This window comes from Apium graveolens, chromosome 8 (genome assembly GCF_009905375.1).
Source record: "Apium graveolens cultivar Ventura chromosome 8, ASM990537v1, whole genome shotgun sequence".
NCBI classification, from domain to species: Eukaryota; Viridiplantae; Streptophyta; class Magnoliopsida; order Apiales; family Apiaceae; genus Apium; species Apium graveolens.
Genome location: NC_133654.1, coordinates 132,157,268 through 132,229,356, shown reverse-complemented (window position 1 = coordinate 132,229,356; position 72,089 = coordinate 132,157,268). Strand labels below are relative to the sequence as shown.

The 72,089-nt window shown below is 33.6% G+C and overlaps 1 protein-coding gene and 2 non-coding genes across 3 annotated transcripts; 2 read left to right on the top strand and 1 right to left on the bottom strand.

Annotated features, from left to right (window-relative positions):
* The first annotated feature begins 24,931 nt into the window (after nucleotides 1–24,931).
* LOC141678828 (uncharacterized) lies at nucleotides 24,932–57,406 on the top strand. The gene is made up of 13 exons (XM_074485234.1): nucleotides 24,932–25,343; nucleotides 25,468–25,639; nucleotides 25,707–25,924; nucleotides 28,179–28,239; nucleotides 30,759–30,831; nucleotides 33,599–33,676; nucleotides 35,710–35,867; nucleotides 44,893–45,061; nucleotides 47,864–48,326; nucleotides 48,444–48,827; nucleotides 50,408–50,611; nucleotides 53,238–53,371; nucleotides 57,006–57,406. Exons 1-13 carry the CDS (start codon nucleotides 24,936–24,938, stop codon nucleotides 57,175–57,177), a joined length of 2,694 nt encoding a protein of 897 aa, XP_074341335.1. The 5' UTR covers nucleotides 24,932–24,935; the 3' UTR covers nucleotides 57,178–57,406.
* Nucleotides 57,407–60,756: 3,350 nt separating this feature from the next.
* Nucleotides 60,757–60,863, top strand: LOC141681985 (small nucleolar RNA R71). Its single transcript, XR_012559389.1, has one exon. It is a non-coding gene; the product is annotated as a small nucleolar RNA R71 (small nucleolar RNA).
* A 3,009-nt stretch (nucleotides 60,864–63,872) lies between these two features.
* LOC141682151 (small nucleolar RNA R71) lies at nucleotides 63,873–63,979 on the bottom strand. Its single transcript, XR_012559552.1, has one exon. It is a non-coding gene; the product is annotated as a small nucleolar RNA R71 (small nucleolar RNA).
* Nucleotides 63,980–72,089: the final 8,110 nt, after the last annotated feature.

The window sequence follows — 72,089 nt, the reverse complement described above, 5'->3', positions numbered from 1 at the left end:
GAACTAATTTATTATTTTTATAAATTTAGGACTCTGATAATTCATCACGATCCACCGTCGACTCGCCGAGGCTCATCGTTGACGGTGGCAAAATTTATTGGTGCCCGATAATATCGGGTTTCCGAATAAATTTCACCGATTACTATTAATAATTTCCCGCACGAAAAATATATTTTTATCACGAATATCACTCAAAATATTCTTGTAAACAATTAAAAATTTTAAATCAGAATTAATGAATCAAGGCCACAGACCACAATCCAACACAAAACACACACACGCGCATACGCGCACAAACACCCAACACCCACCACCATCTCGCTGAAAACCGAAGAGGGCGCCGACTGGAAGGCAACAACACAGCAGCCTCACTGAACCACACATATACACGCATAAACATAGGCATATATATATATATATATATATATTTCAGGAAAAACCTGAACTCAGTAAAAGCAAGCAACCGAAATAAATGGTTGTAACTTACCGAAAAATGCAAGGTGAAGCAATAGAGAAATAAAGGGGGAACAGGGAGAGGAAGGAAAGAAAAGAGAGAACAGATGGAGAGATATAGAGGAATGAGATTGAGAGAGAGATAGGGAGAAATTGAGAAGAAAGATTGATGTTGCTGTCTCCAAATGAAAAAAGTGATGAAGAAATAAAATAAAAAAAAACAAATTGTACTTCTGCCATGCGTCCAAAATAAGGGACACGTAACCATATTCGTAACTGAAAGCCCCATGTCTAACACCGATTTATGAATTTAACGATACACATCGCGTGAAAGAATTAATCGAAATAATATCAAAATAATTTTAAAAATTTTATAAATATTCTGAAACTAATAAAACATAAAGTTCATAATTTTTAAAATATTTTTGAATCACGCAATATACTTGCAATTAAAGATTTAGCGAAGAAACACGCGGGTGAATTTAATCTAAAAAATTATCAAAATAATTTTAAAATACTTGATATATTAAAAACTTAATAAAATACGAGTTTCGTAATTTTTAAAGAATTCTGGAGAAATCATTTAAAGATAAATAATTGATGAAATATTGATTTCTAAATTTTATAAATTCTCAAAAATATTTATTGAAATTATAAAACCATAAAAATAATTTTAGAGACAATTCAAATATTTATGAAAATAAATCTTCAATAAAATTACTTTTAAAAGTGAAAACAAAACAATACGGCTCAATAATTGATTATACAAATAATCCTCGAACACCAATAACCACACATAACTAATAATAAAGCAATACACAGCTGACAGAACTAATATACATATTTAATTTATTTAATTATTCAACAATTACACTTTTAATTATTTAAAAATACGAGTCGTTATATCTTTCCCCCCTTAAAAAGATTATGTCATCAGAATCTGACCTAACTAAACAGATGAGGATATTTATCAAGCGTGTCTGACTCTAGCTCCCAAGTAGACTCTTCTACTCGAGGATTTCTCCAAAGTACCTTTACTATGGGGATTGATTTATTCCTAAGGACTCGCACTTTATGATCTAAAATCGGGATTGACAATTCTACATAGGACAAATATGGTTGAAGCTCGATTGGTTCATATTTTATTACTTGATTCGTATCAGGAATATATTGCTTCAACATGGATACGTGGAACACATTGTGAATATGCTGCAAACTACAGTGATAACGCTATCTCATAAGCAACTTTTCCTATTTTCTTCAAAACTTCAAATGGTTATATGTACCTTGGGCTGAGCTTACCTTTCTGACCAAATTGAACCAATTCTTTCCAAGGTGACACTTTCAATAATATCCTTTTTCGATTAGGTATGGCTCCGACTATTCCTGGAGCCCGTCAATTGGTTAACCATAGACATATTTTAGTCAATGGTCGTATAGTAGATATACCAAGTTATCGCTGCAAACCCCAAGATATTATTACGGAGAGGGATGAACAAAACTCTAGAGCTCTGATTCAAAATTCTTTTGATTCATCCTCTCAGGACGAAATGCCAAAACATTTGACTCTTCAACCATTCCAATATAAAGGATTATTCAATCAAATAATAGATAGTAAATGGGTCGGCAATGACCCTACTTCGAAGTTCATATCCCTTCGATGTGAATCAGCGTTCTTTCTCTATCTATCTTGGGTTGCTTCTAACCTTTTTTGTATCAATATCACTGCATCCTTGGTTTGTTGAGCTAACTCAGGTCCTAGCACTTTCTTTTCTCCCACTTCATCCCAATATAATGGTGATCTACATTTGCGTCCATACAAGGCTTCATAAGGTGGTATTCCAATGCTGGCGTGATAGCTATTATTGTACGAGAATTCAATTAAAGGTAAGTGGTCATCCCAGTTTCCCTTGAAATCCAAAGCGCGAACTCCTAACATATCTTCTATGGTCTGGATTGTTCTCTCACTCTTACTGCCCATCTAGGGATGATAGGCGGTACTCATACTTAGTTTGGTTCCTAGACATTCTTGAAACTTGGTCCAAAATATTGAATTGAATCTCGGGTCTCGATCTGATATAATGGAAACAGGGACTCCATGTTTGGTCACTATCTCATCTAAATACAACTTAACTAATTTCTCTAAAGAATACTTTTATTTATTGGGAGGAAATGTGTTGACTTTGTCAATCTGTCGATAATTACCCAAATAGCATCGTGAATGGATTTAGTCCATGGAAATCCCACCATGAAATCCATTGCAATCTCTTCCCATTTCCATTGGGGAATCTCTAAAGGTTGTAATAATACACTCGGTCTTTGATGTTCTGCTTTTACAGTCTGGCACACGTGACATTTACTAACCCAGTTTACAATTTCTTTCTTCATTCCTGGCCACCAGAAGTTCTTCTTCAAATCTTGATACATTTTAGTGCTCTCAGGGTGGATAGAAAACGAGAGTTGTGTGCTTCGCGTAAAACTTCATTTTTCAGTTCCGTCACATTGGGACAAATTCTGGAAGAAAATCTAAATATACCTTGGTCATCCTTTTGGGTAAAAAGTTCTTCTCCTATCAGATTATTTAATTCTTGCTCCATAACTTTATCTTGACACCTTTTAATCTTATCCATCAATGCTGGTTGAAACGTAGTCTCATATAGTTGATCCTTATCTTTTTTGGTACTCGAACTTCAATGTCCATCTTCTCCAAGTCTCGTGCTAACTCTTCTACAATCTAAACCATATTCGGCCTCTCTTTTCTGCTCAAGGCATCAGCCACTACATTGTCCTTACCTGGGTGATAGTTAATGGAATAATCATAGTCTTTGATTAATTCCAACCATCTTCTATGTCTTATATTTAGGTCTTTATGGGTGAATATATATTTCAAGCTCTTATGATCTGTATAAATATGACACTTTTCTCCACACAGATAATATCTCCACAGTTTTAATGCAAAAACTATATCTACCAACTTGAGATCATGAACTGGATACCTCTGCTCATAAGGTTTTAGTTGTCTGGATGCATATGCAATAACTTTATCATGTTGCATCAATATACAGCCTAAACCTTCCAAAGAAGCGTCGCTATATATCACAAAGTTTTCCGTCTCATCTGGAAATATTAATACTGGAGCCGTTACTAATCTCTCTTTTTCATCCTGAAAGCTTTCTTCACACTTCTCTGTCCAAATAAATTTCTCATTCTTCCTGGTTAGCTTGGTTAATGTGGTTGCGATTTTAGAAATATCCTTAACGAATCTTCAATAATATCCTGACAAACCCAGGAAACTTCTCACTTCTGTTGGAGTCTTCGGTTGTTCCCACTTGGATACAGATTCAATCTTTACAGGGTCTACCTTGATACCTTCCTTGCCTACTACATGTCCAAAAAATTGTACTTCTTCCAACCAAAACTCACACTTTGAGAACTTCGCGTACAGTTGTTTTTCTCTCAACCTTTGGAGGGCAATCCTTAGGTGTGTTGCGTGATCTTCTTGAGTATTTGAATAGATGAGGATATCATCAATAAATACAATAACAAACTTATCCAAGTACTACTTATACACCCGGTTTAATAAATCCATGAAAGCGGCTGGTGCGTTGGTCAATATAAATGACATCACTAAGAACTCATAATGACCATACCTTGTTCGGAATGCAGTTTTAGGTATATCTTCAGGTCGATCTTTGAAAAACAACATGCTCCTTTAAGCTAGTCAAATAAATCATCGATTATGGGTAAGGGATACTTCTTCTTGATTGTCAATTTGTTCAGTTCCCTATAGTCAATACATAGCCTCATACTCCTAGCTTTCTTCTTCACAAATAACACCGGAGCACCCTACAGAGAAATACTTAGTCGGATGACTCATTTGCCTAGCAGTTCTTGAAGTTGCTTGGCCAATTCCTTCATTTCTGTTGAAGCCATTCGATATTGGGCTTTGGAAATTGGCTCTTCCCCTGGTATCAAATCAATGGAGAACTCTATTTCTCGATCAGGTGGTAATCCTGGCGATTCTTCCAGAAAGACGTCGGGATATTCCCTTACTATTGGAATCTCATCCAGAGTAGGTGCCTCTTTCTTGGTATCCACCACATGTGCCAAATACGCCTCACATCCTTGTCTTAACAATTTTTTTGCCTGCAATACTGAGAGAAACTTCTTTTCCTTCTTCTGTTCTTGATAACTTGTCCTTGCATTATCCTTTGTATACATGACAATTCTCTTCTTCTTGCAGTCAATACTTGCCTTATAAAGAGCCAACCAATCCATACCTAGAATGATATCAAATTCTCCTAACTCAAAAGATATTAGGTGGGCTGGTAAAGAGTGACCTAGAAATCTCAATTGAACACTTAGGGCAAAATTGGATTAAAAGTACCTTATCTTGATTGGCCACTTCTATGGTCAAGGGTTCACCTAAGTCTTCCAACATTAATTGTATTTTATTCACACAGTTCAGGGATATGAAAGATTTAGATGCTCCCGAATCAAATAGAACGTTAATAGGCATGTAATTAAGAGAAAATGTACCTGCAACTACATCGGAATCCTGAGCCGTGGATTTCTTGGTCATTTTGAAAGTTCTGGCTCTAGTTGTACTTGTTGCAGGCCCTTGAGATGCACTTCCTCCTACACTACCTTGGGTAGCTGATTTTCTATTTTTAGCAATGTGTCCTACTTTACCGTAACTGAAATAAGTGACTCCTTGGGTAACTTGCACTCTGTGGAATAATGACCCTTTCTATCATATTTGAAACAATTAACGTTCTCCTTGCATGGGCCACTGTGCCTCTTCCCACATGTCTTACAATCTATCACCGGTTTACTTGACTTCATCGGAGTGGAATTGACTGATGTGGTACTGGGCCTAGCTTGTGGGAAATTCTGCCTTCTGAATCTCCTGTCTCTATTCCTTGCGAACCGTCACTGAAACTTCTAACTCGCTTCACCTTGTTCTGACTTATACGGCCAACTTTCAAACTTCCTCTTCTTTTCACCTCTTTCTTTAGTAGCCATCTTCTGGTCACTTTCTATCACTAAGGAAGCCTGAACTATCGAAGTATATGTCTTGAGTTGCAAGGCTACAACTCCACTCCTAATTTCTGGCTTCAATCCTTGTTGAAACCGCTTCGCTCCCTGGGCTTCTGAGCTTACATACTCTGGGACTATTCGAGCCAATTCCGTGGCTTCGTACTCCGTAACATTCCTATCTCCTTGCTTTAATTCTAAAAATTCCATCTCCATCTGATTCTGGAAATAGTCTGGAAAATATTTTTCCAAAAACAATTTCGTGAATCGGGTCCAGGAAATATGACCTTCTCTTTCCAAGGCTCGCGTAGACTCCTACCAATAATTCGAATCATTCTTCAGGAATTAACTAGCATAATTTGTCTTTAAATCATCACTCACCTTGGTGAGGGCAAAAGCCTTTTCCATCTCTTTTAACCAGATCCTGGCCACAACAGGATCTACTTCACCCTTGAACTCTGGGGAATTCACAGGATGGAAGGATTTAAAACTAACAGCTTGGGTTGACCTCCTTGACTGGTGTTATTGTTGGATTTGCAGTTGTTGATGTTAAATTTGTTGTTGTTGTTGTATGAGCTGATGATGTTATTGTTGTTGCTGAAACTGTTGCTGCTGCAGCTAGAATTGCTGTTGCTATTGGGCCAGCTGTGTAGACTGCTGACGCAATAGATCTATCAATTCACTCATGGTAGGATCCTATCAGATTCGTGGTTAAAAGAGTTGGATTGAGGATTCTTCTTAGGAGTGGCATTCTCCTGAAACATAGCAGTAATATATAAGAAAATCGAATGCTTCAAACATTTTATACATATATGTTAGGAGAATGTTGCCACAATGAAAATATCCTCATCCTCAAATAGTTGGATGCATCCAGAGTGAATGGCTAAATTCTAGCAATACCGGCAACAGATGCAACAATAATAGTAACAACAGTAATAACAACGTAAAAGTTTATAAAAAACTAAACAACATAAAATATAGAAGCTACTACATAACAACCATACAGAAAATCCAACTAGTACATCTACTATCCAAACTACTATCTCATCCGAATACACAACAAAATTGGCTGATATAACAGCCTCCAACTACTGCATGCTACAATAACATAATATACATATAAACATACTACATAGCTCCTGAAATAACCAGATCTGAGCTATGTGCACTACACCTACTGCAATCTATCTCTAGATACTGCCACTGCCACCAATCACACCCATCTCAGACACTAACCAGTTAACTAAATCCTGGTAATGGGTACCCCTAGTCTTCGAGTTGATAAAAAGATTAATGTATCTCGCTCTCTCAATAGCAGACTGGGTCAGGGACCTCACTCCAGTCTGAATGTTTGGTGAGGGAGCAGGAATACCCTGAAATGGTCCAATCGATACTCGATCAAAGTGTACTGCCAACTATGGGCTCTGCTCTCTAATCAGAGCTTTGTTCACTGCCTGATGAACATGATACAGAATAGGAGATGAAGTACCTGTGGAAACAGGGGGAGGGACTGGAGGTCGTCTAGGGAAGGAGAAGCTAGGTCCACAACCCGGAGGAAAATCTCTGACAGCTGAAACTGACCTCCGCACCCAATGAGGACGGGTACTCGGTCCAGATTTATCTCCAGGTACAAACTGAGGCACTAATGGGGAAGGTAGGGGAGTCTCTTCAGCTAGAACATCTAAAGTACTCTCAGAATCTGAACTATCAGGATCTGACTCAATCTCCCCGGAAGGAGAGCTGGATATGCATAAAGGGCGCTTCCAATAATATATATATATAAGGAAACACAATAAAAGTTAGGGCAGTTCTATCAAAAATCAATAGATGCCAGGGTAACGCCTTCAGAACCCTTGACTAGAATTTTAAACTCACTCCTCTCTGTGAGTTGTTGACTTAAAGCTTAATGACTTTATTCCTAACTTAAATCAGGGACTTAAATATGTAGCTCTGATACCAACTGTGACAGCCTCAACCCCGGGGTCAGAAGTTGACGTCACTAAATATATCAAACCATAATTATAAACTACTAGATTATTATTATACTATCACGACCCCAAGACCAAGATCTTTTCCAGGTTCAAGTATGATTTAAGCTACTTACTATTACAATAACCAATTATTTATAAGTCTGACATACTAATTTATTACAGCAACTCACAGCCCTAAAATAGGCCCCACAAAACTATCTCAACTGATCCTGCTACCGGTGACACTGGAATCCTGCCCTGAACATGAAGCACTGATCTTCTAGGTATCTCTGACATATATATATATATATATAACAGATTGCAAGGGTGAGCATATAATCACTGAGCAGTACAAACATAAGAATTACAGAGTAAAAACAGTTTAAACTAAACAGTTATAGGAACATAATTATAAAGCAGTAACTTGTAAATCATTTCGAATCTGTCAAAACAAAACAAATCAAACTGGATATTACTAACTAGCATGCTCTTTATAAAACAAACTTAGTTGTGTGTTGTGTAAACACCAAAATCCAGTTTTAGCATGCTATTCACATTTATAACTCAACTGTATAAATCACTTGTTCCGTTACGGGAATCACAAAATCAAATCAGATACATTTTGGACATGTGAAGACGGCTGATCAGGCTATCAACATTAGACGGCTCCATCTGCCATCCCACAAAACTGTTCAGAAAGCCAGAGACTAGCTAGGTCTCTGACGTGCTGGACTAATCGGTTAAGTAATGTGCGCAACCAAGTTAGCCGCTTATGCTACCACAATAAACCACTCTGGCCTCTATCTATCCAATATCTATTATTTTTATCCAATTTTCAAATCACTTGTACCTATCTCAGTTTAAAACAGTTCATTCAACAACACACATAAATATTGTTCACAAATCTTTTTCAGTTGGAGATAGGTACCACTACTAGAAAAATGTCAATAGACATCGGCTAAAAACCGATGTCTATGAACAAACAAATCCGATGTCTTCGTGGTTGATGTTAAAGACCCCCCCATTTAACATCGGTTTTAAACTCATGTTAAATAAGACATATAACATCAGTTCTTTGAGTGAAACCGATATTTGTAACTTGATATTAAATTTCTCATGCATATCTTATCTTCATATAACATCATAATATGATATTTTTATCAATTTAAATAAATGCGAGCTAAGCAAAATCTTTCCATTTACCTATTAAACTGATGTTACTTATAGCACTAACAACGGTTTTCCTTTAAAACCGATATAAATATAACATTTGACATCGGTTTTTTATTGGAAACCGATTTATATTGGTGACAAACTGATGTCTATAAAGCTTAATAACATCGGTTTTATGCTTTAAGACTTTTTTTGTTGTAGTATTTAACATCGGTTTTAATCAGTTTTACTGATGTCAATGTTCAACTAAAACTGTTGTTTTAAGCTCTGACATACATCATTTTCCACTGTAATGATGTCTTTACCTGTTTTATTAATGCAAATTTTAAAAATATAGATGCCAAAAATTTTCCAAACTACCAAAACTAATTACTGCATAATACCAGTTATCTATAAATCTAACAACCAATATTCAAACATCTGGTACAACAGATTCATCTAATACAAATATCAAGTACTACATATATCCATCCATCTATTCTACTAGTGTTTATACAAAGAATTTGACTTGGTACTGGCAATACTAACAACGAAACCAAACAGGAAAGCGTGCAAAACTTTTCAGGAGTTGTGAAGATCTTTAGTATTCAGGTGTTTGCGAGAAGGATCGACAATGTAAGGGAATGTAAGGATGGTCACAACTCTGAAAAGAAAACAAGTGCCACGTAACATCAGAGAGATTGAGAACATTATATCTGTATTCATATCAAAATCAGAAATAAAGAATTCATTTCTAGAAAGTGAAGATATAAATATATCATATAAACCAACAACCTTCCAACAATGGTGGAACTAAATTCTAGGAGGTCTAACCTTTCTAGTTGAGAAGATAAAATCCCGGAGAGCCCCTACAGGATCTGGCCTCGAATTCCACGTAACATATCATGACAACCTCTCTCTCAGTTTACAAAGATTGACGATTGACTCAGCTTTAAGTTCGTCAGTATTTATAGAATCACCACAAGTTTCAAGCATTGAAAGCAAACTTAAGTATTCAGGGACATTATCCTGCAAAACTCTGACCATTATCAATGACAGCTGATAATAATTAAAATAGCATGCTCATTTGTCAAAGTACAGGTCATATTGATAAGATCCCAAGACTGATAATACATACCACCATGTTACAATACTATGAAACCTGTTGAGGAAGGAATTTGGTCCAGGTTGTTGTAGGAAGAAATTGCCTCCTGCTGTGAATTGGAATTTGAATTTACAGAATTTTTTCTAGCTCTGGAAGTTTAAAAAATTTAAAGAAGCTTCGAGAAATAATTTTTATACCCTCTGAAAATGACAATTTCCAGAACACATGCCACTCATAATTTACCACGGTCATTATTTACATTGTTCAGAAATATCCAAGACAGAACATATTAGAAAAAGATTGTAAACTGAAAACAGTTGCCATGAGGCTATAGAAAATATCACAGTAGTTACCTGTAGGTCCTAGTTTTTGGTAACTTCTGTAAATGCAGATTTCAATATTCAGCCATCAAATGGAGTTTCTACCTTGTCATGGAGACTGGCCTACTGTTCATATTTCTGTAAGCAACAGAACTCATCTCAAGTGAGTATTTTCCTGGTGAGAATGTTATCTCAACAATTGCACCTGCATTCACTAGATTGAACTTCAGGACCTTTCAACAAAATGAGTTCTTATCCTGTATCAGCAAAATGATTTAGTTTCATAGGACATACATTTAATGAAACTGAAAGCGAGAACAAAGATGCTCAAATACAGTATGTAGAATTGACCTACATACCATTTTGCACTGGATTGAACTTCAGGACCTTTCTCCTCAGTGCTCTCTTTTGTGGTAAAATTTTGACTCACCTCAAGGGAGGAGTACGAGTCTGAGTCTGATGACTCCGTCTCATAAGTTTCAACAACATAATTTTGACTCTGTCTCGTTAGTTGCAATTTAAAACATAATGGTTAACATAAGAAGATAAACTATTTTAGCTTGTTCACAACGTTAGCAGTTTAGTATACACTGCCAAGCAGAAATTTATATAAAAAGATATGGCGAGAAACATCATATGAATTATATGAGAAATAACATAAAAGGGTACAACTTACTTAAAATGTTGGAGCTTAAAGAAACCCTTCATACCCCCCCCCCCCGAAAGTAAGAGTATTATACATTAAAAGACAAAAAAATTGTAAGTAGACAATATAAGGCTTGATATCCTAGGCTCTAGGCAGGAGCTCTGGACCACAGGCACCAGCTTCATGTGAATCAAGAAAAATACCAGATAACTTGGTACTTGCAATAGTCGTGTTATGTTTTTTTAGTAAATTAATCAAACTATATCATGACCTTATCATTTTCACAATACCGTAAACAATAGTACTTACCTTCTAATTTCAACTTCCTTCCTAGACTTCAATTCTTTTTTCCAATTCATCATCCTACACATAAAATAGTTAAATATAGAGACAGAAGTTTATCAATCTAAACAGGGCCTTGGATTCCTTAATTATATTACATACCTGTTATTCACGTATCAATCTTTGTGCAGTGAGAGGAGGTGATGGCAGAACAGGTGTGTGCGGAGGATAAAAACCATCAATTTCACCTAATAGAAGCCACAGTATGCGCGTTTTAAGAAACGGGACTATCTTCTATGACAGTTGAGAGCTTTTCCATCCGAGGAAGATAAAAACATACATGAGATTGACTCAAGTTCTCGCGGCCCATGTAATTGCTCAACACACCCATCTGACTGTAGTGATATACTTCAGAATGCTATTTTTAAAGTAACATTAAGCAAAAAACAAAGTCAATAAAATAGTACCAACTGTCATGGATGAAGCAACTACTTAATACATTATTAACCGTGTATCTGCCATGTTAGTAATTGGTTTAAAAAATTACGGTTTCAAATTAAAAAACAATCAAACTTACCCAATTAAAAACAATCACTCATCTAATTAAAAAATTAAAAAAATTAGGGTTTCAAATTGGAACCCATAATTATAAAATTAGGGTTTAAAGCTTACCCAATTCAAACTTTGATCTCTGATTTAGCTTTAACTTTTAATTTATCCTTAAACTCAGACTTAAGCTTTAAAATCCAACTTGAGCTCGAAACTCTGACTTGAACAACCTCCTCCGACCCCTTAAACTTCGACGAGAGTATACTGAGAAGAGAAAGTGCATAAAACATAGAGAGAGAGAGAGACTGAAAGCACATACATAAAGCATCCGAGAAGAGACAGAGAGATGGTGGTGGGTGTTCTTCAGCCAACTAGACTTAGACGAGAGAGTTTAGAGTCTTTGATTTTCTTAACTTAATGTTTTATATTTTATTATTTAAGAGTATATAAAATTAAATTTTAATTTATTTTAATCTTATGTTAGAAAAGAGGGGGGAGATATGTGACTTAAAATTTTGGCTAAGGAAAAAATAAGAGGAAAGTTTAAGAGGGAATGAATTATTTGACCAAGGGGGAAACGGGAGAGGCGCGCTGGATAAAATTTTTAAAACGGACTTATAACATCGGTTGGGCTAAAAAACTAATGTCTATATTATAAAAACACATCGGTTGATTAAAACCGATGTAAAAAACACTTTTTACATCGGTGCCAACATCAACCGATGTCTAAGAGGCGATGTATATTCTACTTTTTCTAGTAGTGTACCTTTTCGAAGTTACTTTTCCCCAAAACAGATTTTAAATCAATAATTATAACTACAGGGGATACGTAACTTAAAAGTTTATGTTCCTGTTTGAAAATAAAACATCAGTTCATTAATAAATACTGAACTATAAAGTATAGTCAGGGGTACTTGCCATGCAACGAGTTCTCAGAAATTTCTAGGGTAGCTTCGCTCGTCTGATTTTATTCCTCGCAAACCTCGACTGGGATCTATAGTAACAGAATACCCTAATTAGTTATTCTGACATGCTTGATATCCTTTGAACCTAACTAACCCAATCCGATAAACCTGTCTCGTATAATATTTATATGTATATGTATATTCACGTAATCGATACTTACGAGAGCGATAAAACATTTAATACAATATAGTACACTTCTCGTAAATAAAATAATTTTCAGAAAAATTGGACAGTGACTCTTCTATTTATTGGACTACCCGTCGAAACATAATCGACGTCAAAATCCCAACAATCAAAATTCTAAAATCAGAACCTCAATACGTCTTTTAAAATAATTAACTATTTTTCGTTTCGAAAATAATTTTACGAACTAATTTATTATTTTTATAAATTTAGGACTTAGAATAATTCATCATGGTTCACCGTTGACTAGCCGAGGCTCATCGTCGACAGCGGCAAAATTTATTGGTGTAAGATAATATTCGGGTTTCCGAATAAATTTCACCGATTACTATTAATAATTGCCTGCACGAAAAATATATTTTTATCACGAATATCACTCAAAATATTCCTGCAAACAATTAAAAATTTTAAATCAGAATTAATTAATCAAGGCAACATACCACAATCCAACACAGAACACACACTCATGCATACACGCACAAACACTATACACGCATAAACATACGCGCGCGCGCCCACACAAACACACACACATATATATATTTCAACAAAAATCCAAACTCAGTAAAAGCAAGCAACCAGAATAAATGGCCGGAACATACAGGAAAATGCAAGGTGAAGCAACAGAGAAACGGGGGGGGAGAAAAAGGAAAGAAAAGTGAGAACAGGGGGAGAAATATAGAGGAAAGAGATTGAGAGAGAGAGATAGGGAGAAATTGAGAAGAGAGATTGATGTTGCTGTCTCCAAATGAAAAGGGGATGAAGAAATAAAATAAAAAAATAAATTGTACTTCTGCCACGCGTCCAAAATAAGGGACACGTACCCTTGTTCGTAACCGAAAGCCCCATTTCTGACACCGATTTGTGAATTTAACGGTACATATCGCATGCAAGAATTCATCGAAATAATATCAAAATAATTTTAAAATTTTATAAGTATTCTGAAACTAATAAAACAAAAGTTTCGTAATTTTTAAAATATTTTGAATCGCGCAATATAGCCGCAATTAACGATTTAACGAACAAACGCGCGGGTGAATTTAATCCAAAAATTGTCGAAATAATTTTAAAATACTCGAAATATTAATATCTAAAAAAAATATGGGTTTCTTAATATTTGAAAATTCTGAAATTTAATACTGAATTTACATAGAAATGAAATCAGAAAATTATTTAAAGGTAAATAATTGATGAAATATTGATTTCTAAATTTTCTAAATTCCCAAAAATATTTATTGAAATTATAAAATCATAAAAATAATTTTAGAGACAATCCAAATATTTATGAAAATAAATCTTCAATAAAATCACTTTTAAAAGTGAAAACAAAATAATATGGCTCAATAATTGATTATACAAATAATACTCAAACACCAATAACCACACATAACTAATAATAAAGCAACACACAGCTGACAGAGCTAATACATATATTTCATTTATTTAATTATTCAATAATTACACTTTTAATATTACATAAATACGATTCATTCTACATCATCCTTGTTCAATCATGACATAAAGAGGTTTCTTGAATATGTAAATGGATTAAAACAATCTCAAGACTTGCTAAGAACATATGAAGCCATAATGAAAGTGCAAACAAAATTATCAGTTTGAAAGAGATGAAGACATAGAAAGAACACAATCTTATAAATTAGAAATTCCTAAGAAAGTGAAAGAGCACCTAAAATTCTAGAACTTCCTTGCTTGAATGACTTGAGAAAATGGTTGAGATGAGTCTCTTATTTATTATAATATCCTGATATTTTTATTATTAAATATCTATCTAAATTTTATTTTATAAATTTTTATTTAAATTACATTTATTTTATTTATAATTCTAAACTTCTAGAAATTGTTTTGGAGTCCTAGTCAGATTCTATAAACTATTGATAAGATCGGTAAAAAATATTGATAAGATCGGTTAGTGATAGAATAATCTTCAAGAACCTACTTCTCGATAGGGTTAAAGTTATTTTAACAGTCCTATAAATACATGTTGATGCATATCTAAGAGGGTGTACAACTGCGCCAAATAATAATAACTCGATAGAAAATCCGGTAAATATGTCATCCTCTGTTACTTGCTTTCTAATATGCAATGGTGCGCTTCTCTTTATTTTAATGTATATATTTGCCCTATGTTTACATGTAGATATAGAAGGATTGACTTGAGGCTTAGGTACTTTTATCTACGTACTAGTTTGTATCAAATGGTTTTGATATAATATATTAAATTAGTAAATGGATAGTTATATGTCAATATAGATTTAATATTCTACCCGTGTATACTTTTTGTTTTGTCCATATTCGATCCATACGCCCTATTTTATATTTGAATTCAAGCCAAACAACTGTAAGCTCTCGTCATACTACTTTTACTAGCAACTTTATTCACTTTTGCATATATATTTTGTGCACGTTTTTCACCTGTGCCTAAATAATTAGTTTATATTTGTTAATGCTTCGCATGATTCACAAAATTTAGATAGATATATTAAGAATTTTAATGGCCTTGTATGTATTGTGTTGACAAATAAATATATTTTCAGTTGAATGTCATTGGTACTATTTCATTCGATTATCAATCTTATTAATTGTAATTTGTAACTTACTCATTTTTTATTTTATTGTTTTATTAATTTTCAAGTTAATACTCACGTATAACATGACACTACTTTAAAAATTCTTTAAAAAATATGATTTTAATGAGTATTTGTAAAGCATGATAAGTATTATTATTTTTGTACTAAATACCAAAATATTCTACATGCATTGGCTTTGTTAAAAATGATTTACATGGCTTCCGTATTATTAAGATATATTAAATTTCTAATAATGGTTATAGTGATGTACTTGGCCTCCATTTTGTTCCCTGTGATTTCATAGTACGAAGCAGCTTCCCGGTGACTACCTTTACTATGTGTTAATTTATATCTTTGTTTCATTATTTTAAAATATGGATTCCAATCAAATCAGTACAAAACATTAGAATAGTGTGAGTATATGGTACTTATTATTTTGATAACAAACTCAAATGTTGTCCGTAATTTTGTATTTTATTCTACTATATATATTTTGTGGTACTACAATTAATATTATTATCTTTTTAGGACATGTTAATTTTGTACCTTTATGTGTACATGTTGAGCTTGATTTTTGATGTTCGTTCTCTGTTGCTCGGCTAGTGATAATGTGGTATTGCCGCTAATTATGTTATATTTGTCAGTTAATAATTAATTTTTACCTATAAATTATTTTAATATTTTGTTAATAAACCTATTAACTTTGATTTAGCTGCATAAAAGTGGCGGTACTGGTAAACAGGTGTGTCCCTGGAGGGTTTCATTACATTGCTATTAATATTTTATTTTATTTTTTTAACCTTTCTTTTCCCTGATTGTTAATTTGTTTGGTCAACCTACTGTTTTTTTGTCAAGAATGAAATACTTTCATTGATAAGATTTTGAAATACAAAAGAGTATATCTTCCGATCACAAAGTTCATCATCTAACCGAAAGGCACGCAAGTTGCCTCCGGACGTTTAGACAATAAAACCTTAATGTATGAAATAGATAACCCACAAAAAGGCCTCGTTAAAACCTCGCAAGAGTAAAACCCTATGGGAAAAAAACTCAGGGAGGAAAAAGAGTGTCTTTTGTAACTCAAATTTCATACAAAAACTAATAATAACTAGTATCTTTCGATAATTGCAAGAATGTCTCGTATCATCAATTTGAAACTATATCCCTTGTTTTGTACTTCAAGGTCCCTCTGAAAAAAGAAACGAAGTAGAATCTCTTCCAAATATCCTGAAAATAAGAACAAATCAAATAAGAAAAAATGTATTAAAACATTAAAAACAAATCTACACATAATACGACATTAAAATAAAATAAAATCTAACCAAACGATATATTTGGTTAGACACAAAGTTCCCATATTAGAACACAATCAGTCATTAAAGACTCATAAAACTAAAAAAATGGTCAAAAGCCATCATATATGACACTCCCGTATTGGCACAAATAAGTCACCTCACATGACACATCATTCTATAAATTGATTTTTAAAGTCCATTTATTTTGAAACTTAATGACCCTTGAAAAATTCTTAAAAGCATAATAACAGCACAATTTAGAAACTTTTCCCAAGTCAAAAATTGATATATAGTTAAAAACGTTAATTAATAAAATATAAAGATTCATTCGAAAAAGGTAACATATTAATAAAAATATCCTTTAATAAGAGCATTAAAGAGATAATAACTACTATCCTTTTAAAAGCTTAAAAATCACATGACATAAAACTATCCTAAAATATACTAGCCAAGAAATCTTTATCATTTAGAAATCAATTAAGGAAAACTTTTAATCTCAATAATTAACACATTAAAAACCACATAAATACATTACCAGAATTAAGTGAAATAATTTTAAAATATGAAACTTACACAAATAAAAGCTACATTAAGGAACTAATAAAAGCTACATTAAGGCTATAGTCACTAGATATAAGCCATAAAACAATTAAACTATAAAATCAATTATATACTACGAAAAGATTTCAGAGAAAAAGAACTTTTTACAGCAAATTAAAGATATATATTTTAACAAATAGTACTAATCCACTAATTAAATGAAGATTTCAAAAAATACCTTTTAAGAACAAAATCAGTGGAAAATTTCATAATCGAGATTGTAGCAAGAAAATTTTAAAAATCTTACTAAACTGACGTAATAATTGATAATAAATACAAATTACTCCAAAATATAGTTGATATCATAATAAAGACAATTTACTACTAAACACATCAAAAGTATCGGTTATAAAATATATGGTAAGCTTGAGGTACAAACCTGAAAAGGTAGCATTACCAAAACTGAACAGGGAGATTTTGCAGGTTAGCAACATATATCATGACTTACTTATTTTATATATCAGACCCAAGAAAAGATACGATCAAGTAAGACAATTTTTGCACTAAATAATTCAAGATTAATGCAAAGTTGAATCAAGCAGAAAACATGTAGTTCCAAGATTTATTTCTCTTAGCTAAACTACTAGTGATTGTGAAGATAGATGAGGGAAATTGAATTTTAACGTTGTTTCATAAAATGCACAAAAAAACATAATAATAATGCAAATATTTGCACTTATCTCTAGTAACAAATATTAAAGAAAAAAAATAAGTAGGACAACTCGATAATCTACTCATTGTATTCTTCAATGGTAAAATATCACACATCAAAAAGACAATATTATAGCACACAGAGTATCAAAATGTATTAAATTTTAGCAAGAACTCATAAAATGAATATACTCACAAATGACTTGCAAACACCTTAAAAATGGTCAAAAAAAGAAGACAAAACTCAAACAATGGTAGAGCTAAGATAGACATATTCAACTGCCAACGCAAATTTTTGAAAAAAAACATGCTATTTATTACTATTATAGCTAACAAATGCCAAAAATCATTCACAACTATTTTGTAATAATCATACAATGTAGATTACCAAATTTCTACGCAAAATTACAGTAAAGAATTTCATACCATTGACGCGGAGTCCATTCACGCAGTCCTTACCTTTTCTTTTGATTAAAGTCATGGAGATGCTTGAGCAACCACCAATTCCTGACCTCAATTGCTTTCTTTAAACTGAACAAGTGTTAAATACATTGGAAAAAAGGTATTGAAAGGGCATTGTAACCTGGGACATTGATTTTGAAGAGATGGGAGTGAGGAGTTTCCAGCCAGTCCATCAACGCGGGTGAACCGGGAAGAGCTCGCCGGTAAATAGGACCCCTCCAAAATAAATACGTAAATGTGTAATACTTTTACCATTCTCCTGCCTTCTCCTTTTTCTCATCATCATCACGCTTCCACCCGATGTTCCTCTTTGACATTTAATCAAACTCATAAATCCTGCTGGCTCATATAAAGATCCCTTTATAATATGTTCTTAATGAATTCATAGCATGACAACTTTTTATGATCTATCTATCAACCTATTGTTAGTTACACACATGGTTACATAAGTATAGTATTTTTGACTCAGTATCTAAATTCATATAAAATTAAAGTAGGTGCACGACACTAATATATGGTCGTTAAATTTCTTCCATTAGACATAAATTGGGGCTATAATCGGTCTACCTGGTTTCAGATAATTTAAAGTTAACTTCGTATTTGTATCAGGTACGAATTTCTTATTTTTCTCTTCTTTTTAAATAATAAAATATTTGATAAATTTATTGTTGATCCATTTTCTAAAATTGTGAGCTTATTTTCTCAATGTGTACCTATTTGTATGCATTCTCGTTTTCTTTTTGACTTCCCTATTCTTGAATTTATTGTTGTCTTGACTCGTTTATATTGTTTATTTCATATTTTTCTTGCGACATTGTTTTACTTTGTTTTATTTCGTACAACGATTCAAGCGACCTTTGTAACCTATTATTGGCCTCTTAGACCGATCTGTATGGGTTAATTACGGACAATGTTCATATGGAGTTCATAGTAAAGGTGAACTAGGCACCAACTCGTATTGGTGGGTGAGTATATGAACGCGTCTCTAGGGTATGAGAATTGATAATATCATGATCGCTATTGTATTGTTGGGATGTATTTTACATTTCTTATTTCTTATTCGGGATTACCGAGGAAGGAGTCATTGTCATATACTTTGTCATATACTTCGCTGGCGATTGGAGTTCAACGAGTATAGTTTTGTGTAACAGACCCATATTTACAACATTATTTGTTATTCACCCTTACTTTACGATTCATTGCTAGCCCAATTATTTTAAATTGTTATTCTACTGATTCGATAAAAAATGATAATTGTTTCAAAACTATATTGTTGACTTTTTTGACATTTTCAGTTTAAATCTCTGTGTTGATAAGATACAATCTATTCGTATTTATATTTCATAATTTATTTAGATTATATTCGTACATTTGGCTCACTCTTTATTGTTTCCTTTCCACAGGGAAATAGGGATAAAGCGGGAAGAGTGATGAGTGACACCCAGTAGTTAGTTGAGATTCAGATTAGTGGAATCAATAAATTTGAGATTTTCTTTTAATGGATTTTATATCCTATTTCTATTTTCATTATTATTGGAGGTTTAGACCATAAATATTTATTATACTTTTCGGTTTTGCTACATTATTACAGTTTAATATAATTTAGACTTGCTTATAGTGTGTAGCTTTATTGTTATAAAAGTAGGGTGATGCATTTATAGCCAAGAATTAGGGTTTTTGGTTCGATCCAATGAACCTTAATTTGGCACATGTCACTCATCCAACGGCTATCATAAAATAATAATAAACAAATAAAATATTCTCTCACCCTTATCCTCTCTAATTCAGAATGTGTTGAATAGAATTAAGAAGTATTAAATCTGAATTTCCATTACATATGAATTTGGAGTTCATTTCACCAAATGCATCTTCTAGAATCATTTTAGCTATCAATGAAATTACTATTCACTGACCCTGACAAAAAATTATCACATAATTATGAAAAAATTAGGGAAGCATCCTTGAACATATCTAAGAATAGGTTTTAAATAGTTTTTAAAAATAAGTTAATTTGATGATCGAACAAAATTTGTATCAATAATCACTTACTTGTGAAATGGGTGTACAAGAAAATAATGTTCATATATTCATGGAGCTTCTTAAATAATTTATAATATATTTCCAAAAATTTCATAACTTTTCAAGTAACAGAAGTAGGATAAAACTATTCAAAGTGAAATAATGAATAGTAACCTCTAAGACGAAAAAACGACTTTCAAAATAATTTTTTTGTAAAATTACAGAAATATTTCTAGACCTTACTAAACTTAGTTTAGACCATGTCAATAAGTTCTGCAAAGTTTGAAGTCAATCTTGATGATGAAAAGTCTTTTACGCGTTGTTTAAGTGTTAGTCAGTTCTAATTTAGCGTGACGGGCAAAAGACTTAGTTTTGGACAACACCTATAGACCAAACCCTATATTATGACTTAAGAAATTTATGGACTAGTATTTTAAAAAGATTTGATCTTTAAAAGATTTTAGAAAAATAGTAGAGTATTTAAAATAATTTTCTCCGAAAGAAATAAAGTCTTTTGGGGCACGGGGAGAAATTTATTTAAAATACGCCTTGTAAAAGTAAATATGTCATGAAAAAACATTTCAGATTTTTTAAAGATATTCAAAAAGGTTAGTTCATGAAATATCCGTTGATATAAGTCGTCTTTTCGAAATATAGTAAAACCGTAAAGTTTAAGACAACCGTCACCAAATATAAAAGTTTGCCTCATAAATGCCTCTACTAAAATATTGTAAAATACCATAAAATGATATCTCAAATATTTTAGTTAAGTCAAACACCACAAATCTATTTTCATATTTTAAAACATGTGTTTGAACTAAAATGACTCGGATTTGATAAATGTTGACTTATCACTTATATAGAACCTTGACACCTAATGGGAGGTACTAGGTGACCTATAATCAATTTCCTAATAGTTTAATAATATCAAAATCCTAAAAACAAGACAGTCTTTCAAGATAACTAAACAACAATCACCCACTTCAACTGTGAGAAAATAGTTACCAATTATAATTTCTTCACTTGATTGTGTGGTCATATCCCTCTGCTCTGGCATATTTTGAAGGATTAATCAACTAGGGATGGGAGATTATAAGAGATCATTTCAGAAAAAAAAGTCTTTCTTATACTAAAAAGGATAATTTTCACCTTTATTGTACGAAGTGGGAGGTTCTTCATCTGAGGGGGGGAGATTATTGGTTCCGAGTTGCAAAATATTTTCTATGTGCTCTAAGGGAAGATTTGAAGATTGAACACAAAATTTAGAAGACGTATCTATTTTGTTAACAACGATAAATTTATGAATTATATTTAAATTCTATTAAGTAATCTTAAATTAAGTAAAATACCATACAATTACTTTTAATTTAAAAAATATAATTTTTATCAATAATTAAGTAATATTAAATAAATTACATGGAAAAAAAATATTATAAGAAAATTATCAAATAAAATTAAGTAATATTATATTTTCTAAAATAACAAAGATGTTTGATTCATAAAATACATACATGTTAGATTTCAATAATAAATAAAACAACTATGTACTATGTTGAGCAATATTGAAACTCTATCTATAACTCAACAATGCTGGTTTGGATAACTCACATAGAACGAGGACTTGCAAATAATTCCATATTCCACTTGAATCAGTACAAAATGAAGATTAGATATATACACATGTGGTTCTGAGAATTGTAGTGAAGAAGTCGTCAACAGAAGTCCGGGTGAAGTTCATTAATATGTTCATGCATTAGAATAATAAGTTGAAGATATTCGAATCAATTTTTAGGGTTAGTGTGAAAATTTCAAGGGTTCAAGTGAAGTTGATTGAAGGTTATAGAAGACTTAATAATGCAATACACAAATTATAATACGAAAGTCTGAGAGTAGAACTAGTCGCATGTGAATTAGACCATTGCACTATGTGTCAGTGATCCATGAAAGAAAACTAAATATTATCTTTAGAAAGATTGTTAAGTGAGGATTTATATTAAAGCACAATGTCATATGAATAGTATGAAGACTCAAAGCTCTGAAGATTGAAAGATTAACATCTTAGAATACTATGAAGATGTTAAGGGTTCGAGGACAACAAGGCTTCAGTGGATCATAATTATAAGATTATTTTCTTATGATTCTTGTTGGATCCAAGACTTAATATGATAAGTAAACTCTTTCTTATATATTTTTATACTTCGGGCCCCATCAAAAACTCAAGGAATATAAGTTTAAATGCCCTGTCACTATGATTCTTATTTCTTATTGAATGTCACCTCATGGCTGAACCTGTGGCTCCAGTACTTTTTGTGCTAGATCTTGTTGGCTCAAAGACTTAAAATGTATACTAAACTATAGCTTGAAGATGTTGATATTTCGGTCTCTATCAAGATCTCAATAGATGCAAGTTTAAATGCCCAGTCGCCATGATTATTTGTTCATGTTTCTTCTCGGCTGGACCCTTGATTCCTGTCGAGTTTTAAGGCTTCAAGGGCTGGTTTTTTCTCGGGAAAAACTGCACATGTCGATATCAACCTGGTCCTGGTCGACATCTAGGAGTTGCACTAGGTCTTGGCCGATTTATGAGCTTAAACAAAGAAAAAATCTCTAAAGCTAGAGACCTAGTCGACATCTAGGAGTTCTGGTTGACATATAAGGTTCCAGCCTATCAAGGTCGACATCTGACACTTCTTCTCTCTCTTGGTCGACACCTGATCCTCATTGGGCAGACTTGGTTGATGTCTCACTCTGATTGGATGGTGTTTGTCATTTTGAGTTTATAGGAGGATCTTTGTCGACATGTGATGGTGATTGGTTGAAATTCTAAGTGACATCATCATTTCGGTAACATCTAAGCATTACATGGTTCACTTGAATTCAAACAAATGGACATGCTTATGCCACATGACCCTATCCCCTTGTCAAGCTATCTATAGCCTATATAACAATCAAATCAAGCAGCTAAGAATAACACTTTTTTTCAATAGCTTAACGAAACTTTGTAGAATTCAATTCTAGGAGAATAATTTGATTCAATTTGTTTGATTTTTGTGAAGGGAAGTGCTACCCATTTTTAGTCTCACCATAAAATCTTACATTCTTTTAAACACTCATTAAATCTAGCACTTCTAGCTTGAATTGTATATATTTGATAAGAGTTTTATCTTCTTAGAGTGATAGGAAGTATTGAATATTGTATTCTTTGTTGTAAGTCGAACCCTTCCGGTATTTATCCTTCTTAATAAAAGAACATCTACCCCGAATTTTATGTTTGTGATCGTTCACATTTATTCCGCTGCTTTAATCGATTAAAAATGAAAAACATACATTCACCCCCTCTCTATGTGCTCATTGGACCTAACATACTATGTGCTTAACTAGAACTATATCGTTGAATTTCATAACTACACATGGTTCAGATTCATTTTAACTAGAAAATATAGTAGCATTTATTAATTATACATTTTGATCAGTTTCAATTCTTTAAATATACTAATTTAATATTTGATATTAATATTTTAATTTGGATCCATGTTTTGAATGGGTTATAAGTTTTAATTCTTTGCAAAAACTAATTTGATATCTTTAATCTCGGTTATGTGCTTTGCACGAGTTATGAACTAGTATTTATTTATAAGTGAAACCATATTTTTTATTGGAATACAAAAATATCAAAATATCAAATTTTGGTACTCATTAGATGATTATATATTTATTTTTATAATTATATATTTTTAAATCTCAACTATTAAAATAAATGTAGACATTGTTTTTTATTAGTTATTATGAATCAATGATCGAATTACCATTTAAATTGATTTTTTTAATAATAATTAAATAATAATAAATGATTTTATTGATATATATATTCATCTTAAACTGAAAATTATATTGCATCCATCCCAACGTCTATCTAATTTTAAGTTAATAAAAAAATTTGAACACCAAAAAATTTTGGAGTTGTATTTAGATTTTATTAAATCATATTAAATGAAGTAAAGTGATATCTATTTATTTTTAATTTGAAAAATGCTTTTATGAATAGTTAAGTAATATTAAATAAAATATAAATGATTATCAAGTAAGATTAAATACTCTAAAATAATTCATATACTAATTAAACAAAAAAATCTTATTAGTAAATAGTTAACATTAGAATAAGTAAAAAAATAATGTTTGTTTTAATAAAATAGGTGAATAGCATTTAGTTCATAAGTGAGGTATTATGTGTCCGTTTGGGAAATTTTAAAATAAGTAACTTATGACTTAAAATTAATAAGTGGCATAAAATTGATAAGTAGATAATACTTATAAGTTAGTTAAGTGTTTGGTAAATTTACTTATAAGTCAGAATTTTTTTTAACTTAAATGAAACTAAAATAAATATTTTTAAATATAATTATCTTAATTCATGATTTTTAAATTAACTTAACATTTAAAAACATAAATTTGAAAACTAAAATTAATAAAAAATTAAAAAACCATAATAAGTTGAGAAAAAGTACGTCATTACTAACATTCAACTTATCAGCTTATAAGTTGTAAATTAAACTTATAAGTTGAGTCGACAAACAATCATCGATAAGTACTTACGGGCTTATAAGCCAATAAGCCACTTATTTAGTGGTTGCCAAACAGGCCCTATATTGAGTTGATAATGTTATCAACATCAGCCTCGCCTCATTTGTTTGTTGGGGGGTTTTCAATGTCGTCAAATCTTGTGACAATCTCACTACCTTACTCTTTTACTAGTAGTAGCAAAAGCAAATGCAAATTCTATCGGCCGTCTAGTTCCATGGTTTGGCCTTGCGCCGCGGTGTCACTACCAACGAAGAAGAAGAAGAAGAAGAAGAAGAATAAACAGGACGAAGTTACTGCTAGTGTGGCGGAGAAAGGACTTCGATTAGTTTTCATGGAGGAGCTTATGGGACGCGTTAGAAGGCGTGATGTTGGTGGTGTTTCTGATGTCTTGTATGACATGATTGCTGCTGGCATTTCCCCAGGTCCTAGGTCTTTTCATGCTTTGGTTGTTTCTCATGTCCTTATTCAGGATCAACGTGGTGCTGTAAGCCCCCCCCCTTTTACTATTTCTTCTTGAATTTCAGTTAATAAAACCACAACTCCAATTGTTTTTTATTTATATATATTTATATTTCTACCCCCCCCCCCCCTCATTATTCCAATTGTAGATGCATGCCCTTAGAAGGGAACTCAGTGAGGGCCTTTGCCCTCTTCACGAAACATTTATCGCGTTGATTCGATTGTTTGGCTCCATGGGACATGCCACCAGAGGCTTAGAAATTCTCGCTGCTATGGAAAACCTCAATTATGACGTTCGCCAGGCTTGGCTGCTTCTTACTGGTATCTTCTATTTTTTAGTTTAGATATTTACATACATTATTTTCCGATTTAATTAATTTATTGACAGAGGAGCTTGTTGGAAGCAATTATTTGGAAGATGCAAATCAAGTCTTCTTAAAAGGTGCTGCTGGCGGGCTGCGAGCTACTGACCAGCTTTATGATATGTTAATTGAGGAAGACTGTAAAGCAGGTGATCATTCCAATGCACTAACCATATCGTATGAAATGGAGGCCGCTGGAAGGATGGCAACTACTTTTCATTTCAATTGTCTCCTTAGTGTGCAGGTAAGGCAGTTGCCACTGGTTATAGCTCCCTGCTTTTTAAGTATAGTATCAGGTTTTATTATGCAAAAACTGATCCCTCTGATATGTTAATGTTAATACCAGGACCTGTGATTGATGTTTGGTCTACACTCTACTTAGTACATCAATTATTCCACCATTAAAATAGTAAAGCTATTTAACAGTTTTACACCCAATTTGTCACATTAAAGTTTTATTTGTAATTTGATACCTTCTTGGGTTAGTGGTTTGTGGTCCTGTCCCCTGTTCATTACACTGATGTTCTATATTTACCCACAGAATTTAATTTGAACTTCAAAGTGAAAGTGTTTGAATATGTACCAAGGCAGCACATCCAATGTATTAATGTGAAAACATTGAAAATGAGCTGCTGTGTAACATTCTACGTTTTTTTTGCATGACATTTTCCGTCTCTCAAAACCAAATCAGACATACCCATTGTATCCCCCTCTTAAAGCAGAGTCTTGGGAGGATAAGATGCAAGCATGCTTTACCTTTACTCTTTATTCTTTTAGAGTAGTGAGGGTTTTTTGCAAATTCCACCAGCTTGAATATTATGATATCTCATATTACTTTTATTACTTTAATATACGATTAGATGAAGCTGGCAGGTGGCAGACATATCTACCTATTAGGTAAGTTAGCTCCACACCTTCAACAAGAGAAGAAGCAGAGCATGGAATTAAGGAATTAATTATTTTATAATCTATATAATGATAAACTACTTGCACTAATTTAGTTGTTCAGGGTGTATTAGAAATATTATATAGCAAAAATAAAAGAAGGTATATTAGAATTAGATTATTCTTCTTTCATTAAACTAGTACATGACAATTAGGATTAGTTCCTTTCTATCTACGATATTGGAGTTTACTTATTCTTCAAGTTCTGGGATGGCGATGCAATAGTGGCAATCTATTATAAAAAAGAGTTGAAATATTTGAATAAATGAGAATTTTGTGGATTTATCATGTTCAACTGATTATCTGCTATACGGAATAAGGTTTTTCTTCTTTGTTTCACACCTCTTTTGCCTCAAGGGATTCCGGGAGACAATCCCTACATAAGGAAACAATGAAGAAAAATTTATTTTCTCTTTGAGGTCTGTAGGTCCTGAATATAGGGGCATAGTAATTCCTTCCTGAGTGACCAGTCACCCATAAGAAAACTCACAAGTTTATGTATATTCTAAAATGCTTATGGGGTATACATGTTTATTTTTGAGTTGGGTTCCAAGTGAAAGTGGAGATGGGATGCTCCACATGCACTAAATTAGAAATAAGAAACAATCAGTTGGGTGGTCATTAGCATGTAGTGTTGTCCATTAATTAATAGACCAAAATACGTATATCTTGTAAACCTTCTCCCCCTCCCCCACCCCCACCCCTACCACAATTAATCGGTTGATGCGTGTCATTAATGGCATGCATATCTTTTAACCCCCCCCCCCCTCTCAAACACCGTTAATTTGATGTTAGCATGTAGTCTGTTCAATATGTGCCATTAATGACTTAATATGTAATATTTTAGTGGGATGACCCATACACACAATTCAATATAAACTAGAAACAGTTAGGTGGTCCTTACCATGTAGTCTCTTCACTTGTCATGAATGGGTTAAAATATTTATCTTGTAACCTTCCCACCATTTAGCTGGACGTTGGCACGTACTGTCTTTCATATATACTTATTAATGGATTACCATATGTATATCTTGTAACCCTTTCCTGGCCTCGACTCGCCACCACATGTGTGTGTGTATGAATATATCAAATAGTGTGTGCTTTGTGGGGAAGGGTCGGAAGGAAGGGGGAAAGGAGGTTTAGGTTAGGTAATGGTTGGAAGCTTTACCATTAATAATTAGTCACTAGCCACTTCGTTCATTGTTTCATATTTCATTTCCAGTCCTAAGTCTATGCTTATCAATAACTGATCGAAAGAGTTTCTAGTTAATATTTTTCTTAGTTATCGGCACTAATCTAAATGTGGATATTAAAAGGCATTGTGTCAATTACTGTGCACATAAATTAGATCAGTCGAGAAGGCATTTTTAGTGTGTTTGAACTGGAGTTACATTTACTTCTTTAAAATATACTATGCAGACATATGTTATGTAAAATAAAGCTTGTAAATTTAGGTGTCTTTTCTTGTTTTTACAAATGGCAACTTTGAGCTATGAGAATAATAGGATTTTGTAACTTATTGATGCATCAATTTTCTATTTTCAAACGTGTAGGCGACGTGTGGCATACCTGAAATTGCACAAGCTACGTTTGAAAACATGGAATACGGTGAAGGTTTGCATTTTTTCATGCCATTTCTTTTTTATTATAGTTGTGTGAATAGTCTATTTGTTCTCTTCAATAACCAGGGTTTCTATCCATCTCATAGCTCCCTTAGACCTTAAGTCTGCAATTTTCTGCTTAAGAGCTTTTACTTTGCTTACTAAATGACGTTTTAAGCAACCTATGTTCATAAATTGGTAGGGTGTTTTTGGAAACTGTATCATACTGAAAAGGGAATTTAAATTTTTAATTTGTTTGTGTTTTGATACATCAAAATGTTGTGTATAGTTGAACAATTTATAAGCTGACTTGAAATTAGAGAAAGACATACTAAGTTGGATATAAACTAAAGGTTTAATTAGAGGAGAATGTTATTAAATTTGAGATAAAAATCAAATGTTACTTGTAACATATCATTAATGTAAATTGCAAAAGTTGTTTGAACTTCGGGAAATAGTGTACATGAATGCTTAAAAAAATTGCAAGAGTGAATCCTATAGGTCTGTGTTCCAGGGGCTTTAATGGTGCTATTCTAGTGAAATGAAATCTCTCTTGTGGATTAGTGGAACTGTGAAATGCCCCCCATTTCTGGTGAGAATTTGATTCATTTATGTTTCGTTAACTTAAAACATCTCCCTCAGAGAATAACTAACATTTTTAACCCAATCTTTTTCCTGCCCTGATGATAAAAGTATCTCCTTTGAAATGCGGATACTGCAAAATGACAGTTCTAGGCTTGACACCTGTTGCATACTACATCGCAGGACCACTTAGAACTGTGCAGGTGCTGCAGAATTTGACTGAATATTGCATTTGAATTATAGTCCTTGAGTTCATGACGTTATGCGGTTCGATATATATAAAATATATATCCATCCTGGATTCCATGATATCATCATCCTCCAACATCACCGTGTATGCTAAAGTGCTGAATCCCTCTGAGTAACGAAAACTCTATTAATATTTCATTCCCACAGACTTTGTGATATCTTCATTTCTGCACTTCACTATATCAGCAATGTTTGACTTGTTTGATATAAGTATTTTCTGAGATCACGATATCAGTTGTTTTTTATTCGGCTGACTTGCAATGTCTAGTCTTAGTGAATTTCAACTTCATATAGATCTCTTGTTTTTCTTGACCTCACTATATTAAGCTTTTACAGACTTCTGGTTGTGAACACTTCCAGACTTCTCGATATGAGACTTGATCCAATTTCTTCACCATTCTTCAGTTAATTATGTTTAGATCTTGTTCCTAGTGCAGGAACAAAGTTTTGACTTCTACTAGGAACCTCGATCGAAAGATATACACGTGAATAGTTTACCAAATTATCAAATAGAAATACACTGGAGTTCACTACATTAAATTTTCTAGACTTCGCGACATGTTATCTAAAACCAAGTTATCTCGTTATCTTGAAGTCCACTAATAACATAAGAGAGGGCTGTCCTACACTATTTAGTTCCTGTTATAATTTAGTTGTACAATACTATCTCAATCTGGTAAAAATGGAAACAAGACACTCGCGTGCCCTCTAAATTGCATTATCTCCGCAAAAGGTTGAAATTGAGTATTCTTTAGATAATTGTAAATGGAGAACTACAAAAGAAAATGACGAAAATGAAATATGTTAAAAAATACGCTTTTACTATTATCTGATCCTATTTATTTGTACCCGCATCTGTTTACATGGATGATTCCAATATTCTTTACTTTGGCAGATTATTTTTATCTGAATTATTGAATATTATATCTTTCTATAATAATATAAATATTTCCTCCTAATTTCTTACCCTTCCAAGACATTGGAGGCCTAGTCTGTATAAAGTCCTCCCAGTATTAACTTGTTGGATCTTGAAAAGGCTTTGAACATTTCATATTGAATTTTGCACCTCAACTAGCCACCATCTTTTATAGCTAATGCCCAGAGTGCAGTGCTCGAATTTACATGAGAAGTAAAAGAAAATGACCAGAGGAGAAAAAGAATGTATCGCATCTGGTGACGTGAACAGCTTGTCTTACCCAAATCTCTCTTGTTTGCTATTACTTCCGCTTTTTTCTTGTCTCTCATCTGTAATTTTGCTCCGCTTTCTACCCGTATTTTCTTCATTTAAAAGACTTGCTATATAAAAATTTTCATAGATAAATGGATATTTTAGGCGCAATTTGTAGGGGACAAATTAATATATAAATGAAGAAAGTAGGTATGTGAGACACTGAGAATCTGAGACTATAACAGTACATACATTTAGGCATTACACATGTATATACCGAATAAGTTACTCAGGCGAGAAAACTGTTGAAACTTTCTTTAGAGTTTAAAATTACTGTAAAATTAAAGATAAGGGGACTTTTGTTATCATTAACCTGTCATCTCATACCCTAGTGTCTTGAAAACAGAACATGTTAAAATGTTTTTTCCTAATAATCTGTGTTCTCTGGTATGTTGCATCATATGGTTAAATTTAATTAACTACAACTGCTGTTGGTGATGTCCGTCAATACTTTTGTTTATATTTTATGACAGATTATATGAAACCAGATACGGAGACATATAACTGGGTGATTCAAGCATATACAAGAGCTGAGTCCTATGATAGGTGAGTTCTGCATTAATTCAATGAGCCTACAATATTTGTGTTGGCTAAGTGATTATTTGTGTTAATCATTTTATAATATTGGTAATTGGTTTTTAAAGTTCACAATTAGCTAAAGCTTGCATTCCATTTAGTCCTAGTTTAGTATTATTTTTCTGAAGAAAATTATGAGAGAGAGGTTGTTACTTGTGTCACGAAAGCGTTAGAAGATAGCAGTGTGTGAATAGTGAGTGTGAAGCAGAAGGGTAACCTAACTATGCAGCTTATCCAATTTATCTCTATCAAAGTTGGATTCAATGTCCCTTTCCTCTATATTTCTGTCCGGTTATATACACAAGAGATGCACACATTATGCCACAATTATAGCCTAACTATCTTCCGAGTATCTGCTAATTACAGTAACTGATTATAGTCTAGTTACCTCCTAGAATCTGCTAATTACTATCTCTAATTACAGCCTGATTATACTATCTAAACTGTTAATTACAGATGATTTGCATCCCTGATTATAGTCAATGTATCTATCAATTAGTATCCCCTGGATACAAACTGTAATCCACTGACAATCTCATCAAAGAGTTATATGTTAGATGGCATAAACAATCTTGCCAGATGTGTCCAACTTCATTGCTGAATTGGTTTCTATCTCCTTTTTAGGTTTTTTTATTAACATGTCCCACTTTAAAAACTCATTTATAGATACATCCCTTTTGTAATTTTATTTATAGATATATCCCATTTTCAATTTTTTTTTTGACAATTTTAAGTTAATCATGGTTAATTTTACTAATTCATATATTTATATGACATGTATAACCTTTATACTTAACTACTTTTTTTAGAGCCTTATTTGTTTCAATTATCTAAAATTTATTAAATTTAAATGTACAATTCACAAAATTGTTAGAAATCAACAGTGTTGTAAAAAGCGGGAATTGGACTTTGTCGGCGGGGACAACGTCCAGGGATTAATCGGGTAATCGGAATGATTAATCGGGTCATTAATCGGAACTAATTTAATATAGTTTTTATTTATAAATATTAATACATGTAATTATTTTACTATTTTGAATATACATATATTATTTTTATAAATATTTATACAAATAAATTCAAAAAATGAAATATTATTAAAGTAAATGTAATTCTTAAGATCTAACTTATGGATTGAGATCAATTTGAGATGAAAAATTAAGAAAGTTTATTATTTAACCATTTAAAATGGTAAATACGTGTACGAGATTATTATTTTTCTTAAATTTTTTACAAATTTTATTTTTTAATTTTTCCAAATATTTTTCATTTTTAAGCATTTAGGGCGATTTTTGACCGATTAACCCGAATTTTAGCAGACTAATCCGATTTTTCCCGATTTTTGACCGATTTTCGTAAAAAATGATTTTTTGCCCGGTTTTCACTTAATCAGTTCAATTTCCTACCGAATAGCTATTAATTGCTGATTAATCGCTGACTTTTAGAACACTGAAAATCAAGAATGCTTACATTTTATGTTCGCTGCAAAATTACAAAGGGTACACATATTACATTGATAATTAATAGAAATAAATAAAATGGATGGATTCTTGATTTCTTAAACCCTAACTACACAATCTTTAATAAACTAGCATGAAAATAGAAGAAACTAACTTGAGATAAATCGAAGCCTATATTATCTTCTGAATATTAACTAGTTCTCCACTTATCATAGCTTTGCACTGAAGTAAATGATTATGAACCGATTTGAAACATTTTTTATGTCAAAGTTACAGTAATATTGTTCAACCAAGTATACCATGCATGCAATGGACTTGATTTAATGCCCTTTACTTTTTAATACTATATGTCGTTCTTTTTGTTGATTACTTTAAAATGACCACTGAGAATAGATGGAATTCATAAACAATCTTGTTTCTTATGTGGTGGGTCATTCGAAATGTAAATTTTTCAACATGACCATTTTCTCAGCAATAAATATTCATTTACGTGCTAAAGAAATATTAAAAATTTGGGTGTCAGTTCCGGTAATAAAGGTGTGTCAATTAGCAGTCCAGTAGATGTTTTACTAAAAGATGAAAAAGAGCAACAAAAAAACGAACAATAAAATTTAAAGTATATACATGCTGCTGGCTTAAAAAAGAGAAAAAAAAATAGAAATAGAAAATTAGACCACCAGCTAATACAGTGAAGAGCAAGACTTTGAGTACTTTTTAGTCAATTTAACTAAGCAAAAAATATATATATAATTAATTATATGTATATGAGTTATATAAGAGTTAAAATTTAACCATGCGACATATTTTTAATTGTTAAATAAAAAGGGATACATCTGTAAAGTAACCTATTTATTTGCGATATATTATACAAATTCCCCTCTTTTTTTTGCTAAGCGTCTTCTATCTCTTCATCCAAGGTGACTGTAAATTTTGGCTATAATTAAGTAAAGCACTTTCTTCATTGAGACAATATCATTTACCTGATTTATATTGTTGAATCTGTTTAATGTGATCACATTTTCGTCACATAGCCCGTATCGTTTTTTGTGCTAGTCTGCGACATGGATGTGTGCCCTTTTCCTACTTGAAACTAATCTTAATTGTTTCCTTCTGAAGGTCATTGTGTTTAAACTTTATTCCTAAGGTTGTAAACTCGTCAGTTTAATTTTTAAAAAGCAGTGGCTGTTATTTTTTCTTTAATTTTTGGTTGTTTTCTTTATATATTAAATACCTGTATAGTACTTATTTGTAGATTGTAATTTTGGCTTGCTGCTTAGGGTACAAGATGTTGCTGAGCTTCTTGGCATGATGATTGAAGATCGTAGAGGGTTGCAGCCTAACGTTAAAACATATGCGTAAGTATAACACTTCTTCGTTTCTTGGGTTGTTTCTAGTAAGACAGCAGTCTCTTCAGCAAAATACACCAGTTTCTTTTTTTATTGTATGTGTTCTTGTAAATATTTCTGCCTGCCTAGGTATGACAGTAGATTCTTCTGACCAAGCACTGAAAGTGCATTGTCATTAGTACGAGCATTGGAATCATCATGTCTATGAATTTTGGATACATCCCATATTCTTTAAACTGCTAGTTTCTGCAAGTAGTCATTAAATGGTCACATGTGCTTACTGTTGCTTTTAGTTGTACTATCAGTAAGACTATCGAAGAGTCAGCTGTCAGCCAATAGAGTCCTAAATACAGTGACATGAGATGGTTTCGTTTCTGGGAACTTATTAAGTAAATTGTAACTCATGTACTATATTAGACCATGTCACCAATGCTACTTTGTATTTTTGTATATGTGAATGTTATTGGGAGAGGGAGGAGGAAGGGAGAGCATTTCCATTTTATGTAAATTGAACATAGTAGAAAGTTAAAAACTTAAAAGCTATTTATAGATCTGTTTTTAAATAGAAATGCTTGTCCATGATAAGGGCTCCACTTTTTAATAGAAGAAACAAGATCCATAAGCTTTTTTTCATGGGCAAGCACAGTTTAAGCGCTTTTAGGCAAGCATAGTTTACGGTTTAGCTCCTAACACCGTTTGGATAGGGGGTTGAGATTAGGTTGGGTAGGTAAGGGAAGGGATAGGTTTGGTTGAACCCCTACCTTTGTTTGGATTGAAAGGATTGAGTACAAAATCGATGTATTTATGTAAGAAAGTAGTTTTATATATTATAAGAAATTTGACAAATATTATTACACTTTAGTTGATAATAATTATTGAACTTGCAATTTGAATTTTTAAGAAATTATTTTATAACAAAGATACCATAAATTGTACTGTATCAATTCACAATTAAAAAACATCAAAACAGCTTAATCTCTTGCATAAACGACAGATCTAACTAATTGAGACCAAAATCAAACATTTGGTATGCAGAATCTCTAACTTCTAAAATATAGTTGTGATTATTGTGTTTCAAATGTCGCTCTGCTCAGATTCAAGTGCACAACACATTCGAAGCAGTGGTTGATCAAAAACTTGGCTCTGATACCAAATCTATCTGTCATGAACTCTCTTTTGTAGTTTTGTGTATGTGAATGTTTTTGTGTTTTTTGATATAGAAATGCAGTAAAGTAACATACTAAGCTATTTTGATGTAGATAACTAAAAAGTGAGATAGATTAGAGAGACGAAGCAGAAAAATTGAGAGAGGAGAGAGAATAGATGGAGAGAAGATAGATTGCAAAAGAAGAAACACACAGAGAGAGGGGGAGAGAGAGAGTATTAGTTAGTTGGTTATAGAGAGAGAAAGAGAAGTGGTGGAAAGAACATTTCCATTTCCTATAAATTGAACATGATAGAAAGTTTACAACATCAAAGCTATTTTATAGACTCCACTTCATTATTACATGAAAAGGCTGTTCTACCCTTACTACGCTACTATTAACTAACATACTCATATCATCTTTAAGATTAAAAAGTTACATTTCTGATTAGCAATAACAATTGTTATAAAACTGATGATTAACTTGCAGCTTTCTTTTTTAGGCAGTTTTGGTACTGATGATTACTTTTTAGGTAATACTAAGTCTTGCCTTCAGGCTAAGGATCTTGTAAAAGAAGATACCATTAAAAAGTATTATAGGCTGTGAATTTTTTTATGGTTATTGGTTTGAAGGGGAGAAGCTATACATTATAGAAGCTTTCAGAGTTTTGAAGGGGGTTTACATCACTAGTAATTCATTTTGTTTTTTTTTTCAGATTGAGTTTTAAAAATATTCTGGTGCGAAATGAATTAGTACACATGTTTAATGATATGTATACCTTTTCTAAAAAAAAGATATATTTAAACTTTACATTGCCTTACAATTAGTTTAAAGAACTGATCAAAGTTTAGCTACATGTGTTTAGCTTCAAACATTAAGGACATTATCGTTTGTTAGGTTGTTGGTTGAGTGCTTCACTAAATACTGTGTCGTCCGAGAAGCAATTCGACATTTTCGTGGGCTTAAAACTTTTAGTGGAGGAACAAAAGTTTTACATCATGAAGGAAAGCACGGGGATCCGCTATCTTTGTATCTGCGTGCATTATGTGGAGAAGGTATGCTTCATTCATATAGACGTTTGTAAATTGTCTTATTCTCCATAATCAAAACATCATTGCATCTACATGAAGAAAGACAATAAAAAAATCAAACAATTTTGTTTGTCATCTTTTGAAATAAATTTAGTTGGTTCTCTATTTTTTTCTTCATTCTTATTCCTCTGATATGTTATGACCAAGTCCATCATAGAGCCTATATCACAGCTTAGCTAATCTCAAGCCGTGTGCAAACTCAACAGCTCGAATAACTATAATATATTAATCTACATGTCATGAAATACCCATTTAAGTGATGACATAAAACCAGCTTCCACTAGCTAAAAAATTGAGAATTCGAAAAATTGACAGATTAAAACACATTATATGCACATTTTTTAGGATACTGGGAAATTATGAATGGAAAGTTAAGCGTCTATATTCAGTGCATGTTTGGGAGCACGTTCAGCTGCACTTAAATGAACCAAATGAGCATTGTGCTTTATCGGTAGTGTTTGGGTAAAAGTGGGAAATGAATTATTCTCCTGAAATATGACGCTAAACTGAAAGTTAGCTGGTAGATCCTTTCATCATTTAGCTTTCATCATTCCTAATAAAACACAGCTGATTTATTTTTCTTTTTAATCTGTTCATGCTTTGTACGTTTTAAACAATCTTTTTTATGTTTTTTATATAGTTTAACCCAGTACTTTAAAACGAAATCACGATTTAACTAAATAATTCCTAATTAATTCTCTGTATAATATTTGGTCGATTCAATTTTCTTAAATGCAATTAGTCGTTATAAGTTTTTATGTATCAGAGTATATTAAATAATATATCAAAATTAAATATTATTTTTATTTTAATATGAATAATATATAGTTATAAATCATTCGATCAAGAAGATCCGATGGTCGTGAGAGTGGATATGGAGGTTGAAGCAAATTATACCGTATTCCGATTATTATAGTTTAACTAGATTTATAACTCGTGCAATGCACGGGTTTTCATTAATATTTTTGTATTATTTAGTTATATAATAAATTTAATTTTAGTTAATATTAAATAGTATATAAAAGATGAGATTTGAACCATTAACCTTATCAGTATGTTTATAAATAATTATATTAATATTTATTGCTGACGGGAGTCGAACATGAAACTTGGATAATGTATAAACGGATTTTCTAGTGTGTGCCCAAGGGTGAACATTAATAAAGTTAGGTGGCAAAATTTGATTGGCTTATTCCCATTAATGATGAACCCCCCCGCATGCACAAAAATCCCCACAAATCACAATGAGCCAAATCATAAAAAATGCATGAAATTCAGTGTATAGAGTGTGCCCATGCGCACTGTCACGACCCGTACTTCCGGACTATTAATTCTAAATACACAACTTAAATAGATTCTTATTCGATAATTCAAAATGGTCAAAGCAGCGGTCAAACTCAATAATCAAAATCATAAAAACGGAGACGCAGCTCCACAAACAGATAATTAAATTTATTCTCTAAAAACAAAGTCTTTATTCTAATTCAAATAGCACAAAACGAAGCAACACAAATCTCCACATAGTTATCATTCCTTATTCTTAATATGCTCCAAATTCCGAACCTGAAATATTAGAAGGGGTGAGCTACACAGCTCAGCAATTACAAATTGACTAACTCTTAAACAGAAAAACAATGGGTGTTTTTTTTTTTTGCCACTGAAAGGATAATTTCATTACTTCAAATCATTACAAAGAACATGATAAAACTCCGGATGAACATCCTCTATCCGCCAAATACGATCAGCTGGTAAATAGCTATACATCGCTAAATAGTGAGCTACTCTATTTGCAGATCGTTTTACAAACCTTAACATTACGTTTTGATTGTGTAATCCTGCTAGAATTTGCCGACAGTCATCCACTACGCGCCCCAGATAAGATAAGCTTGAGTAGCAGCTGCGTATCCACTGAACTAACTCCAGGCAATCGGTCTCCACCTCCACATTATATTGATTCTTCATCTTGACCCAGCTGAGAGCTTCTCTAACTCCCATTGCCTCTGCTAAGACTGGTGTTACTGAGCCTTGACAGCATCTTGATCTTGCTTCAATCAATTTACCCTCGTGATCTCTAACGACAAAAGCGTGGCTGTACTTGCTTGGATTTGCAAATATCGCTGTGTCGGAATTAACTTTAACTCTACCAACTGTTGGAGTTCGCCATTGTTCTACACCATCCTCCTGGGTCATATAACCCATTGAGACGCTAAAAGTGTTATCCCGAACAAATTTCCACTGGTTAAAGACAGACATTGCCGACGTGACTATATTAACAGACTCCATGCCTTTCTGCTGCCACACTAATTCGTTCCTGTTCTTCCAGATCGTCCAGGTTATCATTGCTGTAATATGAACTTGTGTTCTATTTCTCTGTTCAAACACCTTTTGCAGCCAGTCATAAAATGTGAGAGAGGCACCAGATATAGCCTTCAAATCTGAAATGCTCCAACATTGCTGAGCAAAGGAACACATGACTAAAGAATGTAGCACCGTTTCTGAGCTTGAATTACAGGTAGGGCACCATTCATTCACAGGGACATGTTTACTGCGTAAATTATCTTTGGTAGGGAGACAATTATTTGCAGCACGCCATAAAAAGTTTTTTATTTTTGGAGGAATTTTTAAATTCCACAAATTCCTCCAAAATCCAGAATTGTTAACCACTGTGACGTTTTCCTTCATTTCCTGTAAAAGCAAGTAACCTCCCTTAACTGAATATTGTCCCAACTTATCTTGCTTCCAATACCAGTTGTCTTTGACTTGGTCATTCAGAGGAATATTGACAATAATCTCTGTTTCTCATTGATCGAAGACGTCTGCAATTAAGTCAACATCCCATCTTTTTTCACCTGTGATCATCAATGACGAAACTGTTTGATTCTCAATAGCTGCGTTTCTCGTATGGATATATGGGTCTTGTTCATTTGGTAACCAAGGATCTGTAATGATGTTTATACTTTCTCCATTGCCAACACGACAAGCTATTCCTTGTTTAACCATACTCTGGGCTGCTAGAACGCTTCTCCATATATAGCTCGGATTACTACCAAGTTGAGCTTCTAAAAACGAACCTGCATGATAATATCTGGCTTTAAAAACACGGCTCACCAGCTTTTCAGGAAATTGAATCAACCTCCATGCCTGTTTAGCTAGGAGAGCTACGTTAAAGTCCCTGATATTGCGAAAGCCCATTCCTCCTTCGTTTTTCCTTGAACACATTCTATCCCACGAGACCCAATGAATACCTCTTTCCTTTTTCCGATCCGATTTCCACCAGTACTTACACATAACTCTTTCCAAATCCCTGCAAATTTCAACTGGTAATAAAAACACACTCATGGTGTAGTTCGGTATTGTTTGACCAATTGTTTTGATTAGAACCTCTTTAGCCCCCCTTGACAACTGTTTTTTATCCCAGCCTGCCTTCTATTCGATCTTGCAGCCTCTCCTTAATAAAGCCAAATACCGCAGATTTCTTCCTTGTAATAATAAGACTAGGCAAACCTAGGTAGGAACTATTCTCATCTGCTTCCACAAACCTCAACTTATCACGTAATTCATGTTTAAGAGCTGCACCAGCGTTTCTGCTAAAAAATACTGAAGATTTGTCTACGTTCACCTGCTGACCAGAAGCTGTTTCAAATGTATGAAGCATTTCCATGATATGGTTGGCACTCTCTATACTTGCTTTGCAGAAAACAAAACAATCATCCGCAAAAAGAATATGTGATATGGGAGGAGCTCTTTGTGCGACTTTAATACCTTGTATTAACCCTCTCGATTCATACTTACGAATAAGAGCAGAAAAGCCTTCAATACATAAGAGAAACAAATAAGAACTTAAAGGATCACCTTGTCTGATGCCCCGAGACGGGGTGATTGAACCAAAGTTTCTTCCAGCATGAGAGACTTTGTATTTAATGGAGGAAATGCACGCCATGAACAACTTAACCACTTTATGATCAAAGCCTATTTTATTTAACACTGCAGCCAAATAATTCCACTCCACCCGATCATAGGCCTTGCTCATGTCAATTTTTAATGCCATCCAGCTTTGCTTACCCTGCGTTTTCCTTTTGAGAAAATGCATTAGCTCGTGAGCTACCATGACATTGTCCGTGATGAGTCTACCAGGATAAAAGCGCTCTGATTATCGGATATAACCAAATCTATAATTCTCTTCACAATGGGTGTTTTAATAAAACGATTTTTCTTAAAACAATAATAATTTTGTAAAACATTTTCTAAAATAAATTCAACCCAAAGTTTTATATTTTAAAATTCAGAATTTAAAACAGAACAGAGCAGATTTTATAACAGTAGAGATTTTATAACAGATCAGAACAGAATAAAACAGAACGAAATGATAATTCTTATAAATACCACAGTCTTGATCTACGGCCACACTTTGCCAGTAGCTGGCATCTAATTCTTATTCTTATTCTTTATAACACACTTTGCACGGATCTAAAGTTCAATAATTGCGCGCCCTTAATAGGTATCTAAAGTTGCACACTTGTGCGCCTAATAAGGGTATCTAAGGCTAGTTCCGGAACTATAGCGTAAATTACGAACGGTTCGAAAACGTAGAGACTGGGTTCTAAAATTCAAAAATACATAAATCTTATAATTTCGAAATCAAAGCTCTTATATCTTATACGAAATTAAAAACAGAACTGAAATATCTTTTTCGAAAATTAAAAGTAAGTCAAAAGTACTTACCTCAAAGTCGATACTTAAAATCTGAAATTAATAACACGAACCAGCCTAATATTTAATGAGCGAAACGTGATTAATTATTTAATCTATAAACAGATTATGCACGTACTTAATAAAGATTTTGCATGTAATCGGACAAAACAATCAAGCAGAGCACACTTCACAGTTTATAATTACATATAGACTCTTAAAATCTTAAAAGCATGATGTTTATCTAATTCAAATAACCGGACCAAACTTTTTAAACAAATTAATATAAGGGAAGCAATTGGGCCTAAAAGCCCAACAATATATAACTAAAAAAATCAATTCACAAAAATGTACTCAGCTTCACTTTTTAACTTGATAACAGAGGATACAACACATGCATACATATATTTTAATATTAAAATCATTTTGTTTTTTAAACATGCAAAATAAGTGCACGTAAATCTACACAATGCATGCTAGTATACTAATTCTAAACTAAAAATATTCTGCTTGTACCAAAACTAGACCAGGCCATGTAACACTTTATACCATGCAAAAGTCGGACAGGAACTTTAATTTAAAGATCAATATTTAACCTACTTACTAATATATTTTAGTAATCTATTGCTAGGAGAGAAAAACATAATTTTTTGAATATAATTAACACAAAGTATATTAAATAATATGTTCATCAGCAGCTAAATATTTATTAAATCACAAATCATGGCCATTTATGTTTACACTAAATCAAGCTCTTAACTTAAATAAATAAGTTGTCTAATTTTTTTAAACCAACGAATTAATATAAACACAAGCTCACATATTAGTCCTCTACAACAATATCCATGACCATTAATTTATTCTTTAGTGAACATATGTACAAGATGCATGCTAACATATTAAACATGTCATGACAGGGTACACATCTCGAATATAGCTCATATATATATTAGCAGCTATGCATTCAATTTCACCTATAAAGTCAGTGCACATATCCTGAATATACAAGTGAAACAACCAGCATGGCAGACATATTTATAGTCACAAAAACAATTACAGAAAATTAAGCCGAAAACCAAGTACCTCTTAGCGAATTGGGGGAAGCTTGTATGATTTATTTTATTGTTTGAGGGGGTTCTTATATAGACACACAAAACCCTAATTTGAACTAGGAAATAATAAATTTCCTTCTAAAGATTTACAACCTCTCCAAGTAAATTCCAAAAATAAAATATTTGGCACACATAATTACCTAAACTAAAAAGATATTGATTTTCTAAAATATTCTCACACTTCTTTCCACAAATAACAAATCTTTTCATAACTCAAATAACTTGCACAAAAATTTTCCAAAATATTCTAAATTAAAATATTTATCTAAACTAATTAATATCTAATATCTAACAAATAAACTAAAAAATAAAATTGCGGATTTTACACGCACACACTAGACAAACCCATGTATAATTAATAATATTAATATTTGTTGTTGGAGGGGTTTGAACGAGAGCTTGAGTAGTGTAAATAATAACATAAATATTGGTAATTGGCGGAATTCGAACCTGGAAACTTAAGGTATATAGTATTTTAGTATTTGAATTCAACAATAATGATCACTTGATTAAAAAGATCTAACGGTCATAAATAGAGATAACCAAATCAACCAAAAAAATATATACCAAATTATAACTCATTCTGGTTATTATAGTATAGTATAGATATAGATTATAGATAGATTACTTAAGTATCAAATAAATATTTAAATATTCTTGTTTTTAAATTTCGTCTTTTTAATTTTATAATAATGTATTATATTATTATTTTTAACAAAATTATAACTTATAAGTTATGATTTACCAAACACATTAACAACTTATAAGTAATATTATCCAAACACCTAAATAACTTATAAGTTACGATGTTCATATCATTTATATGACACATTTCGACTTTAAGTCATAAGTTACGTTTTTTAAGATACCCCAAACGGGCCCTCAATCTCCAACCTTAATTTGTGTAACTTACTTTGTTTTCTGTTATAGCAAAGCTTTAAACTTTTTACTAGTGGTTTATTACAAATGATTATATTTTGGAGCCCTAGTTATGTACATAATTTTCATGGCGCCGCCTAGGCGGAAAAACGGTAAAAAATTAAGAGGCGCCTCAATCGCCTTGATTTTACTAGGATAGTTAGAGGCGAGTTAGGCGGCGACGAGTTAGGCGTTCAACTATACAATAGTTTTTAAATATGATTTGGCTTTGTTTAGTTGAGTTCTAAGATTCATGAACTTGTACGATTCAACCACTAGTTATACGGCATTGCCAAGGCATATGGCGACGCCTTGGCGTTAAGGCGAGTAGAAACCTCAAGGCATCAACCTCATCAGCGTACTTGTTGTCGTGCTTTGGTGTCCATATAGCGTTTTTGACCGCCATGGCCCCAGACCGAACAAAATAACAAAATATGGGCCCAAATTTTATTAGTAAAAAGTGGTCGAATAGGCCCAAAATCTTATATATACACGCTATAACCTATCTACTAAAACCTAATTAAGAGCGCAAATTTCTCTCAATTGCTCGACAAAGATCAACTCTCAAATCCACCAGATACACTTTGCTCTTCTTCTTCTAAGTAATACTTATATTTATTTTTGCTGAGCATGCATAACTGGGTCGAGCCCTCACGAGTTTGTTTTTGGGTCACTTCCAAAAGGCCTCGTACCAATGGAGTTAATAGGCTGCTTATTATATTCTAGCAATCTGCCCTTCCCGCAAACGATGTGGGACAACTCCTAACAAATGTGGCTTTTATGTTTAGGCCTTGTTTGACACGCAACTTATAAGCCAGTTATGGCTTATAAGCCCGTAACAGCTTATCTACGAGTGTTTGTCCACCCAACTTATAAGTTGAATTAATAACTTATAAGCGGATAAGTTGAATGTTAGTAACGACGTACTTTTTCTCAACTTGTTTTGTTTTTTCATTGATTTATTAACCTCGGTCCTCGGTTTTAAAATATACATTTTTAAATGTTAATCTACTTAAAATTCATGAATTTAGATAAATATATTTAATAATTATTTATTTTAGTTCATTTATGAAAAAAAATTGTGACTTATAAGTAAAACTATCCGAATAATTATTTAACTTATAAATATTCTTCTCCTTATTTGGATCTTATGTTCAACTTTATTTAGAATTTATATTCTATATATAATTTATGCATATAGATATAATATATAATATATAATAAATATATATGACTGTATATGGCATCTGCCAATGCCGTCTTGACCCTCTACCGGCAACGTGCCGCCATTGCCCCGTATAAACAATGCATTCAACTGTGATTATCATAACAAAAGTCTGAATATTAAACAAAATAAAGGTCAATAAAAATTATTGATTCAATCAAATAAACCCTAGTTCGCCTAATAAACCCTAGGCGTTGAAGATAAAGAAAAAATGGAATTATTGAAAGAAAACAAGAACAAGATAAAGCTTGGGTCAATTACCCACAGAAAATTCACTATCCCAAGGATTTCCAATCCGCAGAAAGGAGGAGATTATATGGATCACAACCCGTGTCCAAGATCCAAATCAATATTGATATTAAAATCACTTTATATTAATCAAGTTTAAGTGATATGTGAGGGATTACAATGCTTACATAAGAATAGAAAATCCTAACAATATAACCTAATGGATTAAAATCCAATTTACAAGTAAGCTTTTATATAAGCCACTACATGTTGATAAACTACTAACCCCAAATAAAACATATATATGAATAGATTAATTCTCCACTAGATATAATTAAACTCTAATTTAAACACAAACATCAAATTATAAATATCTTAGTTTTACGATGATTGTACAAATTTTAGTGCAAACAGTTGAGCGATTCTCCAAATTTAACTTTGTATATCTATGGAAATGTTATAAACTTATAATACTTGAATTTATATTCTGCAAAACCAAAAGAATTTAGAATACAACATTTTCTTGAGGATTTTTTTAACAATGTGACAAATTCTACTTAAGATGCTTGAATTCTCTTATTATTCCAACTAATATACCTGCTTTTTGACAGATTTTTGTTTATGCGATCATGTTGCCTTTCATGTTTGACGATTGGATATGATATATAAAGGCCTAATCTCCCACTTTAGAAATTCTTATTTCAGTTCTAGGTTCTTTCGGTTCAGCTTCGTTTGAGTTCTGACCCGTTGCTCACTCCTATTTAGAAACAAATACTTTAAAATATTTTAAAGAGCTAGTCATGTTTATTCAAATCAGGAAGAATTGAAGAACTGCTAGAAGCTTTAGAAGCCATGGCCGAAGACAACCAAATGATTCCGCCCAGAGCTATGATCTTGAGCAAAAAATACCGGACATTGGTTAGTTCTTGGATTGAACCTTTACGAGAAGAAGCTGATCTTGGTTACGAGATTGATTATTTTGCAAGGTGTGCATCTTTCTCATTACACCTTACAGATAATGTTTTGCAGTAAAGTTTCACATTATGTTACGTATATATTATGTTTTAGTTCTCAGTTGATACTGAATACAAAGTCAAGTAATGAGAAACAGATAGCTTTGATATTCCCTAGTAACGGTACTCGGTAATTCAAAGTTTATGAATATACTTTTTTGTACTCATACTATAAATTCTGTGCATTCTTCCTCAAGTCCGAATTGATGTCATTCATGCCCAACTTGCCAGCAACAGAGTTGCAGATTGTAGGTGGACACCTTTAGTCAGAGTAGAAGTCGTTTGATCATCTAACCTTACTAACTGAATGATCCTCTGCCGGAGAATTCCCAATCTTACTCTCAGGAGAGAATATCACTAATTATCTTTTTCTTGCTTATATGTCAATCAATCTCAACAAGTTGCCTTTTGTTACATTGATCTGAATGCTGAGGAATGTCTCAAGTGTTCCTGAAGTGATCTAATACAATTCTCCCCTGTTCATATTAGCCAAGGTTTCTCACATGGCACATAGTTAAGAGCCTTGGCTCTGGATTCTGCATCACTGGACCGAGCAAGCAAAACTGAATACATTAGAAAGCCTTTACATCACGGGTTGCCTACAGATTTGTATCATGAAAAAGTGTCTTTGCTTATTAACAATGCATGTACATGCTCTTTTACAGGACAGTCTTGATGTGTTTACCCAGATTATTTTTAAATCTAAAAAATATTGGGAATAATTAAATAAAGGTGATTAGTCTCTTTCATAGGAAGCACAAACTCGGATACGGAGACACGGGATTCGCTAATCATCGAAGAGTCTTGGATACGGGACTCCGCAAAAAAAATTAAAATAACAAATATATATATATGTATCTATATTCATATTAAGATTTGTATATGTTAAATACTTCACATTGTCATTCATAAATCATAAGTTAATAAAAAGCGCTGAAAGTTTAATTTTTCTAAATAAGTGGAAAACTAATAAAAACTCAGTCAACATAATGTTCGTCTTGTTTAAAAAGAACAAACTTCATCTCTGGTTTGTCAAGAGACAGGTTTACAACTGCACAACACTTTCCTCCACCTGTGGCTGTGATAAAGTTTATATAGTGGAGGGCTGGTCTTTTTCTAGTTGGGCTGGGTATTTTCTAGTTGGGTCTAGTCCGAGGCGTGTCGTCACCAAGTCGGTGACGAGTCCAGCGCTGTTTTTGTGCCGACTCGCCATGTGGCGAGTCCGAAACTCACTCAGGCGAGTTGTGGCCGAGTCGGGAGAGTCGGACTCGCATACGGCAGCCAAAATGAAGAGTACGTGCTTCCTAGCTCTTTTCTGATTTGCTCGTATCTGTTTTTGCATGATAATTTTGTAATTTCTGTATTTAACTTACACATTATATGCCAGAGAAGGACAAGGTCAAACTTATATTTTAATAACTGAAGCACATTTCTCATGGTAATATTTTATTACTTGTGGCTCGAGATGAACCAAGTTTAGAGATGGGGTAGACATTAATTAATCTAGACACCCAGACCACATCATTATTTAAAATCAAGAAAATAGGAATAATTCGATAAAGGTGGCTCTTTTCACATATGCTCATTTATGCTTTCGTGTGACAATTTCGTAATTCTGTATTTAACTTGGACATTATATGCCAGAGGAGGATAACGCCTGACTTTTATTTTAATAAATGAAGCACATTTTCATGATAACATTTTAGTACTTGTCGCTCGACTGTGAGATGAAGCAAGTTTAGAGATGGGGAAGACATTAATCTGGATCCCGTGGCGTTCCATGTCCAAAACAGGTAGCATGTTATGTTTCTCCAATGCTATAAAAAGGAGTATAAGTAATATTGTTACTTTCTTTAGAATAAAGGGAAGAAAACATGGCTGGCTTAATCTTCAATTGATTTTGGTAGAAGGAAATGATGATGATGATGTTAAAATGAGTGTTCTTCTTGTCTAATAACTTTTTATTTGGTTCGCAACTGTAGTTACTGGGTTACCTTTAACAAGTGTACAGCATCCTGACATAGAACATCTATCGTCAACTCACCCAATTCGATCTGCATAGCATTAACTGGCGACCTCAAGAGGATTATATTTTTGTAAACATGACTCCCTTTCCGGACATTCCAGTAGTGACCTTTAGGTATATGAAGAGCCTTTCCAGATATTCCAATACTTCAAGAGGATTATATTTTTGTAAAAATGACTCCCTTTCCAGACATTGCAGTAGTGATCTTTAGGTATATTAAGAGCCTATAGAACATTTTTAGGTGATTTCGGAAGGACCATGATAAATCAATTGTCTACTCCCACTGCATAGAATATGTCTTGCATGCTGCATGTGGGAGATACTATGACTATTTAAAAACATTCTAGCTTGTAACTAATACTCTACTTTTCCGAGTTGGGTTTTGATCTCTGTATAACCCATGTAGCTTGCAACATACATAATAGCTGATAGACTTTGATTGTTGAATATTGAGATTGTTCTTTTGAGGTAGGGGTTCTTCAGCCATTTTATAGTTGAACCTATATCTCTTTTAATTTTATTATTAATGTGTAATGAACTTATTTGTCTTGCATCACGTGACCTCAATAAAGACTTAACCTCATTCTGTAATTGTTGCTGATCGAGTTTTTCCTAATGGTATCTTAGAGTCTGTATGTATCCATCTATATCATATCATGCTGGTTGTTTTTAGTATTTTCTTTATAATTTTCTTGATGTAAGATACAACAAGAAACTACAACTAAGTACTAACTTTAAAAAGCACACAGGTACGTCGAAGAGGGTGGATTGACTGGTGAACGCAAGCGATGGGTTCCTCGAAGAGGAAAAACTCCTCTGGATCCTGACGCTGAGGGTTTTGTATATTCAAACCCTATGGAAACCTCCTTCAAGCAAAGATGCCTTGAAGATTGGAAAATGCATCACAGGAAGCTTCTGAGAACCTTGCGCAACGAAGGACCTTCGGTTTTAGGTGATGTATCTGAATCTGATTATATCCGTGTGGTGGAGAGCCTAAGAAAAACTATCAAAGGCCCGGACCAAAATGCTCTAAAGCCTAAAGCTGCTAGCAAGATGTTAGTGTCCGAACTAAAAGAAGAACTAGAAGCGCAAGATCTGCCGACTGATGGAACCAGAAATATACTTTACCAGCGTGTACAGAAAGCAAGGAGAATTAATCGCTCTAGAGGTCGGCCCCTTTGGGTTCCGACTGTGGAAGAGGAAGAAGAAGAGGTTAATGTTTCAGTTCATGCCCTGTATAGTGCTTGCCTTCCTTGTCAAATAGATCAGTATAGTACCATTTTTCTGTATATATCCAAGATTCTAACTTGAATATGATAAAATAAACAGATAGATGAAGAGCTAGATGAAATGATTTCACGGATTAAGCTTGAGGAAGGAAATACAGAATTCTGGAGACGTCGATTTCTTGGAGAAGGTTTAAATGGCGAATATGGAAAGTCACTTGATGTAATAGAGTCTGATACTCATGATGTCTTGGATGATATCGATGTTGTTGATGATGTTGCCAAAGAGGTTGAAGATGATGAGGCAGATGAAGAGGAGGAAGAAGTTGAACAAACTGAAATCCAGGTGGATGGGAGGGCTAAGGACAAGGAAGCTGAGGCAGCAAAACCGCTTCAGATGATTGGTGTACAACTACTAAAAGATTCGGAGCAAACACCAAGCACATTAAGGAAATCAAGAAGACGAACTTCACGAACATCAGTGGAGGTATAAAAGTTAATTATTGCCTGCTTCTTGTTCTTTGTTTGGCTTGCATTATGATTGAACTAATTTAAAATTTGTTGCTTAAAAATATACATCAAGAGAAATCTATGTTTGTTGAAATTTTTCCTTCTTTTTTATTTGTGTTAAATATTCAAGAGTTGCATTTTGTTATTATTCCTTTTCACTATGTTACTCGGACTCCTCTTCGTTTTACCTTCGAGTACCCTGTCGGACACTCGACACACGGACTTGGACACTTATTTTAGGCTAAAAACATGCATATTTTTCAAAATGTTTCCGTGTACGATACTTGGACATGTATCCATGTCAGACACTTCTAGTTGAGTCCGAGTAACATAGCCTTTTCTTTCTTTTATTTACGATACATAACCTATTATTTATGTAGATTGAATATTATATTATTCTTATTTATGAGTTGGTAATTGGTAGCGAAAAGAAGACTAGAGATTGTTTGTTGAATTTCGATTAGGTTTGTTGCTGTATAAGTATAAGTCAATAATATGCTAGTATTTGTCTGAAAAGTCATCTTCTTGATTTGGGGTAATGGTGAAGCTGTGTTGAACTATTGACATGTTAGATGAATCAAAAAAGTTGTAAATCCCAAAGTTGAGCTTCAGGACCACATCAGTGTAATCGATGATGTTAACATCTTACAGGAGTCTGCGAAGTCCACTACATATACCATCGAATTCTTCCCATGGAACAGTGAGACTCAATAGTCAATATCATTAATAGGACCCTTTGAGTGAAATGTAGACACTTTGTAGAAGTAGGGCATTTCACACATATATTAGAAGAAAGAAAGAAGCAGATTTGAGAAAAATCAAGAAGCCGCCTGATTTTCAAAGTCCTTTACATATTCATATTTACCCTAATTTTCCAATGTTTCTAGTCTGACACTCTGATATTAATCTTGTCCCACACTCCTTATGGAGCCCGAGTAGCCCATTTTAGTTGTCAGTGAATGCACTGGCTTTATTGACGGTACAAACAGATGTTTTATGATGCTGGATTAAGACATTTGTCAAGCCTACCAACCCTTCTTTCCTCTAGCATAATTAGTACTTTGTTTAAAATCATGATGCAATGTTTACATTTGTATGTTAAACGTTTTTGTTTTAATGTTTTACACCCAAACAAGGAAAAAAGACGAGAGACATTCCTAAGTGTAAATTTTAATTCCATCTCTCATATTGCCTCTTAAAAGAAAAAAGTTTTTAAATGTAAGAAGTTGGGCTCACTGTTAAAGTGATACCATATCTTTTCAAAGAAAGATTGCCTCATGCTATAGGATCTTTTATTTAAAATTGAATACAGTTATATAGATGTTCTACTGAAAACCAAAATTAAAATGAAATCAAAGAACTCGTTCACAATCAACCATTAATGATTAGTCAATGCTTTAAGCTATGTGTATTCTTTACTATTATGACCGGTAATTTGTACTACTGTAAGTGGAATTGCTAATTTGTACGGGGTTTTAAAGTTCCAATATATGATTTGACTTTTAGTAGAAGTGTGACTCATAAACTGTATTTTTTAATGTATGTAATTCGATGCAGGATGATATTGATGATGACTGGTTTCCAGAGAATATCCATGAAGCTTTTAAAGAGATGAGGAAGAGGAAAGTTTTTGACGTATCTGATATGTACACTATTGCTGACGCTTGGGGTTGGACATGGGAAAGAGAAGTGAAAAACAGAAGTCCTCGGAGATGGTCTCAAGAATGGGAAGTTGAGCTGGCCACTAAACTAATGTTAAAAGTACGCCTCTATCTTCTTTTATACCTTATACTTGCATGGTATTCCAATTGGGACATAACTTCTAAGGAGAGATGATAATTTGGTTATTTTAGGAATTGCCTGTTTTTCCTTTGGTACATGAATAATATGGAAATTACTTCATTATTTTATTAGCAATTTAATGTGCGCAATAGTATGCACTGGACAAATATGGAAGAATATAGTAGTGGACAAGAAAACAAAGAGTATCAGGTTTCCCTTAATTAACATCCTACTGCCTCCAATCTCATTCACATATATTAGGTACTGAAGATAATTTCTGCTCTGGTTATGAAGCATTTAGAATATCTTAAATTTGGAGGCTAAATGCACATATAATTAATTTTAATCTCGCAAGAATGTCTTGTGAAGCCTGCTTATGTTGCATTTTAACTTGGTCACTTTTTAAACATGAGACCACGAAAATTAGTGTACGTACTAACATTACTTGCTGAAGATTGTCAGACCTTTGGTAACCCAATCAACAGTTAACAGTCAACTGTTGCTACCACATAGGGGTGAGAAAACGTTAGCAAAACACTGAACTTCCAGAATTGATTGAAATGGACAAAACCATATTACTACTGTACCATGAACCAACCAATAAAAGTTTGGTTCGTCATTTTTAGGGTATGGTTAGAAACAAAAATTTTCAGAATTTCTATACAACTCCATTGAGGAGAGATTTATGAGTTTGAAGCCCCAACGGAACTTTATGGGAAGAGGTTTATGCAGTTTAAACCGAGCTGTTTCTTTTCTATAACCAACTGGTAGCTTAACAAGATAAATGGTTTTTGCTTTCCCCTATTGCCAAGACTCACTATAGCAATGACTAAACTCCATACTGAAGACAAAAAGAACAGTGGTAGCTTATCGTAAAGCCATTTATTAACCCGCCACTATAGCGGAGTCTCGTTAACGTACATATGGAACCACTCTCCTATGTTGTCAAATGCCAACCAGAGGAAATATGGGAGGAAGATTAAAGTTACTCAATTTCTCTGTCTTTCATGGGAACCTGTGCACTGTTGTTAATCTTTAATAATTTTGGTCGGAAGTTTATCACTGCTCTAATATTGCACATCCACTGCCCCATTGCCGCTTTTGGCCCCTGAAGACAAGTCATATTGAATCAGATTCTAGTCTGAATCATTAAGCGACTATTATATTGTGTAACTTATTTCTGTTTAAGTATGTTGACAACTTGAGAGGAAGTGCAGGTAAGAGAAGCAAATTAATAATGTTAAAGTGAGTGATTCTGTGGTGGGTAGTGATGTTGTTAATGATACCTTCAGGCAAAATAAAAGACAAGCAATGTTGAGGAAAAATCCTGTAAGTAATAAAAAACGCAAGTGCACGGGCGTACCTGAGGACAAACGCAAATATGGGTGGAATCACGGAGAACGGGAATAAAGTTGTTAATTTATAGAACTAATGAAAACGATAAAACTAGCACTAATGATATGAACGTCTGAAGGACATATTTCACCGGCTAAGTATGGTATGAACTTAACTTTATATTAAATTTACTAATTAGTTCAACCCTCAAAATTGTTTGGATCCTAACTATACGAACTCCGAACTATACTTGTGTGACTCGTAATAAATTACTCACAAAAATAAGATATTGCAGACAATCACTAAAACAAATATATCATAATAAAGCACATGCACCATAAAATTCATGTTTATCAACTGACTACATCCGGCCCTTAATATTGGGTTCTTAGCCAAGCATCATTGAAACAACAATAATATAAATATAAAAACTCATACCAAGAACTGAAGACAAACTTGAACTTTTTATTGAATACAAACTATAAGAAAGAAAAGAAGTATTGAGTTCCTAAACTATACAACACTACAAAGCTGCAATAGATGTGTGATAAGAGGTAAGAGGTCCTAAACTATACTACAGTATGCCAAGCTAAAAGAGAGATTGCAAAAGGTGTCTGTACAATGAGCCTAGGAGGTCTATTTATAGTAAAACAATTGCACTGGAGCAATAATATCAAAGATTCTTTTATTTCTTTACAATAATCCAAATTGTGACCATCAGCACCCATACCCGCGCATGCATTCACGTTGAAGGAGGTGTGAACCTAGACTTATTACTTAGGCTTATATAATTTAATGAAATAAATGTAATATTTTTGGAAACAACCTCTCTAGTCCTGGAGTATGAAGGACCGGTTATAATTGTTTTAGTTAATCAAATATACGTCTTCCAGTACGTCAGTTTGCTGACATGTTATCTATTATTCTAACATTTCTTTTGTTATTAAATTTCCGATAATGAGACTGAGTTAATTTTACCAAATCTGCTTGGCTTAATAAATATATATAGCTTTGTGCAGTATAGTCAGTTACTGGTTGGGAGGCGTAAATGATATGCGTGTGTGCGCGCGCGCGCGTGTGTGTATATCTTGTCTATCATATCCAGACAGTATGTACATGTTTTTTCCATATCATGATGTCATCATGAATGATTGACACATATTTGTGACGAACAGGGAGTATCATATTTAAGAATATCTACTTTCCCATTCTTATGCTTTTTTTTGCTGTATGTTTGTAAGAAATTCATGATTTGCGAAATATATTTCAGGTAATAGAGTTGGGTGGTGTGCCGACAATTGGAGATTGCGCAATGATTTTGCGAGCAGCTATACGAGCTCCTGTCCCATCAGCCTTCTTGAAAATTTTGCAAGCGACTCACAGTTTGGGTTACTCATTTGGAAGGTATGTTGAAAATGCTACATAGAGATATGGTTTTAAGTTTTCCTTGCTCATAATTATCTCGTTGCAGAATGGAGGATAAAATTAATTGAGTAATACTTCATAGGACTCAGAATTATTAAATGCGATATGTGCATTGAAGCGCTAAGGCCTCATGGAGCATAAGTGCAATGCTATAAGCGTGCTTTTTAAAAAGAGCGCAAGAGTTGCAAAAAATGCAGAAACGATAAATTTAACATGTTATAAGCATGGTTGTCACGGCGCTAAGTCGTGGACTAGTCATAGACTAGTCGAGCAAAAAAAAAGGTAATTAAATATAATATAGCATATATATTTATATATATTATAATTTAGACTTCTAAATTTCAAGTTTCCAACATCTACCAAAATATTGTATTTAGGTCCTTATATTTCATATCCAAGGATGATGATTTGTTACAACTTTGTTATTTATTATAATTTACAGTTTAAACTTAGTCTCACGGGTAAACAACTGATGGAAAACTTACAATTGCATACATACATGAATAAATTTATGTATATACACGCGCAAATTCGTGTATATATAAATACATACATAATATATGTATACAGTTATAAGGTTATATCATATATACTTATACTATTGTACATATATGTATATATATACATACGAAGAAAAAAGAAAAAGAAGCTTACTGTAAATTAGGGTTGAAGAAGATCTGAAAAGTGGAAAAGGTCTGAAGAGCATCTGTTTGGGATGGGTTTTTATCATTTGATTAGAAATTAGGGCTGAATTTTCTGTTAAAATGGTTTTCAACCAGATTGCAACCAGATTTGGGTCTTTAAAATGAATTAGTCGATAACCTGGAACGACTAGTCGACCGGACTAGTCGCCCAGTCGACCAGTCAGTCGACTAGTCGCCCAAAATATCCAATTTTCTCCAGTCGACAAGTTAAGTCATCTTCTCATTCTCGACTGCTCGACTAGTCGCGACTAGTCGAGCTCCGTGACAACCATGGTTATAAGCAAATTATATTGTCATAAAACATGTTAATGATTACCATATTCAAACTCAAGGCACAAATACGAAGTCATGGTAACAAAATAAAGATAGAGAATCAACTACAAGCCCTTTAGATTGGTTCTGGTCTTCTCAACAGTTGACAACTTAACATAACTAAAAATCATCTCCAGGCTCTTTTTGAAGATTTTCAAAATCTTCATCTATCCTATCATCGTTCTCGGTTAATTGCCTGCATCGTATCATTCGTGTGTTTATATATCTGTTTGTATGTCTGTATTGTATCATTCGTGTAAGGTGTATCTGTTGGCTGACTTGGGTTTTAGGGCTTTGTTATGACTTGTTTCCTGTTAGGACTGCTCTGTGCATTTGTTGTGATCCTATGGATTGACATGCTTCTTAAAAGTGTTACTGAACCTTCAGACTGGTAGGGCCTGAACCGTGGTAGGAACAACATGGAGTGCATGCTCATAGTACAGGGAGTAGACATCTTAGTCATGGCGCCACACACACGCACGGACCTTGTGATGTATATTTAAAAACTCACATATAAGTTGCAGGCTTAGTAGTTATCACCCTAGTTTCCACAATACAGACAAGTTCCTAGATCGAGAAGATGATTATGGAGTTGTCTCCAAGCGACAAATTAAATTAGGGATGGTTATTACAGTCCATCTTAAATGGTTCTGGTGAAAGCATATATTAGATGGGATGAGCCAGTGTAATGGATTTAAAATCTCGGATGGAGAAGATGACAACCAACATGGTTAAGGATACCTTGTTTTTTTCCAGGATGCCGATGAACAGCATGGTGATAAGGGCACCTTGCTTCTTTTTTTTCTAGTGCGGAGGCACCCTCGGACCTACACACCCTTGACACATAACCGCGTGTTGAACTCTAAAATCACTTGACAGAGGAATACTGCCCTGCTCTTCATCAAGGGAGGGGATAGGCTCACAACATATTTATTTATAAGCAAATATATTAGTTTATTAAAAGACACCTACAGAAAAATACCGTTCAACTCAAATCAACCATTGTTTTTGTAAACGATTTCACAAATTAGGTATCCTGTTCTCCTTTACATTTGATATATCTTTTGCCAAATTTAATGCTTCCTTTCTACTTGTAATTTTTCTTTTTGCAGCTTAGGTTTAACTCATATGTAAGATTTTAGTTGGTCAAAGTGTCTGCATTTCAGTTTAAGGATCTGACACATAATAGGTGTTGTCTGTGAGTGTCAAGTGTGTAACATGGGTACAGAGACCGAAACCAAAAAATAAGAATCAGAGTAAGATGGGACGAAGGTTTAGACGGGGGGAGGACATTTGTTTGTATTACAGTTGTACACTCATAATATATTACTCCCTCTGTCCCCCTAGGTAGGATAGATTGGGGAGCGGGGGCTCGGCACGCACTTTAATGCTCCTTTAAAGTATAGTTCTGTAAATAGTTTTTAATTTTTTTTTCTTCTGAATAAAAATTTGTTGTTTAAAGTTTAATACAGAAAAGAAAATTTCAAAAATGAATTATGGAAGTATACTTTATATTCACCTTAAAATGCGTGTCGAGCATTGAAAAAAACTGTATACAATTGGATGGGACGGAGGGAGTATTAAGCAAGTTATATCCAATTATATCTCCGTTAATCAGAGACATATCTAGCACAGATATATGTCCCTAAATAGGGAACTACGGATGGTCCTCGGGTCATGTAGGGACGGGGATTAATTACTTTCGGACAAGGTATAATTTACGATCACTGAATCCCAACCCAATCCCAAAAGCCGGCCCGATACCTGTCAGGTTGGCGATACTCAGTCATATTTTTGGACCAACCCGACCAGAAACGTGTAGATTTTTGTCAGACCTGAACTCGACCCTAAATAATTCGTGTCGACCCCATAATTAGAACTAGCATATCATTACAACCACTTTCAAACTCAGAATTCCAACTTCGAAACCATACTTAAACCCAAAGTTCTATATAACTCCAGTTAAACATACGAGTAGGTGTGTGTAAGAGGAAATCAGGCGAATCCAGTCATTAAGGAAAAAATTGTAGTTGCAGCTCATATATTCTAATATAACAGAAACTTGAATATATACACACACATATAAAAATATTAGATCTGTACTATATATTATATATATTATGTATACTATCTATTTTCAGGTCATTTTGGGTCAATCCGAAATTGAGTCGATATTTTTGCGTAGTTTTTTAACTGACCGGAAACTCAAAACTTCTGTCCCAAAACCGTAAATTACTAAATGTACATATAAAAAATAATTTTTATTAAATATAGGGATCAAGGAATGGGAATCGGGGATCCCTACCCGATATCTGTTCCCCGCTCTGAACCCGAAAAAATACCTGAATCCCCACCGTAGATCAGGATCGGTATCAGGCGGGGTTGGTGAATACCCCATCCTAGACTCCGCATTATTGAGAAGCTTTTGCTTCTTTTTTTTTTTTTTTTGCCTAAATGAAGCATCTAGTGTCTATAGATGTTGCGTGTTGGACAGTTTACTAATTTTAAAAGACACCTGGCTGCATTTTTGTAATATTTGGTAGAAATCAGATACCGACTTTCGTTCTCTTTCTAATTGTGCATCTTCGTCGTTGCAGTCCTTTGTATGATGAAGTTATCACCCTATGCCTTGACCTCGGGGAGCTTGATGCATCTCTTGCTATAGTTGCAGATATGGAAATCACTGGCATTACTGTTCCGGACCAAACACTGGACAGGGTCATTTTAGCTAGGCAGCTTACCGATAATTCTGCAAATTCTGAGTTGTGATAGATCTTGGCCGCATCTTTTCACCATGTGCAGATTCATTTTTGGTTAGTTCGGTGAAGGGAATATCATCACTTCCATGCTGAGGCAGAAATGTCAATCGTAGGATTATGTAGCACATAGGAGAGCTCTTATTTTGTTGTAATGGATTTAACTAGCGTCTTAATATATCTACATATCATTGTTAACCCTGTGCATGAAATTTAAGACATTAGTACGATTTTCGAATGTATGACAGGTGATTGCATTTAGGAATGAATTAGTACTCCAATTGTGTTACAATGTGAGAAGAGGGCCTAATTGGCATAGAAATTAGTGAAGGTCAAGAGAAATGTACAACAATGGGCCTGTTTGGCAGCATGATATAAGTGGGGGTTTATTAACTTATAAGCTCTCGTAAATACTTATCGAGGAGTGTTTGTTGACTCAACTTATAAGTTGAATTTTTAACTTATAAGCTGATAAGTTGAATATTAGCAATGACGTATTTTTTTTAAACTTATTTTAAATTTTTGCCTTTTTATTAACTTGAATTTTAAAAAATGAATTTTAAAATGTTAATCTGATCTAAAATTCACGAAATAAGATGATTATATTTAAAAATTATTTATTTTAATTTATTTAAATAAAAAAAATTATGACTTATAAATAAAATTATCAAAATACTTATATATCTTATAAATATTTATCCACTTATCACTTATAAATCACTTAATCATTTTTAGTTATAATTTTAAGTCATAAATTAGTTATTTTAAGATTTTTCAAACGGGCGTGAACATAACGTGAATAATATACGAGTTTCATGAAAAAAATAACTTTTTTTTGTCAGGTTACAAATATATTTTTTTTCAATATTTTGAAAAAAAAGACCCCAATTGTCCCTCTTTGGGGGAAAATGATTCTCAATGTCATTTTTTAAAAAGATGGCCCCACTTTAAAACATATCTTCAAATCACGTTTTCGTTAAATATAAAAATGGAACATTATTTCACGTTATTCAACCATTTCATTTTTTTTCATTTTTTCTTTAATTCATTTCATTATTTAAGTCATGTTTGTAGACCGTAAACAATATTTGATATTACGTTTTTAACAATATAACACAACTTAAAAATATGTTTTTTTTAATTAACATCTTATATTTTCAAACTTTTTTATTGGGTTTCAAAAATATTAAAATTATAATTTCCCGCCAGGAAGTTTTTGCCAGGAAGTTTTTTTGTGTGTATATATAGATTATTTGTGTGTATCTATTGGGATAGTTGAGTGGGTAATAAAAAAATATGGGTAATCAGTGAGACAATAATTTCACGCCCCCGCATACCAAATATCTTGTTGATAGAGAAATCATATGTATGCAAATTTACGTCCTCTTAATCTCTCTTTATAAGTAAACAGGTAGTAGATCCAACTAGGTTATGATTGAAGTCATTGCGAGGCAAATTTTGTAACCGTTGCAGATAAATACAAGAATGAACCTTTTTGTAATTTTTGGATGTCAAATAGTAAGTTGAAAGTAATATATGCTTCATATGTAAACCAATTTATGTGGGTCTAGTAAGGGAAGAACAACGTTATCTTCTTCTCCGATAGTAGTAGTTTTTTTTGTTGTGACGACACCGTTTTTTGGGACTTCGAATCGGGAATCGGAGACGGTGCTTCCAATCGCTACAATTATCAATTATAGTAGTATCTAAATTTTTATTTGAATCCGGTACCGACAAAGTTCTTGATTCGCATTGATCAGGGCAAGGGTTTTCTGAAACAAGATGAAGAAGAGGGGAGAAGGAAGTCAAGGAACAGCGTTTGGATTGTTGCGCCGTTTTGGTGTAGTTAATGTATTCAATTTAATACCTCTAACATTATTATTTTTATCTTAAGGAATCCGCGACCGTAATTCTGAAAGATTCATTCATCCACTTCTATATATTAAATAACCACGGAGCGTAAAAAACCAATAAAAGAACTATAAAATTACAATTTTAGCATTATTTTTTCAAAAAAATAAAAAATCGCCACGACTTAATCATTTCAGCAAAATAATTAATGAATACATAAATTAGTATTTAAGGGAAAAAAGAGTCAATAAAATAGCGGTGAAATTATAATTTTACCATTTTTTCTAAAATATTACAAAATCATCACCACTTTATCATTTTAGCAATGTAATTAATGAATTTGTGGTTGATATTAGGACCTAAAATTAAAATGTTCAATGTTATAGCTATTGTAAATTGCTTGTCCATTTTAATTTTTACACGTATTTTAGGGTGGCTTGATAGTATAATTTCTTTGATTATTTTTTAAATTTTTTATTTATGAATAAAATTTAAAAAAAAATTCCAAAATAAAATTTGAAAAAAAATTAACCGATATATATGATCAATGCACTTTAAATTACGTATAAAAATTAAATTAAACAATTAAATTGAGACAGAGATTACTGAATTTTAGGCGGATTATTTGGCCCAAAGGTATTGGCTGAATTTCGAGAAGTAGCACCTTGATTACTCCAAGAAATTTAGTTTGGGATGTTGTTTCCATGATTCATTACAAATATTTCAGTAAAGGCACTTTATTTGGGTTGTTTCCATGATTCATTACAAATATTTTAGTAAAGGCACTTTATTTTGATTCCCAACGTAGCAGACAGATTTAGCATTTGAAAGACAATTGTCATAATTATGCTCTTCATTACAATACACGCATGATATATTTTTGATGTGACTAACTTGTGAAATCACTAACTTACTCATCGATTAACATTTAAAGCAAATTCTCCGTGAATCACATTTGAGCTCCCATTGAGGTCAATATGTCAACCTCATATATTTCACCTAGGACAAAAAGGATGACCTGCCTAGGTCATACTTTTGAAAGGGTCTAAAATTTGAAAAGTTTTAATAATATATATATATTTATTTATTTTTAATAAAAATCAAAAATATAATCAATATATATTTTTGTACTTGTCTCATCGTGAATATTACTATATGTTATTTGAAAAATTGACAATGTTAGCTCGTTTTCGTCTTTATGCGACACATTTTTCTAATTCTATATGTTAGGTTTAAGATTTATTATTATAAAGTTCTTTGCATTCATAATGTATTGTTTGATTTAAATTGCGTGATTTGTGATTGAAAATTTCTTGGTTCTTTTTCTTATCGTGATTTGGTTATTATCTATATAATTGTTATATTTTATGGCATTCGAATACAAAAGCCTAACTTTTGCTATTGTATTTTGTCAATTGTTATTAATTTTAGCATTAATATAATATTATTATTAATGTAATCTTAATTTGTATTATCGTATGATATTAAATTAAGGAAGAAAAAATTGGGGGTACATTTTTTTAATTTCGTCCAGGACCCTTAGATGTTACAAAACGGACATGTCTCTTTTCAATTTGAGCTAGTTGTCCACTGATAATTATTTGTTGCAATTGTCTCAAAAATCTCATATGCATAATTATAAGTCTTAGTCAACAGAGCCCCATTTACAAATGCATCAATCACTAATTTTATTTGAGCATTGAGACCATTATAGAATGTCTCCATCTTAATGTAATGAAGAATACCATGATGTGGGCATTTTCTCAATAAAGGCTTGAATCTCTCCCATATCTCATACAAAGATTCATCATCCATCTGCTGAAAAGAATTAATCTCATTACCGAGTTTTGCATTCTTTGTCAGAGGAAAATATTTCATCAGCATTTTTTCTGCCAGTCATTCTAAGTAGTCACCGAAGATGGTGAAATTGTTCAACCAATATTTTACAATGTCTCTCACAGAATATGAGAACAACTTCAATCTCAAGGCATTGTCCGTGACTTCAGAAAGCGTTAAAGAATCACAAATCTCGACAAACAACTGAAGGTGAAGATGAAGATCCTCTTAACCATTCCCCTAAACTGGCTGATAGTTTGTAACACCTAAATTATGACTGATTTTACCTCGAATTGTGTTTATTGAATAATGTTTTTATCAATTTTTGTAGGTTAATTTCTAAAGTTGGTTTAATGTTCAATTTGTGAAATGTAGATAAAACAATAAGAATATAAAAGAAAATGACACAAGAAATTGGTGACGCGGAAAACCCGAGAACGGGAAAAAGCCGCGGGTGATATTATGTACCTAACCTAAATAAAATCCACTAATTGTTTAATAACGATTACAAGGTGTTTGATTTGATACAAAATCTCTATTATACATCATGTCTATTATCATTTATGTGTTCTTAGGCTTCGTGTTTGTTTTGTGTAGAGGTGTATAATGCGAGATGATCTCCTTCCTCGTGCAAGAACTAAAGTCTGTATGTTTTCTATAATGCTTTGTTGTGTGAGTTTTGTAATACCACCCTCTCCCTTATCCATGCTTGCCTTTTGTATTTTATATCCCCTCGATCTTCTCTTGTTTGTTCCACTTTTTTCTCCCCATATATGAATCATCCTTATCCCTTCTCTCATTGTTCGATCATGCCTATAGAATCGGTCTTGCGGTTGAGTTTTACTTCTCTGAAATAGGGGCATTGTTGGACTTAGTCTCTAGCTCTATTCCCCAAACCTAACTGTCAGCTACGTCCTGCAATGTCGTTGTTGAATGACATTTATGACACTTTATAATGCTCTATTAAACTTTGAATTAATGCATTTGTACTCAAGTTGTTGGTATTTTAATGTGTTTTCTAGTGTTTTTGCATTTCAGGCATTATCTAGGTAATCAGGTGAATTAACATTATTTTGGTGCTAATTTGGTGTTAAGGTGGTGTTGGAATAAAAGCTCGTGGAAATCCGGCTCAAAGCAGCAAGGAAAATGAAGAAGTCAGATTTTTTTACAGGAGGTCAGCGTGCCCGCGCCCAAATTCCAGAAATGCAGCACGCCCGCGCTGGTCAAGCGCGTGGCCACGCCGGGTCGGGTTCACAGAATCCTGATTCTAATGGAATACAATTGGAGGATTTCTATCTTGCATGGGCTGCTATATATATTCAAATAAAGGACGTTTTCAAAGGAGAGACGTACTAGAGCACAAGGAGAGCCGTAAAAAGACAGTGTTAGCACGATTCGACGAAGACGAAGAAGATCTTATTTTTACTTGTGAATCTTTGTTCTAAGTTGTAACTTGGATGCTAGTTTTCTTATTTGTGAACCTTACTCTTGTTTCATACTTGATTTTGTTATCTATTCAGTATAAAGACTACGTTTATTATACCATGCTTTCATCGAAACCCACGTTAATGATGAGTCCGATTATGGGCTAATCGTTATAGTGGGGTTCTAGCGAATTTACTTATGGATTTCTTTAGTTAAATTGTTTCGATACCTTAGTGTGTGGTGATTGTATGATAACCTAGTATTGGTTGTGCTTATTCGTCTTATAAGAATCGTGAACTTATAAGATAGCGTGTTAATCTTTAATGAAGCGATAGTGAATTTAAGTATTTAGAACTTGCCATGCTAGCATAGGTTCATGTGTTATTGTTATGCATGATTCGTAGGTAATTTTAACCATCTTACTTGCTCTGTGTAATCATGATAGATAACTTATGCTTTAAACCTTTATGTTGTCAAATTCTATAGACATATAGGGTCTCAATATAATTTGTATCTATTCAGCTTCTATCTCTTTTGTGGATGTCTGATAGTATGTCATTCGTGCAATGAAAGTTGGCGTTTAGCAGTCTCGTGTTATCTGATTAGTGGCATCACCATTGCATGCTAAGAACAATAAGGCTATTTAATGAAGTATTTAATGAAGTTAGAATCCCATATTTGTCTCATATAATATATAACCCTCTTTACTCTCTTAGTTATAATTGTTAGTTTAATTCGTAGTTATAATCAACCTCAATTTGTTATCGTCTTAGTATTGGATAATAACCATATCATCGGTGCATAAGTGCATAAATTACTTAGTTAACCAAATCCAGACTCTGTGGGAACGAACTAGAAACAATTCTATATTACTTGCGAATGCGTATACTTGCGTGAATTATTAGCGCGTGTTTAGCCCTAACAAGTTTTTGGCGCCGCTGCCGGGGACTGCAGTGTTAACTTTTAATTTATGTGTTTGTCATTAGTGATTGTTAAAGTTCATTGACTCGGACATTGTTACTTACCTACTCTTTTTCTTGTCATATTTCAGGTCATCTAGCGATTGTTTATGCAAACACGTTCGCGAGTTCGTAGGAGAATTCTGGATAAAGACGAGGAAGAAGTTGTAGAGGATCGAAGGGAAGATTTTGAGGACGAAGAGAAAGTAGTAGAAGAAGAGAAAATTGAAGAACCACCTTTATTAGAGATGGGAGATCAAGCAGATAATACTAAGGCTTTGATGGACTATTCTAAGCCTAAGATCAATGATATTCAGTCAAGCATCATCAGGCCATCCATCGCGGCTAACACTTTTGAGATCAAGTCGAGCACGATTCAGATGATACAGAACTCAGTTCAGTTTGGGGGTTCTCCTACTGAAGACCCCAACATGCACATCAGGGATTTATCGAAATCTGCGACACTTTCAAGTTCAACGATGTGTCTGAAGATGCTATCAAGCTGCGACTATTCCCATTCTCTTTATGGGACAAAGCGAAGTGTTGGTTACATTCTCTACCACCAGGGTCTATCACAAAATGGGATGATTTTGCTCAAAAGTTTCTCACTAAATTCTTTCCTATGGCGAAGACTGCTGCAATCAGGAATGCTCTTACTCAGTTTGCTCAGCAAATTGGTGAATCTCTGTGTGAGGCTTGGGATCGATATAAGGAGATGCTAAGGAAGTGTCCACACCATGGCGTGGCTGATTGGATAATTATCTACAATGGTTTAGGTGCACAATCTAGACCTATGCTCGATGCAGCATCTGGTGGAGCCTTATGGGATAAAAGCTAGAACGAAGCTTATGAGTTGATTGAGCTAATGGCAGCCAATGAATACCAGAATCGTACACAAAGGATGTTGCAAGGAAAGGTAGCAGGAATTCTGGAAGTGGATTAAGCTACTGCTATAGCTGCTCAACTTCAAGTTTTGACGATGAAAGTGGACTCTTTGGCTAATTATGGAGTTAATCGGATCACTAGGGTTTGTGAGCTTTGTGCGGGGGCACATGAAACTGAGCAGTGTGCTATTTCTAGCGAATCATCTCAAATTGTGAGCAACTTTCAGAGATCACAACAGCAATCTCCAGCCACTTATCATCCAAATAACCGCAATCATCCTAACTTCAGCTGGAGTAACAATCAGAATGCGGTGTAACAATATTACATCCATATACAGCAAGGAAGTATAACCCTCCTAGTTTTCAGCAATCGCAATATGCCCCGAAGCAACAACTTCAACTTCAGCAGTTACCTCAAGCTAATGAAAAATCTGAATTGGAGGAGTTGAGACTCATGTGCAAGAGCCAAGTTGTCTCTATCAAGACCTTGGAGAATCAGATTGGGCAAATTGCTAATGCATTACTAAATCGTCAACCTGGCACGCTTCCGAGTGATACTGAAGTGTCCGGCAAAAAGGAAGCTCAGGAGCATGTTAAAGCAATCACAATGAGGTCTGGTAAGGTTGCGAATCCTGAACAAGCTAAGACTCCAGAGTCTGAAGTGGAGGCTGATGAAGAAGTGCAGAAGGAAGCCGAAGTGGAACCAAGGAAGAATACTGTTGAGCACACTCCTCTTGAGGGGAATACAGGGGTGAAACAAATCTATCCTCCACCTCCTTTTCCTAAGAGGCTGCAGAAGAAGAAACTGGATAAGCAGTTTTCGATATTTTTGGAGGTGTTCAAGAAACTTCACATCAACATACCTTTCGCTGAAGCTCTTGAGCAAATGCCTAGTTACGCGAAGTTCGTGAAAGGTATTCTCTCTAGGAAGGTGAAGCTTAATGACTTAGAGACTGTTGCTCTCACAGAGGAATACAATGCTGTGCTGCAACAGAAATTGCCTTCGAAGCTTAAAGATCCTGAAAGCTTCACTATTCCTTGCACAATTGGAAAGGTGTCATTTGATAAGTGTCTATGTGACTTGGGAGCTAGCATCAATCTGATGCCCTTGTCAATTTTCAAAAAGTTGGACTTGCCTGATCCAAAGACTACATACATGACTTTGCAGTTGGCCGATCGTTCTATTACATATCCGCGAGGTATTGTGGAGGATGTCTTGGTCAAGGTGGATAAACTCATTTTTCCTGCTGATTTTTTAATTCTTGATTTCGAGGAGGATAAAAAAATTTCCATAATCTTGGGAAGACCTTTCTTGGCTACTGGTCGAACCTTGATAGATGTGAAAAAAGGTGAGCTTACCATGCGAGTGATGGATCAGGATGTGACTTTTAATGTGTTCAATGCCATGAAATTCCCTACAGAAAATAAGGAGTGTTTTAAGGTGGAAATGGTCGATACTGTGGTTAATTCTGAACTCGATCGATTGCTAAGGTCCAATGCCTTAGAGAAAGCCCTATTGGGGAATTCTAATAGTGAAGATGACGACGGTGATGAGCACTTGTAATATCTGAATGCTTCTCCCTGGAAGCGAAAGATGGATATGCCTTTTGAATCTCTTGGATTGGAGGAGTTGAAAAGTTCTCCGAAGCGCCTCAAGCCATCTATTGAGGAAGCTCCTACTCTTGAGCTTAAACCTTTACTTAAATATTTGAGGTATGCATTTTTAGGTGATGCATCTACTTTGCCTGTTATTATTGTATCTGACCTGTCAGGTACCGATGTGGAGAAGCTTTTGAGAATTCTTAGAGAGTTCAAATCGGCAATTGGTTGGACTATAGCAGATATCAAGGGAATCAGCCCTTCTTATTGTATGCACAAAATTTTGCTAGAGGAAGGATGCAAGTCTACTGTTGAGCAATAGTGAAGGCTAAATCCGATCATGAAAGAGGTTGTGAAGAAAGAAATCCTCAAGTGGCTAGATGCATGGATCATCTATCCTATTTCTGACAGTTCATGGGTGAGCCCAGTTCAGTGTGTGCCAAAGAAAGGTGGTATCACTGTAGTAGAAAATGAGAAGAATGAGCTCATTCCTACATGAACAGTTACGGGGTGGAGAGTTTGCATGGATTATAGGAAGCTGAACAAGGCTACAAGGAAGGATCACTTCCCTCTTCCTTTCATTGATCAGATGCTTGATAGAATGGCTGAGCATGATTACTATTATCTTCTGGATGGCTATTCGAGATATAATCAGATTTGTATCGCTCCAGAAGATCAAGAAAAGACTACATTCACATGTCTTTTCGGCACTTTTGCATTCCGAAGAGTTTCTTTTGGGCTATGTGGAGCGCCAGCCACTTTTCAGAGATGTATGATGGCTATCTTCTCTGATATGATTGGAAATAATGTAGAAGTGTTCATGGACGATTTATCGGTCTTTGGAACTTCTTATGATGAATGCTTGCACAATCTTAGGTTAATGCTGAAAAGGTGCGTTGAGACCAACTTTGTTCTCAATTGGGAGAAATGTCATTTTATGGTGCGCCAAGGCATCATTCTTGGTCACGAGGTTTCTAGCAAGGGGCTTGAGGTGGAAAAAGCCAAGGTAGGGGTGATTGAAAATCTTCCTCCACCCATATCTGTTAAGGGAATTCGCAGTTTTCTTGGTCATTCGGGTTTTTATAGGCGTTTCATCAAGGACTTCTCAAAGATTTTGAAGCCATTGTGCAATTTTCTAGAGAAAGACGTTCTTTTTCAAGTTTGATGATGAGTGCCTTGCTGCTTTTGAAACATTGAAGAAGAGTCTGATCACGAAACCTGTCATAACTGCACCTGATTGGTCTGAACCATTTGAAATGATGTGTGATGCAAGCGACTATGCAGTTGGAGCAGTTCTTGGGCAACGTAAGAACAACATATTTCATGTAGTCTACTATGCTAGTAAGACTCTTAATGGTGCTCAACTGAATTACACCACTACTGAGAAAGAACTTTTGGCTATCGTCTATGATTTTGAGAAATTTTGATCTTATCTACTTGGGACGAAGGTGACAGTTTTCACTAATCACGCAGTAATTCGATATCTCGTCTCGAAGAAGGACTCGAAGCCAAGGTTGATTCGATGGGTTCTTTTACTTCAGGAGTTTGAATTAGAGATCAAGGACAGAAAAGGGAATGAAAATCAAGTCTCCGATCATCTCTCGCTTAGAGGACCCAATTGCTACTTCACAAGATAAGTCTTTGATTAATGAGTCTTTTCCCGATAATCAATTATTTGGAGTGCAAGTAGAAGAACCGTGTTTCGCCGATATAGTGAACTACCTTGTAAGTAATGTTACACCTCCAGAGTTGACTTTTGCTCAAAGGAAGAAATTGTTGTATGAAGTGAAGTGGTATATGTGGGATGAGCCATTTCTTTTTCACCAATGAGCTGACCAAATCATCAGGAGATGTATTCCTTACAGCGAAACGGGGGGGGGGGATCTTGCGAGATTGCCACTCAACGACTTATGGAGGACATTATGGTGGAGAAAAGACAACATCTTGTATTCTTCAAGCAGGGTTCTTTTGGCCAACTTTGTTTAAAGATGCTCATCAGTGCATTTTGAAATGTGATCATTGTCAACGTGTGGGTAATATGTCCAAAAGGAATGAGGCACCTCTTAATGTGCTTCTCGAGGTCGAAGTCTTTGATGTTTGGGGAATTGACTTCATGGGGCCATTTGTCTCATCTTGTAACAATTAGTATATCTTGTTGGCGGTTGATTATGTGTCAAAATGGGTTGAAGTTAAGGTGTTGCCAACGAACGATGCAAAGGTAGTGCTTAATTTTCCTCACAAGCAAATATTCACAAGATTTGGGACTCCAAGAGTCATAATCAGTGATGAGGGATCGCATTTCTATAACCGCAAGTTCACTTCTATGATACAAAGGTATAATATGAATCATCGCATTGCTATGGCATATCATCCTTAGACGAATGGTCAAGCTGAGGTATCTAATAGGGAAATCAAGCACATTTTAGAGAAAGTTGTGTGTCCATCAAGAAAATATTGGTCTTTGAAGCTTGATGAAACTGTTTGGGCATATCGAACAGCATACAAGACTCCGTTAGGGATGTCACCGTATCAGTTAGTTTATGGTAATGGGTGTCATTTGCCGGTGGAGCTAGAGCATAAAGCGTATTGGGCTTTGAAGAAATTGAATCTGGATTTGGATGCGGCTGAAAAGAAGAGGATGCTTCAATTAAATGAGCTCGACGAGTTTCGACTTCAAGCTTATGAGAACAATAAAATGTATAAGGAGAAAGTTAAGAGGTGGCACGATCGGGGTCTAGTGCTCAAATCATTTGTGCCGGGGAAACAAGTTCTTTTGTTCGACTATCGTCTCCGTCTTTTTCCTGGAAAGTTGAAGTCAAGATGGTCAGGGCCGTTTGTGTAACGACTGGGAACTTTACGTTTATATTATATCATGATTATAATAAAATATGTGAATTAATGTGTCATTTATGTGTGATTATCTGATAAACCCTAAATGTTACGTGATACATGTATCCTATGTCATTTCTGTATTTTTAAGGTATTTTTCAGATATTTTATTATGCATTTATAGGTTTTATTTCAAATGTTTTACGACCCAAACGATGATTTTAAAGCCAGTATTTCAAATAAAATATTGGGCCTTATTTTTCATCAAATGGCTTTTACAATCGCCTTGTTCTGAACATCTAGATAATTTATAAATTTTCTCGTTTTGCGAAAAATGATTTTTCCGGGCCCCATTGGGTGTCAAAAACCCCACAAAAATCACATTTTTATTTTTATAAAATTATAGGACTTTCATTTATATTATTTCTTTGCATTTTTGCATTATTCACAATTTTTGGGAATTTTTGGCATATATATTGCATATATAAAATATTTATAAATTAAATTTTAATACTCAAAAATTATAAAAATTAGGGCCCAATATTTTTATTTAATGTATAATTAGCCCCTTAATTTTAATTAGGAGTATTATTTTTACTATTATAAATAGCCTAATTTTTATTTAATTAATTATAATTAATCATTAAAATCTGCAAAATTACCAAAAATTCTCTGAAATCGGGTCGGGAAGAACAGGTTTGGGTCGAAGAATCAAGTCGTGATTTCTCGCTGATTACAACATCAAATCATGTGATTCAAGTACTCAAATCGAAGGTTTTGATCCGTTCTTTCTGTTTCTTGCATCAATTTCACGTTTTATTGCATCGTTTTTGATTTCTAGGGTTTATGTTCGAATTAGGGCTTTTTGATTCTGGGGTTATTTTGATGTTTTGATGATTGATATAGCTTTGTTAGATGATTTACAGTCGATTCATGGTGTTTAATTGAACAAACGATGCTTGGATAGTGATTCACGATTTCTAGGGTTTAGGTCGAATTTTCAAAACACAACTCGATGATTTCTGTGAATATTTGGTTCTTGTAATGTTAGGGCTTTGATTGTATATGTTCTTAGCTTCATTTTGCACTATATAACGTTTGATTTTATGTACAAATGAATGATTTGGGTTTTTGGCCGGAGTTCATGTCGATTTTGATCGGAAAAGATGACCCGAGGGTTATTCTGTGATGTTATTGCCAGAATTAGATTGCCAGAACGATTTGGAATTGAAACCCTGTGAAAAACGAACCAAACGGTTCCGTTTTTGGCCTGAAAGTGGCTCACCGGATTCTGCACCGGTGGCCGGATTCTGGGCAAAATCCGGCGTGTTCTTCACGACCCGGATTTTGACCCGTTTGACCCGTGTAAAATACCCGGGTTTGATCTGATTTTGTCAGGGATGGTTTTCTGACAACTGTTTTTGGAAATTATTTTTATTATTTTTATTTTTATTAATTTTAAAAATCAGTTTTATTTATTTTGTAAATTGATTAATTAATTATTTAATTAATTAATTTATATTATAAATAATTCTGAATTATTTTCTAAAAATCAGATTGAATTATTTTCTTAATTATTTATTATTTATTTATTACTTATTAATTATTTAAAAGTGATTAATTATTTTGATAATTAATCAAATAATTTTCAATAAATCATAATAAATTCATTTTAATTTCAAAAAAATTATAGAAAAATTATTTTTAATTCTGATTTTCTTAAATAATGATTTAAAAATTATTTTTGGGTTTTAAAAATTAGTAATAATTATTTATAATGATTAATAAATGGAATTATCAGTATTTAATTAATAATAATTCAACCGTTAGTCCGTTTTGCGTGAAACGAAAGCCTGTTAACTCAGAAAAATGAATCCTTTTCATTAAAAATAATATCAAAGCTTAATTTCTTTTAGAAGTTAGTTGATTTTGTAACTTGTTTGATTATCAGTCAAGTTACGTGCCGAGACGAGTCCGAAAAATTCCGGAAAAATGGGAAACAAGTCAGATAACGATCAGTTGAGCGAACAGCGAGTCGATTTTGGTTTTAAAAATTATTTTAACCATAAAAAGGATTATGTGCTTATGTGCTTATGTGTATTACGTGGTTAATCGAGTCTTACTTGCTTATATGTAATACATGAGTCAGTCATAAGCGCATGGGTAGATGTTAGGATCGGTTTGAAGTCGATTCAAGATGCAAATTAAGTACGACGTGACTTAACCAGTCTGTTTTGCCAACAGAAGCTAAGCCAGCCAGGCCAGTTGAGTCGGTAATAGTCCAAGGTGATAGACATAAGTGATTCAATTGCAGTAAGTCACGCAGAAGGCAAGTTTTTCCTCTATTCTACTTTCAGAATAGTGATATTGATTCAAATATTTATCACATTTACATTCTCTTGATTATTGTTCTTGATCACTAATATACAATCCCTATTCCTTTGTTCATCTTTCATTTCAATTCTTGATTTCTCCGTTTCTTTGGATTCTTGATTCATATTCTGTTGGTAACACACGGAGATTGATATATTCTAGTGTTTGGAATATATCAAAGCATACCGATTGTCCCGGTTGCTAAGCGATGGACTGGATAATGATATTTTGGGATTGAGTGTGTCTGAATCCTGAGGACCGGGATGACTGGTGCCTCGACGTGGGCCGTAGTGCCTGGGTACCCGACTGGATCTATATATTGAGATATGGATCTGCATTATATTCTGACTGATCAGCAGAATATAGATGCGAACTTGTGTCCAGTTTAGTTTATTTGTACTCGCCAATAATGGCCTTCTTTCTATTCTCGTGAGGTTATATCTTGGCAGATATACCTGGGATGGCGGATTCATTTAAAATGCTTTAACACTGTTTATATGTTTGTGGACTTGTTGAGTAACTTTTGGCTCACCCCTTTTGTTGTTATTCACCTTATTGTTTTCAGTTAAGAAGGAATATGAAACCAATCAGGACTCGAGTGGTAAAGAAGCGGGTCAAGCCTCGGGATCCTCTCATACCCAAGGTGTTGATCCCAATCCAGGAAGAAAGCTTTGAGTTGCCCGAGCAGGTGGAGTGTTGATAGATAGTATGTGTGTGTGTTTGAATAAAAGTTGAACTTAGTTTAAAATGAATTAGACAATGGTTGTAATAAAGAGAGTTTGTGAGACTTTGAATGTTTGTTTGTAATAAAAGTAGTTAGTGGTTCTTGTTTTCATACTTCAACCTAAAAAGATCCTGGTTAGTGTTAAAGGGGTTTAATTTCATTTCTTTATTAATTGTTAATCACATTGTACAGGTTTGGTGATTAGCTAGTAACCCCCAGACTTATACCCCGGGTCTGGAGGGCGTTACAGGTTTGGCATCAGAGCTGTAGGTTTGGTCCCTGAAAACAAGAACATTAGGATTAAGATAGGATATGGAGATCACATAAGATAAGGATAGTCAAATTAGGATGAATAGTGTTAGGATTTAGGTCAGATTAGAATAGGGAAATAATCTTAGGATTGTTAATGACCTTTTCTTTTCTTTGGTATATTATCAGATGGTAT

Excerpts from the sequence above, each read along its gene's own strand:
- LOC141678828 (XM_074485234.1), top strand. The coding sequence starts at position 24,936 with ATGTTATCAACATCAGCCTCGCCTCATTTGTTTGTTGGGGGGTTTTCA. Across the intron at positions 25,344-25,467 it reads TTCAGGATCAACGTGGTGCT|ATGCATGCCCTTAGAAGGGA; the intron begins GTAAGCCCCCCC and ends TTCCAATTGTAG. Across the intron at positions 48,327-48,443 it reads TGGAAGAGGAAGAAGAAGAG|ATAGATGAAGAGCTAGATGA; the intron begins GTTAATGTTTCA and ends TAAAATAAACAG.